The 61,320-nt window shown below is 47.6% G+C and overlaps 1 protein-coding gene across 1 annotated transcript; it reads right to left on the bottom strand.

The window, feature by feature from the left end:
- Positions 1–8,335: 8,335 nt before the first annotated feature.
- Positions 8,336–53,484, bottom strand: GSDME (gasdermin E; the record flags this gene model as incomplete). Its single annotated transcript, XM_080701152.1, has 9 exons — positions 8,336–8,569; positions 13,503–13,576; positions 15,654–15,852; positions 17,604–17,731; positions 18,886–19,050; positions 23,304–23,424; positions 25,675–25,846; positions 47,800–47,992; positions 53,274–53,484. The coding sequence occupies 9 exons, from the start codon at positions 53,482–53,484 to the stop codon at positions 8,336–8,338; spliced, it is 1,497 nt and encodes a 498-aa protein (XP_080557278.1).
- Between the last annotated feature and the right edge of the window lie 7,836 nt (positions 53,485–61,320).

Raw genomic sequence — 61,320 nt, 5'->3', positions numbered from 1 at the left:
GTTCGTCTCTTCATTTCTACCTTAGATGAAAAGCGAAGAGCGATATCTTGCGCTCTCCTGCGAGGTGACCCTTTCGATCCGTGGCAGTGACGGGCTGATGCTAGCTAATGTAGCGCGTACGCGGGGGCGCGGGCTGGAGGCACGGCCGTGGGGCTGAGAGAGTGCCTTACCCTGTAAAACCTCATACAGAGTGACACGTCAGAAGACTTCACTTATTTTCAAATGGATAAACCTACTACTTTTAGACTTTTTCTTTCTTTTTTTATAAAGGATATGGTCAGCCAAATATTGTGCCTCTGCAAATTTTTGTGATGTTTGAAAATTTCTCTTAAGTTTGCAGTTGGAAGGGTTTCTTTTGTGAATAATCAATGTGCTTTTTGAAATATGGTGTGATTGTTAGGGTACTGGTTCTGTTTGATGTGTTGATAACCAAATCTATTGAACAACTAACTAAAAAATTTGGAAATAACCATTTTATATATACATGTATGATATATATTACACTGTATACATTATATATGTTAAATAATGTTTCATATGTTTGTTACGTTTGTTAGGAAATGTACCTTTTTGTTTAATGATTAGGGAAAAGGTCCTCCTTTAAAGGCACTGATAGAGTACACAAGCTTCCACGTTGGCCTTAGTTAACATCTTTCTTTTGGATTTGTGGGTGGTATAAATTCTTCCTAAAATATTTTCAGACATGCAGCTCATAACTAACGTAAGGTGACGATATCTTATATTGCTGCTGCTAGCTCCGTGGACGCAGTGTCACACTTGAGGGCGAGGTGCTTAGATATCGGCGATCATCTTTGGTTACGCGTCAGACGCCTGGCCGCTGGCTTTGTTTCTTGCTCCCTAAAATTGTGAGGAGGATGCCAGCCGGGAGCTGTGTGAGGGGAGAGAAAGGACGCGGCAGTAAGCAGTGTTCACACATTGTTTGAAATCACTTTCACAATAGAAACGAGTTGCTATGATGTTAAAATGGGAAATCTAGAGGCTTTTAAAAGTTTAAATCTAGAATTTCATAGCCAGAATGCAAGTTCTATTTTCTTGTTCTGGGACAGGAGTTTGGTAACAAAATGGATGATACTCTTTTAATACCTTTGGAAGCTTTTAAGCCACATGCATTTGCCACGAATTCTTGCTTCCCAGAGCAACATGAACAACGCACAGCCTCACGGTGAGGTCCTGTGGCGGAAGGGCTGGCACGCTGTGCGTTTCGGGGCACGTTCCCTGCTGAACTCTCGGGAACCGCGTGCTCTTCTCCAGCCAGCCTCTGGCTGCTGCTGCGCGGAGCCTCTTTAAGCAGCTGTGGGTGAACTGCAGCAGCACTGAAGTTTACCCACAAAATGCCATCTTGGTACAACAGAGACGACGTTCACAGCTATATGTTTTTGCCTTATCATGTGACACAAAATGCATATTATCTGGAATATAATCTATACCTAAGGGAATTACTGCAATTATAAACGGTGTTCACCACTGACTATGTAATGAATGCACAGTAGATTCCTCCTAATACAAAATGAAATGCAGTTTAGTCACTTCACTGTAGATGCAAACGCTAAAGAAAATAAAGTCAGAAAAGTTCACTGCATCTCCGTGAAGAGTCACTGAATGGCCGAGCCGCGCCCCGCTGAGGCCAGGAGGCCTAGAGACTCCGCCCAGGACGCTTCCTAGGTAGTGTGCTTGGGGAGGGGTGTGTGCAGGTGGGAAAGCGGGAGATAGACCTGCTTATAATCAGGGCCTTACTGAAGAGAAAACGGTGATGTGGAACCAGTGGTGAAGGGATAACACATACACGTGCATGTGCTTTGGGAAACAGGCACTGGCGCAGAAAAGCACCGCGGGTTCCTTGTGGACACGGGGATGTTCACGTTCAGGGCATGGCTGTTTAGGTGCAACTAAAGGTCATTATTTGTATATTTTTCAGTTTCAAAAATACAAGCACCCATAGAAAAGTTCCTGAGTAAGTCATTTAACCGTAACTCCTGGGCTAATACAACTTTGCCTTCACTATGCAGTCTCCATTTCTACTTGATGTTTGGATAATATCAGATGTCAAATACATCAGGACTTTAAACTTTTTTTTGCCAACTCTAACAATTGCTGACCATAGCTTTCTAAAATAGAAATTGTGTCAGAAACCCAATATGACTAATATATTAAACCTAGATTCTAAACTCTAGTAAATTTCTTTATAATAACTTATATGGAGAAGTTTCCTTTAAAACAACAAATTGGTTATTAAGACAAATTTAGAGAATAGTCCAAATTAGCAGTCAAATTCAATACCTTAACAATACAGATTATGACCAGATACTAATTGTATTGACCATAGTATCCCAAAGACATTAAAAGATGATCCCTACTTTTAAGATCCTAAAAATGGCACTTATGTTTATATACAATGGCTGTCCTAGTCCAGTGATTAGAGTTGATTTTTAAGATGAATAGCCCTAGAGTTAGATACAATTATTTTGAACTGGCAAGTTTTAAATATTGGTAAGTAATAACTACTTACCAATATTTACCAATACTTACATTTTACTTTTATGACTTCTGAAAATAATATTCCATTATTCAGATATCATAGGCAAGTGAGCCAATAATTTTAGAGTAGCCTTTATACTAAATATGGAAGAGGCAATCCTGGATTTTTATGTATATAAGTAGTTCATTTATTTTAATGTTTGAGTTGCCAGTGTGTGTGTGTGTGTGTGTGTGTGTACACACACATACAGCAGTATATACATATAGAGAGAGAGCAATGCGTGTAATATGTAACATCCTCCCCAATACGTAAGTAATAAAATTAGATATATTCACCCATATATGATAACCAGTGTTCTAAAATTTTTAATGATTCCCAGTTTCCTAGACATTCTGAAACTATTTTAGGTTGTTGTAAAAGGCCCTGGTTTCACCTTGAAACTGATACTGATCTCCTTTCTTAAAAAAAACAAAAAGCTTCAACAAGTACACTTAATTTCCTTAAGGGGAGAAAAAAATCAGTTGTGATGGAAGCCTCTGGAAATACTTAACCCTCCAGAGGAATTCATAATATGATTCAAACCTATAGATGACGATCCCATTGCTTCCCTTGTTCCAAAGGATTTGAATTCATTTGGTAACATCTGTAATGTGTTTTGGAGTTGTCGAGGAAGTTCAGTATTTAAAATAATGGGATTGTGTATACCATAAGTAGGTATTCGCAAACTTGTCAGAGTACACTTAGCTGATAACTGAGCACCTATCTGTTTTTCCGTAAGAATGTGTGCTCTACCTGAGGAAGACAACTGCCCCACAGTTCTGTGAGGTGAGATTGTTATAACTGCACTGTATTCTAGCTTCTTTCAAGGATGTTCTTTTTAAAATGTGGGAGAATGGCAGTGTCTCATCCCTAGGGTAAGCATGGCTCGCACAGCGTGAGCAGACCCTGCCTGTGCTCCCTTACAATGACCTGACCCTCTCCGGACAGAAGGGCACGGAATGTACTTCTGTTGGCGGCAGTCCTAACCCTGGCTTCTGACCATGTGACTTCTGATAGACTTTATATTTCCTTCTACATTTATTCTACTTGTTATTATAATGTTGAAATTTAGTTGGGAGTTGCAAGGGAGGCAAAATCCAACAGTGGCGTGTGAGACCATGCACCTTTGATTGGTGGTACCGGACGAGGTTTGCCTACGGATATTAGGGCCTACCATCAGCAGGTGGCGGTCAACAGGAAGTGAGGGTATTTAAGTAGCCGGGGTCTTGGGGTGGGGCTAGGGGGGCGGGAGATGCCGGTCCTCTGGTGACAAATGGAGTCTGCCCGGCTCTGCTTCTGGCTGGCTTCCGGAGCTCCACCTCCTGTCCCAGCTGCAGGGTCCCGTGAGGGGAGGGGACCCGACCTATCAGTTATGTAGGGCCAAGTTAATAATTTGTCCTTATCTTGAATTATACGGATTTACCACAACTGTGATATAAATCTTTATTGGACTACTTTTAATGTGTTTAGTAACTGTGTTCATTTATTGTGTGTGTGTGTGTGTGTGTGTGTGTGTGTGTGTGTGTTCATGTGTGTGTGTTCATTCCTAGGGATTGCACTAAGGGGCATTCTACCTCCAAGCTATATACCCTAAGCCCTATGTTATTATCTTTATTTTGAAACAGGGTCTCCCTAAATTGAGGCTGGTCTCAAACCTGTAATCCTCTTGTTTCAGCCTTCTAAGTACTGGGATTATAGGTGTGCGCTCCCACGCTGGGCTCAGGTTGCCTGTTTAGCTCCTCCTCCTGAGATAATTCAGTGGCTGGTGAACACCACTCAGGAATCCCACCTCCAGCTTTAAAACAGCCCCAAGGACATGCGTCCAGCCCGGAGGAAGGCCTGTTCTGTTTCTTCAGGGGCCTAGGCAAGAGGTCCCTTTTACTTTAGAATCCCATTCAGAGTTCTTACAAAGTCTTGCTGCCAACCAGTTCATTTACAAGTCAAACAAAAGGTAAGCGATCCAGTTCTCTTTTATATCAGAAGACTCTGATCCTTGCCCCCTAAGCTGACCTACTTTATCCTCACGCCTGAGATTTGTCACTGGAGCCATGTATGTGACCCCTACTTTAACAGGCATCTGCTTCCTGAGAAAGAAACACTCACAGTTAGATCCAGTTAATGAACCTCAAAATTGAGGTAATAGTGACTGTCTTTCGAGTTGCGTCCTGGCCACTGGCTGGTGACGCGGTGGTATGATAAATCTAACGCATCCACACACACATCAGAAGTGATAATTCTTATTTTTTCCCCTCTAGCCTTTATTGTTTTCTAATCTCCAGCACAAACTGGATGAACACATCTCTAGTTAACATAAATGTTGCTTATAACTGGGAAGGTAATTTATGAAGTAGGTATTGTTACAACTACAGAACAGAAGCCAAAAAGTCTCATTTTTTTGGTGCTGGAACTTGAACCCAGGGCCTTAAGAGCATGCCCAGCACACACTCTCCACACTGAGCTAAACCCCAGCCCTTATTTTAAAAGTTGGAACAGCAAGCCAAGGATAGCGCTGTCTATAAATATGACCAGCCATGCTTCAAAGTTTGGCTTCCCTTCTATCAGTCAACATGGTCCAAGAGCTTGGAGGAAGCCTCATCAACTATCTAAAGAAGAAAGCACGGCATTAAAAACGCATCAGCTAAGGACTGGGGGATGTGGCTCAGCAGTGAAGGACCTGTGCTTATCTTGCCTGAGGCTATAGGTTCCTTCCCCAGCAACCAAAGACCAAAACAAAACATCAGCTGTAAATTAACATTTAACCCAAAAGTCACTACCAGTGAAAATGTGTGGTTTTCATTTTCTGAAATAGGAGAGGTGGACAGTGTTATCAGTGACAGTGAAGACATGAAGTTGTGGTAACTGTGGTCTAAGTGAGAAATAACCTTAGCCTTTTCAGGAAGAAACAGACTCGATGCATAGCCCATCGACATCTGTACCTGAAATGCAAGGTAAATATTTCTTTTGTCTGTGTGTCCTCATTTAAAAAGAACTGCTGACTGGTTCCTCTTTCTTTGGTGACATCAATTTTCTTTTTCTTTAAGTGGCATCTTCAGTTCTATCAGAAGAATAAGCAGCAGGGTTCAGGAACAAGTGCAATTTTCTGGTTATTATGTCGAGCTCTCTGGGAGCCTATGAGGGGTATTTGATGTAAAAACCTTTCTGTGGGAGTTCTTTTATTCTGTTCTTTTTACCCCCACTTCATTTTGGAATATCTTTCCTTTTAATACAAATGCATGCTCTTTTTAACCTGTAGTCTTTGAAGTGATTGTAGAAGAGAACTTTTTTTTTTTCTAATGGAGAGTGAGATGCTTATTAGCAATCCAAAATCAAAACTGAACAGGCTGCCTAAGTAAGTTTCAAGGTTTAAAAATAAAAATTAAGCACTACTGCTTTCCAAGTAATTGTATTAGTAGTTCCTGTATGAAAGAAACATTACTGCTGTCCTTGTATAAATAAAAACTTTCTGCAGTACAATTAAGTATTGATTTTTCAGAAACTGTCCCATAAATCTTTTCACACATTTCCATATGCTATCCAGAACAAAAACTATTGAAATGTTCAATTTGCAAGATTACATATTCCTGGTAAAATATTTTTGTATATATAAAGAAATAAATATTTACTATTGGAGAAATGTAGTGTTTCATTTACAGGTAGAACTAAAGTTTGGACACCACAAAACATCAGATCGGCTTGGGTCATTTCCTTAAGTGCCAAGATCCTTGGTGGAAAGTTCTTAACGCCATTTACTTTTTCCTACCTAAATAAACTTTGAGCTTCCCCAACAAGGAGACCATACCCATTCTCTCCTGCAGCCCAGCCTTCGCTCTAAGAGTGGCTTTCAAAGGAAGCACACCCAAGGAAAGTGTTAGAGTGGGGGAGATTCAAACATACCAGCAAAAACGGGGCCTCTCTGCCCGGGTGGCGGGGTTGCTGTGGTCAGGAGAGAGAGGACCCTGCGGGTCGGGCGCCTGCCCACACTTGTGAGCGTCTCCGCTGCCCAGGTGAGTGCCCAGGATTCCATATCTTAAACTTAAGCTGATGGTTTATTTCAGGTGTCTCCAGAAAAACGAGGCTTATATTGTTCATCCTAACATCTTAAAACTACCTGTCTTAATTTTGTCTATGGTTTTTATTTTTCAGTCGAGAGGAGATAACACACTCCAAATTCTAATGGGAATAAAAAGATATTCTCACTTGTTCCAGCCTCTGTGTTCTTGATCCCAAGGCAGCCGCTGCTTGTGAACGCTTTAAATAAGAATTTCTGTGCATATCGATGCGTATATATTTCTGGTTTTTATTACGAGTAGGTTTGTGTTGCACGTTCTCTTTGCAGTTCTTTATTTCAGAAACTCTGACAAAAAGGCACAGATACTGCCACCAATTTCCGCTGCTGCGTGTTCTGTTCTGATTTGTGTAAGATTATCTCTGTAGAGTTGCTGCCACAGCCTACAACTTTGTGCTTTTCCCCTGCATAGAATAAGCATTTATATAAGGCTTAGTCTCATTTTTAATAGGTAATGAAAGAGTTGTTTGCTGAGTATCATTTTTGTTAATGATCATAAAATCAGAAGGGACCGAGAGAGGACGGTGTGGAGGTGAGCCCGTGACTGGCATTGGTCTCAAGGACACAGTCCAAGCTGTCGGCTGGAGAAGGACCTCAAAACAGAAGGCCAGGCGTGGTGGCGCACGCTTGTAATCCCAGCATTTGGGAGGCTGAGACAGGAGGATCTGGGTTCATGGACAGCCTCAGCTCTACTTAGTGAGGCCCTTTGCAACTCGGTGAGACCCTGTTTCAAAATAAAGAATTAAAAATAGGGCTGGGGGTAGAGCTCAGAGGTCGAATGCCCCTGGGTTCCAACCTCAGTACCACAAAAAAAGAGAGGGAAAAAAAAAAAAGGCAGCCAGGCGTGGTGGCGCACACTTGTAATCCCCGCGCTTGGGAGGCAGAGACAGGAGGATTGCACAGGTTCGAAGCCAGCCGCACGCGCTGGCTTAGGAGACCCTGTTTCGAAAGAAAAATGTAAAAAATAGATCTGGGAGTGTAGCCCGGAGGTAGAAGGGCTTCCAGGAACCCCAGTACCACCAAAACAAAGGCGCGCGTGCGCGTGCACACACACACACACACACACCAGCTTAGAGTTTCATGTGCTAGAAAGTGTGTAGTGTTCAGAAACGAGGCTCCCAGGACGCAGGAAACGCACACTTGTAGGTGTAGAATCAGCGTGTTCATCAAAGTGAGGCTACGCCAACGAAAGGCCCGTAGTAGACCCCGAGCAGGAGGGTGTTACTATGAGATTGTTTCCACTCTAATTTTGCTTGACAGAGAAATATATATACTAGAGGCACTTATAGTTCAGTTTTCAATCATCAAATAACATACACCCAGGCAAATTGTAGCCTCTCCTGGGAAGAGAAACTCTCTTCCCACAGCAGTCCCAGTTGAAAATGATTTTGGGGACTGAAGTGTCGCATTCTTCTGTCATTGTGTAGCAAAGAAAGTAGAGAAGGTAGGAAAGTGATAGATCCATTATTCTGCAGAGAAAAGGTCTGAAGGTGCCCTAACTTAGAATCCCAACTCTCCCCAGCTCTGGAGGCCTGGAGTTGGCCATTAGGCAGCACAGGCACGCCTCTGTTGAAAAGAAACTCACAATGCAGAAAGTTACCGCTTGACATGTGTTGTGATTTATCTCATTGATAGGTTTTTAACGTATATGAGACCTAAAATCCCAGAGTGTAGTATCTTAACAATTCTAAAAAGCACCCAGCCTTACTAAGTACCGTGATTGACAAACTGAGTTACTGGTGTTCTCTGCCTAGGGCACAGAGTCCATTCAGGGTAATATGGAGAATCAGTGGGAGGACGTAAGGGTCCTTCAGGATGGCGGCTTTCACTGACGACTGCAGTCTCTCCAGGTGGATGTCGGCCAAGGCAAACAGGCGCTGCACAATCCCGAATCTCTCGGGGTCTTTCAGAGGAGCCAAGGTGGGGTCTTCGAGAGCAGACTCTCCCTCCTCAGCCAGCGCACGGAGCTGAAATGACACATTCAGACGCTCACTTAGAAATGTCAGAGAAGACCCGCAAAGGTGATGGCAACAGGCTTTGAGATAATCACAGAGAAAACAACTAAATTGTTTTTTCATTTCCCCAGTGAAGCAGGAAAACCTGTAAGATGTCATAAGATGTATCTAATCCAACCCAGGACCAGAGGTAAGATTTTATGCAGCCTTCCCAGAGTCCTCTGAATCCCCGGCCTGAGCTCTACCCTCCCACACCATTGACTCCAGCGGATTAGAGGTGAGAGCGAACCGCTCTCATAGACCGGTACGCAGCTTTGTTGAGACACTCGTACAGCTTTGTGGGGTGCACTGTGGTGAGACAATACGGGTCTGCGACATGTTGTAAATATCTCCATCTCTTCACATATTAATCCTGTTGATGCGTTGGGAATTTTGTACTCTAGTCATTTTGAAATATAGTTTGTTCTAAGCAACAGTTGCTGTGCCGTGCTCAGGAAGGAGCAGAAGCGATTCCTCTATTTTGGCCCCCCCAGCCTCTAGCGCCCACTGGTCCGCGCTGTTCTTCCACGAGACCCACTTATGAGCCACCACAAATGAGCGGGAACGCGCAGTCCGTGTCTTTGTGTCTGGCTGTTTCACTTAATGGCTTCAGTTCCATCATGTTGCTGCAGATGACAGGACTTCATAGTTTCATGGCTGAGTACTACTCCGCTGTGCTAGGTACCTCGTCGTCTTTCTCGCCTCACCCACGGAGGGGCATCTGGGTGGGTTCCGTACGTGAGCTGTGGGCGTCTGCGCATCTTTTTGGTATAATGACTTCATCTCTGGAGAGACACCAAGTAGTGGAATTGCGAGATCATCTGGTGCTTCTACTTTTAGTCTCTTGAGGAGTCTCCAGACTGCTTTCCATAATGCCTGCACTATTTCACATCCCACTGGCAGGGGAAGCGTTCCCTTTCTCTGATGGCGGGGCTGAGCAGTTTTTTACGTACTTGTGTGTCGTCTTTGGAGAAGTGTGTAGCGACCGCAGAATAATGGCTCCACGTGTCTCTTCTGGAGAAGTGGCCGTTGGCGTCTCCCTGCTAGTTCTTTGTTACCCTGAAGGGACTGTGCTCCAGGCAGAGTGCTAGTGTTTAGTTCCTGAGCCCATGTGTAATTGGGTGCACTTTTATGGGCTGACTGCGTGCTGTGTTCTGGCTGTCGATCCTTGCGGATGAAGAGTTCTGTGGGTCGTCGCCATCGCTGTACAGAAGCTTGTCTGATGTAACCCCCTTTGTCTAGTTTTACTTTTGCTGCCTGTGCCTTTGAGATTCCATCTAAATGCTCGCTAGCAGTGTCTCGAAGCATTTCCCTACGTTTTCTTAAAATAATAGTTTTGGAGAAAGGAAGGGACCTAGTTCCATTCCTCTACGTATGCAGAACTTTTTTTTTTTTTCCAGTACTGGGGGTAAGAACTCAGGGGCAGTCTACCTCCAAGCTACACCCCAGCACTATTTTTCAGTCTTTATTTTGAAACAGGGTCTCACTGAGTTGCAAAGGGCCTCACTAAGTAGCTGAGGCTGTCCTTGACCCGCGATCCTCTGGTCTCAGCCTCCCTAATGCTAGGATTACAAGTGTGCACCACCATGCCCAGCTTGTAGAACCATTTTTGCCAGCACTATTGAATAGATTGTCTTTTCTCTTCTGTACTTGGTGTCTTTGTAAAAAAAAAAAAAAAATCAGTTATGTGAACACAGATTTCTGGGTTCTCTCTTCTGTTCCATAGGTCTGTATGTGTGTGTATGCTGATAGCATGCTGTTCTAGTTAATATAACTTTGTAGGGTTTTTGGAAGTCAGCTACAGCCTCCAGCATTGATAATACATTGAGTATTACCATTAATATTATTGTTCAGGATTGCTTTGTCTTTCGTGGTTCCATACAAACCCAAAGGATTGCTTTTTCTGTTTCTATGAGGAAAGTCGTTGGCCTGTTGACGGGAGCAGCGTCTGAAATCACTCTGGGTAGTATGATCATATCATAGTGGCCCTTGCAGTCCATGAGCCCGGGAGCATCTTTCCACCTTTTTCTTGTCTTCCGTAGTTTCTATGAATATGTCAGATCTGTCTGTTCTAATGGATAGTTCAACTCAGATGCTTCTTTGCTGATTTTCTGTCTGAATGATCTGTCCATTGAGGAAAGTGAAGACTCTTCCTTGGGCCAGGTGTGGTGGCACACGCCTGTAATCTCATTCAGTTCCTCGGAGCTGATATGAGGATTGTTATGGGATGCCTCATTAAGTAGTGAGATGAGCCTAGTGAGAGCCTGTTTCAAAATAAAGTAGGACTGGGGTTGTAACGCACAGGTAGACTGCCCCGGGGCCAGCCCAAGACATCTAGTGATACTTGCTCTGTGTGTTCAGGTGATCTCCTGTTAGGTGCATATGTGTTTACAATTATGATGTTACTGTTGAATCAATTCTTTCAGCAATGTACAATGACCTTATTTGTCTTTTTTGTAGTTTTTATGTGAAGTCTGTTTCATCTAAGTCCTTTGCATGATGTCTTTTCCAATTCTTACGTTTCTTTCATGTGGGTTTTTTATATTTGTGATTCTGTAGTTATCCTTGTGTGTGTGTTAGTTACTGGGGGCTCAGAGGCATTACAAGCTACATCCTCAGCCTGACTTTATTTGGAGGCTATCCTCGAACCTGTGATCCTCCTGTCTCAGCCTCCCAAGTACTGGGATTATAGGCGTGCACCAGTACCCTTTTGCTTTCAGCGTAGTCTATTAGGTTTGTTTGAAGGATTATTTTCTCGTTGGCAGCTTTTTTCTTAGTATTTTAAACACATCATCCCATTCTCTTTTCTGATATAACTGATTTAGCAGCAACAATCTTAAGTCCAGTAGACATTCCCTTATATATCACTTGATACTTTGCTCTTTTAAGGATCACCTTTGTCTTATGTTTTTGACATTTTGATTATAATATGCTTTGGGATAGATTTATTTTGATGAGTAGTTGGTCTCCTTTGAGCTCCTGTATCTGTCTATATCTGAGAATTTGGGAAAACTTTGGCTCTTAGGAAATTTCCCCTTCATCTTCTGGCAGTCCCATCATGCAAGTCTTTGTCCTCTTAAAGATATCTCATTAGTCTGTGTGCTTTCCTCATTCTTTATTGTTGAGGTCTGACTGGCTAATCCAGATGACCTCTCCTCGAGTTCTGACATTCTTTCATCTGTTGTGAAAGTTCTCTATTCTGTTTTATTTTATTGATTAATGTTTAGTCCTAAGATTTTTGACTCATTCACTTTTATTACTTTTCTTTGAGTTTCTCACTCATACCCTGAATTGTTTCTTAGGATCGTTATTTTAGGTTATTTTTCAGGTATTTCACGGATTTCCTTCAAGCCAAGATCCATATCAGGGGCGTTTGTTCCCCTTTGGCGGCATCTTCTCTTTCATGGGTGTTGTGTTCTTATATGAAGTAATTCCTGTAGGGAGATTGTGTCAACAGGATAGAAAGTTTCAGGGGTGTCCGAGTGCTCCCATAGAGGCGGCGACAGCCCCTGAAGGGAGCCATGCATGTGAGCTTGAAGCAGCCCCGGCTTCCACAGCTGTGTCTCGGGCTCCGCAGCGTTGAGCCCTGCTGGCACTGGGGGTTTTAGTGTCCAGTTTCAGCAGGGTAGGATGTGGAGAGGACGGTCCCCAAGGCTCAGTGCGAGCACAGGTCTGAGTCACAGATATGCAGGCTCCCCCAAGGCCCCACGTGATAGGCACTGTCACCCCTGGGCTCAAGTCTGGTACACAAAGGGTCCTTCCCTATGGCACACGTGCGGCTCGTGCTGGGCTCATAGCACCGTTAACCACTTCTTCCCGAGATCCCACAGGTTGAGCACAGATGGTGCTGAAGCTTGTGGCTTTATCTGCAGTCCTGGGTGGGCGTGTCCCTAGGTCACATAGGGCGGTGCTGGTGGGGCAAGGCGGATGGTGGGGGTAGACCTGGTCTTGGAGAACAGGGAAGAGGCCTTCCCTGCTGTGCTCAGGACAGGCATGAACGCCACCAAGGCCTTTTGCCTCAGGAGCCGCAGCCACAGGTCTGTGGGCTAGAATGGAGACACTTTCTGGCTCCTGATGGACAGGTATGGGTGAAACCTGGCCTTGCACCAGTGGCTGCAGTCCCGAGGTTGAGGGCTGGGGAGGCCTTCCACCTGCAAACACCTGTGGGACTGGCGTTTGTGGCCACTGGTCCTGAGCTGCAGCCTGCTGAGGCACACCGGCCCCAGTTTTCAGCTGCTGGCCTTATGCCAACATGTCTAGCAGTGGCTACTCAAGTTGTTTGAGGCTTTTTCCCAGCGGCATTGGTAGTACCCCCTACCAAAAAGAAAAGAAAGTTCACAAAGCTGTTTTGAGAGTAGATGTATAGTAAAGTTCGGGGTCTGGTCTAAGAGTCTTCCCTGATCTGCAAGCTCAGAGTTGTGGTCCTTTGGGCTAACAGACCAGGCTGGCCTCGGCCCCGAGGGCCCAGACTTGAACTTGGAAAGCTCAACCTTGACTGTCTGGGGCTAACTCTTGCTCTTAGGATGACATTTCCAAAGGCCCTGAGCTGAGGAGGGCTGCTAGAAGAGAAGCCATCACAGCAGTCCTGCAAACCTCTTGAGACTCAAGCCGGCTCAGTGCACAGCTTCCATTTGCAAACACCATGCTATCAGACCCTACACCTGCACCACAATTTCTCCCAACACTAGGAAGGCACAGGGTTTCAAGCCTCAAGATGGCATGCGAGACCTGACTCTGCCGGCCAGTCCTCTGAACAAATTCTTTCCCTCCAGGCCTCAGTCTTTCTGTGGGAGGGGTGTGTACAGTGTGCAGATAACTGGGATGACAGTCAGTGCCTGCTTGAGCTGTTGTAAGTATGAACGCTGGAGGCGCTCTCAGCTCCCCGTCCATCCCAAGGGCTCCTTACCAAGTGGCACAGCGTCGGGACGAGCTGGAGCTTGCAGCAGGTCCCCAGCAGCACTGCTGCATTATCTGGCATCTCTGCAGGAGGTATAAAAAAAAAAAGTTCAGCCGGGCGTGTTGGTGGTGGTGCGCGCTTGTAATCCCAGCATTTGGGAGGCTAAGACAGAATTGTGGTTTGCAGCTACTACTACTAGTGAGGTCCTTTGCAACTCAGACCCTGTTTCAAAATTTAAAAGACTAAAGAGTAGAGCTGGAGGTGTAGCTCGGAGGTACAGTGCCCCTGGGTTCCATCCCCAGTACCACAAAAAAAGAAAAAAGCCCACCTAATTTATATTTTAGTACTTTCCCACCAATAATTGTTGGTTGAGGGAATGAATGAGCAGCAAAGATCTTTGCGAAAACAGATGCTGAAGTCCAGTCAGCAGAGGCTGTTCCTTGACACTGAAGAAAGGCCTTGGGCTCTGGAGAGGACAGCCGTGTCCGAGCTCCTCCGCGATTGGGCTGGGCCTTTGGGTGCGCCTTGGACTCCTTTGCTTTCTAGCAGAGTCAAAGGACTGCATGAACTGCGAAGGGTCCACTCTCGTCATCAGAACGTGGCTCATCCCAAGAGAAGGTTGCTGGGGGAAGATCCCGCCAGGGATCCTCCAGCACCACCCCCTCGCCTGCTCGGGAGGCCGTGCCCAAGCCAGAGAGAGTGAAGGGGACCCGGCAGAAAGAGCCCCGGGCTGAGCCCTTGGCACCAGCCTCTCCCTGCCCCCTCGTTGCCAGAGCAGCTCCTGAAAGCATCCTCGCTCCCTATTCTCCAAACAGTTCCTTCTTGTTCATTCCGCACTATTTCGACTGCAGAGCCCGCCTGACTCTTACTACTCAGCGTGGGAGTGCTGGCTGAGCACGACCTCCTGCGTCCGCTCCTGGAGCACCCGAGGCCATGGGGCCTGTCCCTGGGACTGAAGCAAGTTACTCTGATTGCTATTCCCTCTGCCAATTCCATCTTACAAATGAGGTCGAGGACTTCAGAGCTAGTGACTCCTTTACGGTCCCAGAGTAACGGAGGGAACTTTTCAAGAGACAGGTCAGCTTGTGTGGCCAAAGGGCCAAAAGCAGCTAAAAGCACTAAGCCAAAAATAGGGCATTAGGACCCAAGAGGAGGCCTTTTTCTGTTCTAGCACTTTCCCCGGATTCTTAGGAGGGAAGACAGTGCTGTCTAGGAGAAAAAGGTCAACCCAGAGGGTCCAGGCTTCACAAGAACAGTAACAAAAGAGCTTTCGGCCCTCCTGACCGCGCTTGCGGCAAGCGGGTGCGCTACGAGTCGGCTCTGGGTTGGGGGCGCCCGGGTGCAGAAGGCGACGCCAGCTCCGGGCTCGGGGAGAAGACGCGGTATGTGCTTGACAACACTATAAATATATGTGCTATGTATTTGGCGGCCTATATATAGAGATGTCTTCAGCAGTAACGGGGTATGTGAAGACAAGGCCTCTCGCCCGTTCAACTCCACCCTGTGGATCAGCCGGATAGAATTCCTGTACTCAGACTCCACTACGCCATGTTAACATCCTACAGAAGTCTCTCGTGGAGATTCACAGCACTCTGTTACGTCCTGGTCCACCAGTCAACTTTTACCCAGGACTTGGAACAAGACAGCATGAGCTGGGAGAGTTTTTTTAAACTCAAGCCTCGTGGGCCTCCATCTGTCCCTCCTGCTGGATGGAGCCCTGAAGGGACTTCGTGCCCTAACTAGCATTCCTGGAAGGGAAGTTGAGACCAGGAACCTGGGTTACTTAAGTCACATCTTGGCAAAAAGGGAACAAAAACTAGTTCCTCCCTGCCAGGTCCCCTGTGGAAGGATAGGTGGGGCAGGCTGGAGTTGGCAAAGAGGAAGGGCAGGATCAGGGGACAGCCCCTGGGAGAACAGCATCCAGATGTGAGCCCCTGCCCCTCCCAGCTGTGCAGGAGACGATTTCCAGCACAGACAAGGGCAGTCTGTCCAGGAGGGGACGAGGCTCAAAGCAGACAGGCCTGCCGCGTCTAGAGCTCTTTCCTTATCCTCCCTGCTCTGGGGAAGACAGACCCACAGGTACCAAACCTCCCACTGTTGGTATAGTGTCTGCGTCCCCAGAGGCTCGTACAGTGGCCGTTTCCCATCGCGTCTCCATACCTGCTAGTGCGCTGACCAGGAAGTAGGCCGTGACAAAGAGCTTCTGGTTGCTGACCCCGTCCTCAGGGCCAGGGCCCTCGCTCCCTATCCTGCACCCTGCCAGGCGCAGGAAGGCCATGAGCTCCTGCCGAGGGGGCTGTGACTCCCCTGTGGCCAGTGCTGTCTGCAGGGAGCAAAAGCCTCCAGCCACGTCGTCACACTGTGGGGAGAGGAGGAGCCGCACTGAAGCCAGCCGCCATGCTGCTCCCAAGCACGGCTAGAGGCTGAGCTTTCTGCTCTACTCAGCCAGGAGCTAAAGCTCCTCACCCGGATATAGCAAGTAGGACCTAGCCCAAGTACTGTCCTTACAAGGAGGACTGAGGACAAGTAGAACCTTCCAGGGCGAGGTCTGCTGGGTTTTACAGAGACCAGGAACAAGTGCTCAGGCACAGAGCAGATGAGCAAAACAGAAGCATCCCTTCCTGGTCCTCAAACTCTAAAACCCTCCAACCTTGGCCAGCTCTGACCACCCAGCAGCTGGCCCGCTCCTTCTCTGACAGGGCCACTGCTGCTCTATCCACAGGGGCTTCCCTGACATTTTCCTCTTGCAAGAAGCTATTTTAGAAAGTAAAAAAAGGCGACAGCTTTAAGAACATTTGGCATTCCCCCTGGGGCTGAGCTCCACGTCCTGCAGCATACAAAGGCATCCCAGGCTGTTTCCACTGCAGGCTCCATCCCTGGTCTAAATTCAAGAAGGAAAAATATAGCCAGGTTTGGTGGTGCACACCTGTAATCCCAGAACTTGGGAGGCTGAGACAGGATCGCAGGTTGGTAGGTCAGCCTCAGCAGGTAGTGAGATGCTCATCACCTTTGTGAGACTCTCTTTCAAAATAAAACTAAAAGAGGGCTGGGGGTTATAGTTTGGAGGCTGGGTAAAATTCCCAGTATCACAAGAAATATAATAAGGATGGGGGTGTAGCTCAGAGGTAGAAATGATAAAGTATTCAGTTATTAGTAACTCCCAACTTCCTGCAAAAAAAAAAAAGTAAAAATGTTTCTAAAGCCTCTTTTTTTTTGGAGGGGGGGATGATACTAGGGATTGAACCCAGGGTCTTCCACCTCTTGAGTTACACCCACAGCCCTATTTTATTTTGAAACAGCTTCACTAGGGTGATGAGATCCTAACTTGCTGAGGCTGTCTTTGAACCTACGATCCTCCTTGTATCACCTCCAACATCAGCCTTTTTAAGTGCAAGAATCCTGGGCGTTTGGAGGATGGGCAGCCAGTGTGTCTCACCATCTGCACAACTAATAAGGGCGCTTGATCTCTCTAGTTATTCCGTCTATGGGTGCAAATGCTTCTCATTGGTCTACAGAGCATAGGTTGACTTGGACTCCACCATGTAGCCCCTATTGTAGGCTGAACAACAGGGGCTACATAGTGTGGCTCTCCCAAATAAATGACCACCTGCAAAATGTGACGATCTGGAAGAAGAGTACTTGGAGATGTAATTAAGGGGAAGCCCTTGGAATTATCCTAGTTTGGGGTCCCTAAATCCAGTGATGGGTATCCTTCCAAGAGAAGGCAGAGGCTAGAGAGATGCACCAGGGAAGGATTCAACCTTTCACCTTCCAGAGGGGCTACGGCCTTGCCAAAGCCTGGGTTTCCGACTTCTCCAAAATCACAATACATTTCTGTTGTTTTAATCCCCAAGTTTGGTGACCTATTGTAGCAGCCCTAAGACACTCATACATCTGTCTCTGCCTGCTGGTCAGCTCCTCTGTGCAACTTGACTATTAAAGAGTTGTAACTAAAAATAATAATAATGGACAAGGTTTTTGGCTAAAAGGAGGTAGGGAAACTTAACACAGTTTCATTCTAGTCCGAAGCCTGTGCCCGAGGAGTCTCTCCCACCTGTGCGCACTCCCAGCCAGAAGCAAGCCCAGCCTGCAGCTGGCCAAGGGACTCACCACTTGCTCAAGGACCACCAGGAATTCCTCATCAAACAGAACGGCCTCCAGGAGGTCGTGCAAAGCCGACTGCTGCTGCTCTGGCAGTTCCACAAAGGGCTGGAAATTCCTCTCCAGGAGCAGAGATGCTGTGAATACAGAGCAGAGCCAGAGTCACAACCGCGCAGCGCACGGCCCTGACCGGCAGCAACACCGGCTCCTCACGGCCGACGGCACCGGTTCCTTCACAGCCGTATCCAGAGTCGGTTTGGGATCTTGGAAATAAAGGAGACTGAGTTAAACACTGCCCTGCCTGTGTCTCAGTATCTCCTGCTGGAAGGGAGGGAGGGAAAAGGAGGAAGAGGAGCCAGAGGCCCAGCTTTGGATTTCTGGCCTCACTCTTCTCTGATGGTTCACTAAATATTGAGAATAATCACATTTCCTGGAAAAGCCATTTCAGCTTCTCTTCAGCATGATTTCTATAGAAGAAAACTCTAGAGACAGAATCACTTAACATGCCAGCGAACTGCGATCCTCCAGGCTCTGCCTTCCGAGTGCTGGGATTACAGGCATGTGCCACTATGCTAAGCAAAATCAGTCTTTTAAAACCTCACATGCAGCCGGGCACGGTGGTGCACGTTCGTAATCCCAGTGCTTGGGAAGCTTAGACAGGAGGATCGCACTGGTTCGAAGCCAGCCTCAGCTACTTAATGAGGTTTTCAGCAACTTAGCGAGACCCTGTTTCTAAATAAAATTTAAAAAATAGGTCTGGGAGTGTAGCTCAGAGGTAGAATGCCCCAGAGCTTCCGTCTCCAGAACCACAAAAAACATGCTGTGGAGAGAAACTTTTAACTGCTGTGGGCCCGAGTACCACCCCTCTTCCTCCCTGTGGCTTGCGCTTCGTGGATGCAGAGCCCCCAGGAGGCACTGGCCACTGTCTGTGCTGACCAAGCATGCCCGTCTTGACTCTGGTGTTCAGAACAGTCAGAAGAGATGCCTACAAGCTAGCTATTCTTAGCAGTCAGCAGGCCTCCATAGTTACAGTGGGAGACACATGCCCACTTCAGGCCTCACTCTCCCTCCCTGCCCACCCAGGCCTCTTCCCCACCCTGTCCTCAGAGCACCGTACCCAGGAGACACTCCCCGGGAGCCCCCTGAGTGAGGCCTGCTGAGGTCCCCAGGCGCAGAGGCAGGGCCATCTCTACATACGTCCCATGAGTCACTGCTCCCGATGGCCACAGCGCATCTTGGGGTGCAGGCTTCACTAGCCATCACCGGCCACACTCCAACTCACTGGCATTACCTTGTTTTAAGATGCTTAATGGCCCAGCCTGGGAGGACGTCTCGTGGCCACCATCCGGCATGTCCATGAACACGAACTCTCGATAGGCCTGGGGGTCCAGGTAGACGGGACCACTTCTCTTCTCCTGCTCGAAGCCGCCCTCCTTCCCTTGGAGGAGACAGAACTCTGCAGTGCAGGAGGAAAAGAGCAGGAGCGCGGGGTCAGCGGCAGCCACACGCTGCAGACTGGCCTTCACCCAACTCGGGTGGGACGGTAGGCACCCCACCTCTCTCCCCTCAAAAGCCACTGCCTGCCGGGCATGGTGGCGCACACTTGTGATCCCAGCACTTGGGAGGCTGAGACAGGTGGATCGCATAGGTTCGAAGCCAGCCTCAGCTACTCAGTGAGGCTCTCAGCGCCTTAGTGAAACCCTGCTTCCAAATAAAAATATAAAATATGTCTGGGGGTATAGCCTGGAGGTTGAAGTCCCTTGGGTTCCATCCCCAGTACCACACACAAAAAAAAACCAACAACACTGACTACACCTTAGGCTGCCTGGCCCAGAACCTCTCTACTTGCTTAAGTCAGAAGCCACAACTGTTCCTCGCCCACAGCTCTCTCCAGGGTACACTGGCGAAGACACTTGTTCATACACTGGGAATACTTTCTTGTCTCGATCAGCACAAACAGCTCTAAACAAATAAAACCCACCATGAAGAAGACAAATGGGGACGTTCAGAGGCTCATAATATTAAAGACTTAGTGCATTTAGGTGCACAAGGTATTATATGATTATGTATTTAAGGAGCCTTCTCATTAATAAAGAAGAGATACGCTGCAATAAAAAAAAAGGAGCTCTTGGTTTCTGGAGTTATGTGAATGAATCTCACAAACATTGAGTGAAAAGAGAATTAAAAAATGCACTGTGCAAGAATCCATTCACATGAAGGCAGAATGAGTCCTTTTAACAGGGCTCGGTGGCGCACGCTTGTCATCCCAGCACTTGGGAGGCGGAGACAGGAGGACCGCAGGTTCAAAGCCAGCCTTGGCATCTTAGAGAGACGCTCCACAACTCAGTGGGACCCTGTTTCCAAATAAGAAATAAAATCAGGTTGGGGATATAACTTGGAGATAGAATGCATCAGAGTTTACTCCCCAGTACCAAAAAAAATTTTTTAAGAAGTCTTCTTGCTTAAAGGTACTAAGTATTTACAGATGAAACATCCTAATGCTTAGAATTTGCTTCCTGGAGGCGGGAGGTGGTAAAGTTACGGGTGGCACATGAATCGTCCTAGTTCCTGAAGCTGGGTGGTGGTACGTGCCAACTGACTGTACTATTTATTATCTCTTTGTATGTGAAGTTTTCCATGACAAAAAAAATTTTGTTTAAAGCGAGAAAGAAATGTTTCCTGAGACACTTCGGCACTGAGGAATCAGCCAAAGGATGTCAGTTGTGGAGAAGGACCTCGGGTGCCACGCGTTTGCCAAGCCAAAGCAGCAAGCGAGCTCATGAACCTGGGGCCCCTCCACGCTTCCAAATCATAATTCGGGTATTTAAATCATACAAATGAGGCGCAGCCCGAAACCACCGGAGGTTCACAGCTGAGGTCCCTGTGACCACAGATCCACAGGAGAAAAGCGTATGCATTTGTTCTGAAGGGTTTGGGGCGACACAGGAACCTTCGTAAGGAAGTGAAGACCCAGAGCGAGGTGCACCTGGGAATGGTCACACTGGTTTGATGGGAGCGGAGAGTCATGGAGGAGTGTGCCAGGACAGAGTGTGCCCGGAGGCATCAGCTGAGGAGCTCGGCCAGCCTGCAGGGCCCCTTCCTTCTGGGCAGGAGGGGGGCGCCCCTCCCTGAGGGTCAGGGAATCCCTCCTCACAGGAGGAGGGTGGCGAGGTCCCAGTGACCTCCCTGTCCAGTACCTCCATAAAGTGGGGAAAAGTGACACAAATCAAAGCCATCAATACAGCTGGGTAGGACCACCAAGGCACGAGTCAGGCCGCAGGGACACTGCTATCACCTTCTCATACCAGGAACAATTTTATTTATTTTTGCAGTACTACGGATGGAACCTGGGCTTTCTACCTCCAAGCTACACCTCCAGCCCTGGGTTGTTTTTTGTTTGTTTGTTTGTTTGTTTGTTTGTTTGTTTGTTTTTTAATGGTACTATGGATGGAACCCAGGGGCCTTCTACCTCTGGGCTACACTACCAGACCTATTTTATATTTTATCTGGAAACAGGGTCTCACTAAGTTCCTATGAGCTTCACTAATAGCTGAGACTCTTTGGACCTGAGCATTCTTCCTGTCTCAGCCTCCCAAGTACTAGGATTACACGCGTGCGCCACCACGCCAGGCTCCCCAGCCCTATTTTTTATTCTTATTTTGAAACAGGGTCTCACTAAGTTGCAGAGGGCCTCACTAAGCAGCTTAGGCTGTCTGTGAACCACAATCCTCCTGTCTCAGCCTCCCAAATGCTGGGATTACAAGCGTGTGCCACCACACCCAGCAACCAGAAACAAATTAACAACCTTCACAACCTGGTTTGTAAAACAGGTCTTTCAAAATATAAATAAATAAAAAATGAGTGCAATACTACAAATGTCTGAGCTGTGTGCACTAGGAGCCATGGTCCTGCAGGACGCAAGCCATAATTCCTGATGTATATGGGGTTCCAGAGGTCCCTCACCCTCCTCCTGACCAGTGTAGAACTGACGCCTTCTCTTCCCATCACATCCTGCAGGTAATGTCTGTCCCCTAAAACACAGGCTGCTTCACCTGCAAAGTGAGAGAGGGAGGCCCGGACACCTCATTCTGAATCCCCAAAGGTCCTCGCACACCCATGAGCACGGACAGGGTCACATCGGGACGCTCAGCGTTGCGTTTTCTGTTTTGTGGTCAGGTGATGCTGTAACCAGTGTGGGCTCTGAGCACAAGCTGCATCATGTTGCTGGTGCAGTGTTGCACACCTGTGACCCTACGTGGCGGCGGAGACAGGAGGATCACAGGTCTGTGGCCAGCCTCAGCAACTCAGCGAGACCCTGTTTCAAAATAAAAAGGGCAGGGGGTGTAGCTCTGGGTTCAATCCCCAGCACCAAAAACAAAGTGCCTCACTGAACACTTGCTTGTCTTTAACCCATCTCAAAAACAAGCACAAATGGTACTAGAGGCAGTGACAGACTCAAGACGCACTATACAACTGTTCTACAGAAGTGTCAAACTACACCAGAACACAACGGTACAATGAACCTGCACAGGCCCACAGGCCAGCTTCAAGAACGGCCACTGACCCTTACCGCCACCTCACACTAGCCTCTTACATGCAGATCAGTTTTTTATTTTTTTGTTTTGTGGGCTTTCTACCTCTGAGCTACATTCCAGCCCTATTTTTTTTTTTTTTTTTTTGGAACCTAGGGGCATTCTACCTCCAAGCTATACCCCCAGCCCTGTTTCTTATTCTTTATTTTGAAAGAAGGTCTCATTGAGTTGCAAAGGGCCTCACTAACTAGCTGAGGCTGTCCACAAACTGGGATTCTCCTGTCTCAGCCTCCCAAGTACTGAGATTAAAAGTGTGCACCACCACGCCCGGCTCCTATTTTATTTATCTCAAAACAGGGTTTCATTAAATTGGAGAAGGTCTTGCTAAGTTGCAAAGGGAGTCTGGTTTCGAACCTGCGATCCTGTCTAGGCCTCCCAAGTGCTGGCGTTACAAGTGTGTGCCGCCACGCCAGGCTCACTCAGATCATTTTGGAAGTAAAGCACAGATAAGTCACCATTTCAACTGTGACGTTCCAGAATAGATCCCTGAAAGGCAACATTTATAAGCATAACATCTCTAAGTGTGATGATAGCACGGTTAACAATTTGCTTTGTAACCGCTACATTTGTGTCCCCAAGAAGCCATCAGCCAATCTGCTTGGGCTCCACACAACCTTATTGGAACCAAGCAGGAAAGGACCATTAGCATCTGAGGTGAACAGACGCTAGTTTAACTAGAAGGCTTGCTTTCTTTCTCCCATGATGACAACCCTGACCCCCTTGGTCAGCAGAGTAAGGTCAAGTTCAGCATCTCTGACTTTGTGTTGGAGGCGGGGAGGGAGGTGAGAGAAGGACCACAGGGATGCTGATATAAACAGCCAAGGTGGAAGAGTTAGCTAGCAGACACCATGCCAGGCGCTCCCTATGCCTCTCCTAGATTAATCCCCAACATTCCCGGGGGGAAGGCCTTCAGCGAGATTCACAGCCTGATAGAGCCCCAGGGCTTGCAGAACCTGTGTTCTTATTCCTTTGGCCCAGGACCTGGACCTCCCTCATCAGACACCCGGGTGCTGCCCACTGAGCATCACGGGATGCTCCCAAACTCCTCGGACCCTCTACGCATGCTCCTCAGAGCGACGTGGCGGTCCCTCTGCCTCCAAGGGAAGTGACCACTCACCAAACTGGCCGTCCTGCCTCACAAATAACTCGACGATTCCGTAGGCGACGGCGGTGGCGGCTGGGATCTCCAGCACCACGCTGCTGTCCGTGATGATATTCCCGTCCTCCATGGCCGACACCTGTGGGCAGGAGCACACCCCCTCTGTGCACACAGACTCTCCCAGGCTCCTCCCCGCTTCACCCTGCCTCGTCGGTGAGGATGCCAAGAACGTGCCCGTGGAACTTAGTGGGAACCAGGAGCCGGCTGGCAGAGGTAAGGACTGAGTTCCTGTTGACATCATGATATTTACACATGATCCCAGAGCACAGGACCCAGAGAGGTTGGGTCGATGGTGCCGAAGGAGGACAAGCCAGATACCAGGTAGCTACATCTAGACCTTGGTGGTCCCCTAACATTCGAACTCATAGAACCAGAGCATTGCTATTGCTCAGTGACGTCACAGCCGCAGTACCACCACAGCACAACGTGTTACTCGGCTGTCGGGGTGGTCCTGCTGTGAACACTCTACCGCACTGCCAGCAGAACACTTGATAACGCTAAGTGTCTACGTGGCTTGCTTACAGATTCGCTGGACCGAGCGGGTTATAATTTTAGCGCATACGCCTTCTGCTTATGAAGCGAAGCCCCCTGTAAAGCAGTGTACATGATACACCAGCAGCAGCCCACCCGCATCTTGCGTGCAGGTCTCCTGATCACATCCGAGCTACAAGGAGTGACTGACTTATGCTATCTAGGTTCCAGTAAGCCCACCCTGGGACATACACCACAGGATCCTGAGCACGTACTCTGGCAATGCATGACTAAATACAGACGCCTCCCAATTCCCTTCATCCAGGATTGTGGAAACAACTCCTGCTGAATATCCCAAACAGGATCACAGCTCAACTGGCAGACCTGGCCGAGTTGCTTAGACTCCCAAGGGTGGTTCCCTGCGCTGATAAAACCAGGAAGAAAGCCGGGCGTGGAGACACACGCTTGTGATCCCACCATTTGGTTCGTGGACAGCTTCAGCTACTTAGTGAGGGCCTTTGCAACTCAATAAGACCCTGTATCAAAATAAAGAATAAAAAATAGGGCTGAGGATGTAGCTCAGAGGTAGAATGCCCCTGGGTTCCATCCCCAGTACCAAAAAGAAAAACGAAAGAGGAAAAAAAAAAACTACCCAAGAAGTCAACACCAAAGAATATATAAGACACCGACCAGCCATGGGGAAGGCGGTTTGGGGTTGACAGTCACTTACTCTACGGACATGTAGCACCAATTCAGGGATCAGCCTGCTACGACTGTCCATAATACGGAACAATCCTTTGATGTATATACAGACAGAGCTTTACCTGCCCTAACGAAATTTGTAAAGGATTTGGGGCAGCTAATCCCAGAGCAATCATTTTCTGCACCCTGGCTCTAAGGTGCTCTAAGGATTCTCTTCTATCTGGTCAGTAACTATTTAAACTTTTTTTCCCTCAGTGATGGGTATGGAAACTGAAGTACTCTAATACCAAACAACACCTCTGGCCCTCCTATCTATCTATCTATTTATTTATTTATTTATTTATTTATTTATTTATTTATTTATTTGTAGTACTGAGGATGGAACCCAGGGGCATTCTATCTCTGAACTACACCCCCAGCCCTTTTCTTTTCTTTTCTGTGGTACTGGGATTCCTGGAAACCCTTCTACCTCTGGGCTACACTCCCAGACCTATTTTATACTTTATTTGGAAACAGGGTCTCTTAAGCCAACGCGGCTGGCTTTGAACCTGCACGATCCTCCTGTCTCCGCCTTCCAAGCGCGGGGATTACAAGCGTGGACCACCACGCCCGGCTTTTATTCTTTATTTTGAAACAGGCTCTCACTGGGTTGCAAAGGGCCTAAGTAGCTGAGGCTGGCCATAAAATGCGATCTTCCTGTCTCAGCCTCCCAAATGCTGGGATTACAAGTGTGCACCACTCTGCTTGGCTTTTAATCTCTTTTTCTCTGGGGAAGGATTCCAACCCCACAGAGGAAAGTACCTGGCCCAGGCCACTTGCCCAATCAGAACCCTATTGCTATGACCTTGGGTGAGACCCAGGCCTGAAGGACTCCCGCCCCTGGGACCCCTGCCAAAGCCCCAAGGAGAGCCTATCCACGGAGGTGGGGAAGCAACCTCTGTAATGGAATGCAGCTTACAACATCTCGAGTCCCGGATCAAGCAGTGCCTGAAGCCAGATGCCCCAGATATTTCACTTACACAAGCCAATAAATTCCTCCTCACTAAAGCCATTTTGAGTTCTATTTCCGTTAAGTAACTCACCGTAGATGAGTAAAGCCTCCACGCCCCGGGAGCCCCTGACCACAGCCTCCCCGGCTCGCCCCACGGCCACACACCTGCACCGTCTTGGTCTGAATCCCCACCATGCCCCCACATTTCTCCTCCTTCTGGACATGCTCGGAGATCACGCACTTCTGCGTTGTCACGATCTTCTCTATCAGGACACACAGGACCTCGTTCTTCCTCTCCAGAACCTGCTGGAGCACTGGATTTTTCAGATTTAGTTTTCTGAAAAAGAAAAATGGCCGTCCATGACCTCTGCCGGGGCAGGTGGCAGCCTCCGCCCTCACTAGCTTCCTGGTGGCAGAAGAGCAGGTGGCTCCCCTGGAAAGACACCACCCCCCGAGGGGCCAGGCTGGACAGGGTGGGGGACGCTCAGTGGACAGCAGCGCTGGTTTCCAGGGAGAAGAAAAGCAAGCCACCCCACGGGGGAGTACAGTCCGCCTGCCTGGGACTGAGGGATCCCGGGACAGTAGACATGGCGGCCGAGGCCCTGGAAGCACAGGGTCAAAGTGTGGGGCGTGGCAGCCAGTAGCTTCTGACAGGACCGAGGGACAGGCTAAAAGCACAGGTGCGGAGGAGCAAGCTTTGTTTTTAGTTCACCTCCTAACCTGGCTTTGGGAAGAACGTATAACCTCTTGGGAGACGCCTCACGTCACTTTACAGAACATGGAACCCGAGGCCAGCTGGCCAGGCCACTGTGAGTCACCTGGGTCACGTGGCAGAGAGCTTGGAGTCCTCACCAGCCATATGGACGTCTGTACAACTTCAAGAATATAGAACATTCTATGGTTTTTTGGTTTGGGGGGGTTGTGATACTGGGGATGGAACCCAGGGCCATTCTATCTCCAAGCCATACTCCCCAGCCCTATTTTTTATTCTTTATTTTGAAACAAGGTCTCACTAAGTTGCAGAGGGCCTCACTAAGTAGCTGAGGCTGTCCACACCTGTGATCCTCCTGTCTCAGCCTCCGAAGTGCTGGGATCACAAGCGTGCAACACACCAGGCTCTACGTTTCTATCTAGAGAAAATGATGCTGTGCTTAGAAGCAAGATCTCCATGGAGATCCTGGAGATCTCACTCAACGCAACATCGAAGTGGGCGGAAAAAGAACCGAATTAAAGAACCGGGTATGGTTGCACACGTCTGTAATCCCTGTACTTGGGAGGCTGAGACAGGAGGATCCAAGTGGCGACACTCTCATCAACCTAGCGAGACCTTGTTTCAAAAATAAAAATAAAATTGGGCTGGGGGTATAGCTTGAAGATAGAACGCCCCTGGGTTCAATCCCCAGCGTTACTCCCCCCAAAATAGAACCAAATCAGAGTTAGTGTCAGCATGAGGAGAACAGCTTCTTCATGGACATTTTCTTTATGAAATGTTCATCCTGGGCATTTTACCTTCTGATCACAGTGCCCATCCCTAACCACACACAGGAGCAAAATGCCCATCCCAGGCACACCTGGTCCTCAGGCTTTGGAAAATATCCCCAGGCCGGGAGGCAGCCTTGAGATGGAGAGGATCCGTCTCAATGCAATCACCTGCACAGGCTAGAAACACGTTCCATAGATGAACAGAGACACAAAATGTGGCACCGTCTTGTAATGCGATATTGTCCAGCCATAGAAAGAAATATAATTCTGACACGTGGATGCTCCCTGAAGTCATTATGCTCGGTGACAAAAGCTTTGCAAAGAAGGAAAATATCGTATAGTTATACATATAAAATATTTCAAATAGGCAGACTCATAGGCATAGAAGATTAGAGCCGGGCGTGGTGGCGCACACTTGTAATCCCTGTATTTGAGAGGCTGAGAAAAGAGGATCCCAGATTCGTGGCTAGCCTCAGCTACTGAGTGAGGACCTCTGCTATTTAGTGAGACTTTTTCAAAATAAAGAATAAAAAATAGTCCTAGGGGTGTGGCTCAGAGGTGTAATGACCCTGAGTTCAATCCCCACTATATCAAAATAAAAAAAGAAGATTAAGGGTTATATTGGGGGCCAGGGGAGGAAGAGTAGGAAGTGATTAACTGCTTAATGACTACAAAGTTCTGCTGTGAGTTACTGGAAAAGGCCTAAAGACTTTTCCAATGTGAATGTGTGTTATGTCTCTGAATTAGATGTTTTAAAATGCCAAGTTTTAGGTTATGTGTATTTTACCACTAAAAAAAAAAGGGAAGATAGCCAGATGTGGTGACACACACCTGCAATCCCAGTACTTGGGAGCCGGAGACAGGGTGATCTCAAGTTTAAGAACAGCCTGAACATCATAGCGAGACTCAGCAACCCAGCAAGACCTATTTCAAAACCACAAAGTAGCTGGGCGTGGTGGCGCAGGCTTGTAATCCCCGCACTTGGGAGGCTGAGACAGGAGGATTGCACAGGTTCGAAGCCAGCCTCAGCTACTTAGCGAGACCCTGTTTCCAAATAAAGTATAAAATAGGTCTGGGGGTGTAGCTTGGAGGTAGAAAAGCCCCTGGGTTCCTCCCTCAGTACCACAAAAAATAAAAAATAAGCCAGGTGTGGTGGCACATGCTTGTAATCCTAGTATTTGGGAGGCTGAGACCGGAGGATTGCAGTTTGCAGACAGCCTCAGCTACTTAGTGAGGCCCTTTGCAACTTAGTGAGGCCTTGTTTCAAAATAAAAAATAATTTAAAAGGCGGGGCAGGGGTTGTAGGTTGTGGTCGAATGGCCCTGGGTTCCATCCCCAGACCCCCACACAAAAATAAATAAAAAATAAAAACAAACAAAAATTAAAAGGGCTAGGGGTAGCCAGGTGTAGCACTGCACACTGGTTAATCCCAGTACTTGGGAGGTTGAGACAGGAAGATTGCAAGTTTGGGCCAGCCTTAACAACTTATAGAGGCCCTCCGCAACCTATTGAGGTCCTGCCTTAAAATAAAAAAATAAAATAGGGCTGGAGGTATATAGCTTGGAGGTAGAACACCCTGGCTTCAATTCCCAGTACAAGAAAGGAAAAAGAAGGGAAGGAAAGAGGGAGGGAAAGAAGGAGAAAGGAAGGCAAGCTACTCGATCTCAGTAGTAGTCAAAGAAATGCAAATTATAAAAATCTTTCACACATAAAAATATTCTAATCCCAGCTACAAAATTGCTGAAAGGCACTCCATATCCAGGAAGGGACACAGAATGGGGGCTGACAGCTGCCCTCCCACCTGGGCCTCCTCACAGGGTGGTGGTCAGCTGGCCCTCCCTCCTCCGGGGGTTGCTTCTAGGTGTGGGCCAGATGGCACGTGCCTGGCGGAGTGAGGCGCCAGCAGATACTCCGGCCACCTTCCACGCTGGCCACGTGTTGCCTCGTGGGAACTGGCCGTGGGCAGAGGACATCTCCGCCACTCACCAGGCTATGAGGCCTCCACAGCCCAGCCTCTGGTCCCTGCCTGGGGTTGGCCTCATCCTCCGGCCTCCTCTCTGTGCCTTACACACACAGGAGCACGCCCAGCCCAAGTCTTGACACTACTACATCTCCCCGACACAGCACCTTGTTAAGGAGGTATAAGGAGGTATTCCCGTGCACTCTGCGTACAGAGGAACCCCCGGCACACTACCCAGCCGTTTCTCCGGAGCATATATTTCCATACCATCAGTTCTGTAGCTCATTCCTCTATCTGCTCTTGGGTCTAGATAATAAACTCCAGAGCTGGGAGCCGCTTACCACCCCGTGCACAGGGAGGGCTCAATAAATGTTTTTAGAATAAACAGAACCCGTGAGTGTTTTACGCTCTTTGTCTACTTGCTGTTGTGAATATGTATGCGTGCATCTGCGGGTGAAATATAGGTAGGACGGAGACAATATAGGTAGAAGGGAGGAAAAGGAAGACGAGCAGCTTGGCTTAGTGAACGGTGGGTAGGGGGCTCTCTTCCCGTTAGCAGCCACTGCTGAAGTGGCAGTGGCCAACATGAAGCTCATCCTTTGGAAGTTCTGACTGCAGCAGCAGTAGCGGTCAGACAGCTCTGGGCTCCAGCCACCAACACCATAAGCCTTTCTCTAGGCATCTTCCCACCCACAAGTACAATGCCAGAACCACAGATACCAAAGCTATGAACCTCGGTTCCACCGTGCTCACCACACAGGGCCCTGGCGGGTCTACCCCCATGCTACGCCTCCAGGAATGTGAACACCAGGGCTATAAGCCCGAACAGTACCTGCATGTGCCCCAGAAGGCCTAGGAACATGCCCAACAGAGTCCATGGGCTTCCAACCACAGCTGCTGGTGCTCAAGCCCCTAGACCACTTGTGCTCGTCCTCTGAGACCTGGAAGGGGCATCGCCCAGGTCCTACAGTTCTAGGTAAGTGGCTAACAGTGCTTCAGGCTCCACCTGCAATGGCCCCACAGGACTAAGGAAATTCCCCTCTGTGGCCCAAGACTGTAAGTCCGTGGTTAATGGTTTGGCAGGTGCCAGCATCATCAGTGCAGAGCTGTGCTCACCCTGAGGGACTTGGGGACAGTCCGCTCCAAGTCCTACACAACTGAGAATACAGCAGCTGCTGCCACAAGCCCCAGGGTTATCAGGACTCAACCCTGTGGAGCGTGAAGACGCTCAGCTATGGAAGCTCGTCTCCAGCAAAGTTGTACAGCCGCCGGCTGGACTACAGAGGCACTCAGACACCGCGGACACCAACCAGACCAAAGGCATCACAGAGGCCACACACCCAGAGTACCTATCCAGCTGACGCCCCATCCCATCTAATCGGCAACAAAATTCCTACAAAAGCCACTTCAAAAAAATTGGAAGAGGTGAATGTCGGGCCAGATGTGCAGGCAGAACAGAAGAGAAACAAACATGAAAGGAAACAGCACTGCCAGAGAACAAAAATTCTCCAGAAATAGCTCTCAGCATGAAGGATGAAATACGGATCAAAGAAATTATATAGGACAAAAAAGCAAAGAGGTCTTCTGTTCATTAATAAGAATCAATATAGCTAAGATGACCATACTACTCAAAGCAATTTATGAATTTAATGCCAGTCTCAAAATACCAATGACTTTATGGAAATAGAAAAAAAATCTGAAAATCATATGGAACCACAGAAAACCCAAAATAGGGAGATCCTGAGTTTAAAAAAAAAATGCTGGAGGCCATCCCAATAGCTGATTTCAAAACATACTGCAAAGGTATAGTAACTAAAACAGCATGCTAGACGGACACACAGACCAATGGAGCAGAATAGAGAACCCAGAAATTAATGCATGCTCCCGTAAACAACTAAGAGCACACAGAGGGGAAAGACAGTCTCTTTGATAAATAGTGCTGGCAAACTGGTTATGTGTCTGCAGAAGACAGACCCTAGAGTCCTTCCTGTCACTGTATAAAAAACTCAACTCAAGAGCTGGGCATGGTGGCGCACACCCATAATCTCAGTACAGGAGGATTGCAGGTTTGAGGTCGGTCAGCCTCAGCAAGTTAATGAGACTCATCAACCTAGTGATACCCTGTTTCTGAATAAGAAATAAAATCAGGCTGGGGTGTAGCTCAAAGCTAGAATGCCTCTGGGCTCAATCCTCAGTACCCTCCCCCCCACCAACTCAACATGATCTAAGATCTAAATGTTAAACCGGAAACTATGGAAATTACTACAAGACACCACAGGGGAAACATCAACATTGGAAATGAGCTTTTAGATAGGATCCCAAAGGCACAAACGGCAAAAGTAAAAACAGACAAACGGAGCCGGGCATGGTGGCGCACGTTTGTAATCCCCGTGCTCGGGAGGCTGAGACGGGAGGATCGCAGGGATTCGAAGCCAACCTCAGCTGGCTTAAGAGACCCTGTTTCCAAATAAAATATAAAATAGGTCTGGGAGTGTAGCCCGGAGGTAGAAGGCCCCTGAGTTCCATCCCCAGTACCACAAAATAAATAAATAAACTAACAAATGGGATCACATCAAACTAAGACGCTTCTGTGCAGCAAAGGGAATAACCAGCGGAAGGAGAAGACAGCGGCAGAACAGGAGAAAATATTAGCAAACTGCTCACCCAGCAAAGGACTGATATCCAGAACACATAAGGAACTCAAAGGGCTGAAACAATTCAATTTTAAAATAGGCTTAAAAATCCCAGCATTCAGGAGGCTGAGACCGAAGGATCAGGGTTCGCGGACAGCCTCGGCTACTTAGTGAGGCCCTCTGCAACTCAGTGAGACTCGGTTTCAAAATAAAGAATAAAAAATAGGGCAGGGGGTGTAGCTCAGAGGTCGAATGCCCATGTTTTCCATCCCCAGACCCACAAATAAACAAACAAATAAATAAATATAAAAATAGGCTCAAAAGCCCAGCATGGTGGAACATGCTTTTAATTCCAGTACTTGGGAGGCTGAAGTAGGAGGATCATGGTTCTCAGGCAGCCTCAGCTACTTAGTGAGGCCCTTTGCAACTCAGTGAGACCCTGTTTCAAAATGAAGAATAAAAAATAGGGCTGGGGGTGGAGCTCAGAGGTAGAATGCCCCTGGGTTCCATCCCCAGTACTGAAAATAAATAGGCTCAAAAACTAAACAGACGGGTGATATAATGGCGTACACCTGCAATCCCAGTGCTTGGGAGGCTGAGACGGGAGGATTGCAGGTTCACAACCAGTGCACTGTAATTTAGCAAGACCCTGTTTCAAAATTAAAAATAATCTTTCATCACACACACACACACACACACACACACACACACACACACACACACTTCTCCAAAGAAGATACACAACAAATTCATAAAAAGCTGCTCAACTCAGCTCATCAGAGAAACATAAACTAACAACACGGTGAGCTATCCCCTCACCCCAGTCAGAACGGCTATTCCGAAAAGACAGAACACACGCGGGTAAGGGCGAGAAGGAAAGCAATGGCTTATCCACTTCCCCTCTGCCAGTGGGATGTGAAATAGTGCAGGCATTATGGAAAGCAGTCTGGAGACTCCTCAAGAGACTAAAAGTAGAAGCACCAGATGATCTCGCAATTCCACTACTTGGTGTCTCTCCAGAGATGAAGTCATTATACCAAAAAGATGCGCAGACGCCCACAGCTCACGTACGGAACCCACCCAGATGCCCCTCCGTGGGTGAGGCGAGAAAGACGACGAGGTACCTAGCACAGCGGAGTAGTACTCAGCCATGAAACTATGAAGTCCTGTCATCTGCAGCAACGTGATGGAACTGAAGCCATTAAGTGAAACAGCCAGACACAAAGACACGGACTGCGTGTTCCCGCTCATTTGTGGTGGCTCATAAGTGGGTCTCGTGGAAGAACAGCGCGGACCAGTGGGCGCTAGAGGCTGGGGGGGTCAAAATAGAGGAATCGCTTCTGCTCCTTCCTGGGCACAGAACAGCAACTGTTGGTTAAAACAGACTATATTTTTCCAGGCATGGTGGTTCATGTTTGAAACCCCAATACTTGGGAGGTTGAGACAGGAGGATTGCAGGTTCGAGGACAGCCTCAGCAAGTAATAAGACTCTTAACCTAGCAAGACCCCATTTCAAAATAAAAGATAAAATAGGGATGGGGTGTAGCTTGGAAGTAGAATGTGGAGAATGCCCCCAGGTTCAATCTTCAGTTCCGCCAAAATAAATAAATAAATAGAATACAAAATTCCCAATATATAAAAATGACTGTTTCCAGAGATGAAAATGCCTGTTACTCTGATTTGATTATTTATTACACATCATATACATGCACTGAATTACCATAGCACACCCCTAAAAGATATTTAAATGTTTCATTTATTAAAAAATAATAAAAATAGTAAATAAATAAAATAATAAAAATAAAAAAAATAATGAACCCTGTATATTGGTGTATGAGAAAGGTACATTCTAACCTTCTGGTTTGCTGAAGTTCAGGATCTGGGGTAGGGATTCAGAGGACTCTTGGCAAACAGTAAATTTCAGCCTCGGATCCTGGTCTAGATCGAATATATCTTGTTACATCTTAAAGGTTTTCCTGCTTCATTTGGAAAATTTTTTAGAAATTGAGGTTATTTTCATAATCACCAAGACGTGTATCACCATCCCACTCTCTGGACCTTCTGTGACACTTTCAAATAAGTTTGTCTCACTGTCATTCCAGCTTTATGCTCTGATAATGTTTAAAACAATCCATGACACATTTCAAAATGGCAAGAATATGAAATTCCCAACATATAAAAATGATTAATGTTCAAAGAGACTGAAATGGCTATTACCTTGATTTGGTTATTACACATGGTACACATGTATTACTATAACTTATAAAGATGTGCAATTATGTCTCAATTAAAAAAAGGATAGTAACATGGTGCATAGATGTAAAACTTCCCGAGTGACTTGCTCTGCTCCTATGGGCAAAGGCTTTAAAGATGAAAGCTGTTTGCATCTATCATCAGGAGTACTTTTGAACCAGCCTTTTTTTGTTTTGTTTTGTTTTGTTTTTTGTTTTGCACAGTACGAACCCAGGGGCATTTTACCTCTGAGCTACACCCCAGCCCTATTGCTTAGTCCTTTTAATTTTGAAACAGGGTCTCACTGAGTTGCAAAGGGCCTCCTCACTAAGTAGCTGAGGCTGTCCACAAACCACCATCCTCCGGTCTCAGCCTCCCAAATGCTGAGATTACAAGTGTGCGCCACCATGCCCAGCCTATTTTTTATTTTGAAACGAGGTCTCACTGAGTTACGGAGGGTCTCACTAAGTAGCTGAGGCTGGCCACGAACCGTGACCCTCCTGTCTCAGCCTCCTGAATGCTGGGATGACAAGTGTGCGCCACCACGCTTGGCTCCAAACCAGCCGTTTCTAAAGGCTTCTTGCTAGTTCTCTAAATTCCATCTACCGGCAGATCAGTGGAAATTGATTCCGTCGGGTACCGTTAAAGGATCAGCGCACGTCCACTTGAGTGTGCACTTTGGAAGCAGCACCACTGGCTACAGGCCCAGAGCCGAGGCCCAGGCGCCGCCCACCGTCAGGAGCCCGCGCTGACCGCCACTGGAAAGCAATGCGCTGACAGAACCCACGAGAACCCTGGACACTGCTTTAAGCCAATCTTAAAGTATTCAAAAAGAAAAGACCTGGACTACCCCGAGATTCCATCACTTACAGTCCCCACCTCCAGCACCCCCGCCCCAAACACCGGAAGACAAGGGAAACCTCCCCACCAGAGCGCGACTTCCTCCTGCGTCGAATGGCAGCCCAGTCCCCCGGGCTTGCTGGGCCCAGCCTAGTGCCTGCAAGGTCCCGGAGGGGCAGAAGCCGGCCAGGGTGCAGCACGGAGACTAAGGGCGGTAGGCAGCACCCTCATCCTTCGCTGAGCTGTTTTACCCATAAAGAGGGCCAGAGCCTGGGATCCTGTTTCCCAGGACAGTGCTGCCACCTTTTGGAAACTGAATGCTGAACAAATCTAATCACCTTCAGTTGGGAGAGACTTCCCGGAGACGGAGGCGAAGATACCTACCAGGGAAAATGAATTGTTGGCTTTGCAAAACCACCTCTTTCCAATCTTTCCCCCTCCTCAGCACCCCGTCAGGCCCCAAGAAGCCCCAGGAAGGGGTCCGAGTCCCCAGGTACAGACCCAGAACAGTTCGAGGGAGCTGGACCCTGGCTCTGGCCTCCCTCCGAGCAGGAGTCGCCGAGACACAGGGTTCCCCTGGGTGCACCGAGCGAGGAAGCTTCCCGTGTTCCAATGGAACTTGTTTAGTTTATAATCTTGCTCATCTTAAGTGCAATGCTAACCGAATGCGTGAAACAAAAACTCTAAAACCCCTGCAGTGAGGGTTTCCAGGTGAGGATAGAAGAGAGGTTGACAAGCGTAACCACGCCGCCCAGCTAGGAAGCCTGGGTTCATCTCTCACAAAGCCCCGCCTGGCCACAGCTGCAGCCTCCCTCCTGGGCCAGGGCGCCGCCGGCTGGACCCGGAGTCTGCCTTTCACCTCTATTCACCATCCCGCCAGAGCGGCCCAAGGGAGGAAGACAGGCGGGGGCCCTAACAAGGATCAGCTCCCAGGCCAGACGGCTCTGCCCAAGCCACCTCCACTCCTAGCCTAGACATTCATTTCCATTTTCTCCACTTCTAACTCTTTCAAAAGCCAAATTGCAGGAAGGACAAGACCCCAAGCGCCACAAAACACCACACCCAACTCTCACTCACCCCACTTCACTGTTAATTGAGTCCTGACTCCAGACCAGACGCACTAAATCAAGGCCATCACTGTGGTCGCGCTTCTCCACCAAGCGGCCCCTGCTCGTGACAGGTCCTTCAGGGGGACTTCGAGACATTATTCTCATCAGGCACTTTAGAAACTAGCAGCCGTCCACCACGACACAGGAAGCACCGGCTCTGGCTTGAGTGGGCTGCGGAGAATTTATACCACTCGAAGGCACCTGGGCGATGACTTAGCTCTGAGATGGAGAAAGGCTTTCCTCTGATCAACCCAGCAGTGGTTGCTGCCTGGCTGCAGGGGGAAGGATTCTAAGGCTGATCCGGGCTGGGGGCCGGGGAGGGAGCAAGACAGCTGTAATCAATTGGCAATGTCTGCATGGGCACGAGAAGCGGGCGGCCCTGAGCAATGCCGCCAATATGCCTCTGCTTGCGAGATAAGGCGCCCAGAGGTTCCAGAATCCCCTGAGCCGCGTGGCACATTAGTGATGAGACCACGAGCAGGGACGCTCGTCTCCCAGCTGGTCTTAGACCAGTGCTTTTCCCACTACACTGGTTTATGAACCAACAAGAGGAAAGCCGTGCAAACGTATTCAGAGGAAACGCTGCGATACTGCCTGAGCTCATATCAACATCTCCCCAGGAACGGAGATCGGGACGCGAAAAAGAACCAAAGGACGGTGGCCGGCTGGCCTCTGCGAGCATGCTAAGCAAGAATTCCTAGCGAGAGAAACGTAGCATATATCAGCGAGCGAGGCTTTAGTAGCTGAGGATTTCTCCCAAAGGGTTTCGATTTATTGGCTACGGCTGCAGTGAAAAGAGAGGCAAACGTGTGTTCACAGACCAGCTGTGGCATAGAAAAACGAATGCCCTGGGCCTTACTGCATGCTCCCCGGCTCTGCCCTCCTGACAGGTCATGACCTGGGAATGTCCACGCCTTTTGATAACAGTCTTGCCCAGGATCGCGTCCCCCGACCCGGGACCAGGGTGTGCTTTCAGTAACTGTCTCGGAAGCTCGGGATGCGGGAGCTGTTGTCCCTTTTATTCCCCTGTTGACCCCTCCAAGGGGCTGCTTCACCCTTTTAAAATCCACAAGTTCCTTGACAATGAGAGGGAGAGCAGCCGCCCAGACGCCCAGCTGCCACGGGCCCTGCCTGCTCCTCTGCCTGGACACCCCAAACCGGCCACACCGCGAGCATCGGCACCGCCGAGCTCTCCCCAGATCTGCGAGGGTGTCCGGGAGCCCGGGGTGGTCCAGCTTCACCAAGAGTCTTGACTCATCTCTTTGCCAATTCTGTTCATTTCATTTTTCTTATCAGGGATTGGGGCCTGGGAGGCTGAGACAGGAGGATCGCAGATTCGCAGCCAGCCTCAGCTACTTAGGCCCTTTGCAACTCAGTGAGACCCTGTTTCAAATAAAGAATAAAAAATAGGGCTGGGGGTGTAGCTCGGAGGTAGAATGTCCTGGATTCCACCCCCAGGACTGCAAAAGAAAAATAAATAAAGAGACACAAGAATATTTGAACAGAAGAACAGAACATTTGTCTGCCTCTGGATCTTTCTATCTACCATGTGGCTGCCATTTGGGGACCAAGATAACTGGACTATTAGGAGAATATCGGGTAGAGGATGTCAGGGGCTGCAGACAGACACTGAACTTGACATACGCCACGAGATTATCTGGGACCAACACCATTCTGGGCTTCTTTCTCTCCTTTTTCCATCCATTCATCCATCTGTCCATCCATCCATAGACAGTAGGGATTGGACCTAGGAGGGTTCTACCTCTGGGCTGCACCCCCAACCCTACTTAATTTTTTTTTTGAAACAGGATTTCACTAAGTTGCAAAGGGTCTTGCTCAGTTCCTGAGTGCTAAGTACCCTTAGTACAGGGAGTACAGGCATGCGCCACCATGCCTGGCTTTAGGATGTTTTCTTATGTGAGGCTAGAAATATCCTTTGTGGTGGCACACACTTGTAATCCCAGCATTCGGGAGGCTGAGACGGGAGGATCGCGGTTCGTGGACAGCCTCAGCTACTAAGTGAGGCCCTTTGCAACTCAGTGAGACCCTGTTTCAAACTAAAGAATAAAAAATAAGGCTGGGGTTTAGGTGGAAGATAGAATGCCCCTGGGTTCCATCCCTGGATCCCTGATACTGCAAAGCAAAGCAAAACAAAACAGAAATACTCTTTGCAACTAGATCCCCTAACTGGTACGTGAACTTGCTGTCACCTTATCTCACAGTGGGGCAAATGCCTCCAGCGGTCTTTCTACTTTATTGCCCGTGACGGGGCCCCAGAGCCTGGCTGTGAATCTTTGAATCTGAGGCAACCACCAACTGGCTCCTTAGTACCAACCAACGATCTCCATTCCAACCACAAAAGAAGCTCCCCACCGTGTGAGCCAGCGTCCCGTCACCAGGACAAAGACCTGAGCTAAGTCAGCTTACAGGAGGGACGCTTCATTCTGGCGTATGGTTTCAGAGGTTTCAGTCCGTGCTCAATGTGTCTGCTCTGGGCCAGGACGTCATGGCGGGAGTGTGTGGCAAAGGGGCTAGCAGCCAAGAAGTGACAGACAGACAGACAGACAGAGGTTGGGTCCCAATATCTCCTTCAGGGACACATCCTCTGTGACCTAACCACCTCCTACCAGAACCCACTTCCAGAAGGTTCCACCATCTCCCAGGAGTGCCACAGGCTGGGGACCAAGACTAGCACATGAGACTTTGGGGGACACTTTAGATATAAACAGTAGCACCCACACACATCAGAGGTGCTCAACCTAGAGCCGGGGGCAGGAAATCTCCAGAGCTTTCTCCATTTCCAATCTACGTGAGTCTCCCTCATCTGCAGTTCTATTTTCCAAAGTTGTAGCTATCCACAGCCAACTATTGTCCAGCCATACGAAGTGGAAAATTCTGAAGATAAAATATGCCTAAGTTTTAAACTACATACTGTTCTGAGTAGCATGATGCCGTCTTATGTCAAACCACCGGGGATGAATCGTTCTCTGTTCAGTGTGTCCACAGCGTCTACGCTCCGTGCCCATTAGTGACTTTTAGCCATCTCAGTTGTCAGATCCACTATGAGCATCACTACACTTTTGTTCAAGCAACCCTCTTTTGCTTAGCAGTGGCCGCAAACACAAGGAGCGCAATGCTGGACATTCAGATGTGCCAAGGGAAGCCCCCAGAGCGCGCCTTTAAATGAAAAGATGAAAGTTCTCAATTAGGAGGGCAAAAGGCTGCTAAAATCTGCAGCAAGACGAATCTGCTCCCTGTGAAGTTGGGAAGAAGGGGGAAAAATTGTGCTAATTTTGCTGTCAAATTTCGAACTGCAGAAGTTATGGCCACAGTCCATCTGAGTCCTCTGTTATTCATTTCCCTTCACCTCATCGGGTGGCACTGAACCATCTTGAATCATGAGCAGAAGAGTGATGAAGAGACACTACAAGGCTTCCTGGGAGAGGCAACAGGCACAGAACTTTATTAGAGAATTTTATTTAATTAAAATGCTATCAATTAAATTGTAGGATTTAATTATAGGATACTATAATTATTCTATTTTATTATTAGTTATTAATCTCTCTTATTGGGCCTAACTTGTAAATTGAATTTTATGGGGTTTTTTTTTTTTTTTTTTTTTTGTTGTTGTTTTGAGGTACTAGGGATTGAACCAAGGGGCATTCTACCTCCAAGTTACATCTCCAGCCCTATTTTTTATTCTTTATTTTGAAACAGGGTCTTGCTGAGTTGCAGAGGGCCTCACCTGATAGCTGAGGCTGGGTGCAAACCTGCGATCATCCCGTCTCAGCCTCCCAAGTACTGGGATTACAAGTGTGCACCACCACATCCGGCTTACCTTTATCATATGCTTGTATATAGAAAAAACTTAATACATACAAGATCGGGTACTAGCCTGGGTTTCAAGTATCTACTGGGGGTCTTGAGAAATATCCCCCATAGTTAAGAGCATAGTAAGAAAAGCCCCTTTCATTCCCCCCTTCTGTCTCTGTGTCTGTCTCTTGTTGGCTGTGTTCTCCCGCTCTCTCTCTCTCTACACTAATATGACTTCAGGATCGCAAGCCACACCACAGGAAAAAAAAATCAAACTTGGGACCTAAAGCTAACTGCGCATGACTACCAAAATGACAGCGGACCCCCTCCCTGTAACCGCCCCACCTCCAACCACAATGGTCTCTACCACCTTCTCTTAATTACATACCACAACCCAGGGAGAGCAGGGGACATCGACCAAGCAATTATCTACGCTCAGCCTTGTGGGCGGGTAATTAATTAACTCCCTCCAGGTGACGAGATGCAGCAGAGCCAGAAAGATGATCAACAGGATGAAGCGCTGCCAAGAGGCAGATCCCAGCATCAGTGGGAGGGGGGTTCCCATCAAGCCCGCGCTTAGGAGCTATACTGGAAAAAAAGTCATGTGCTTTGTGGGCCTGGCCTTAAGTCCTGAATCCAGCCAAGCTAATTAATTTCTGAATTTGGGGCTCTTCGGATGTAAAATGAAGATAAACCAATTATCCTTCCAGCCATGTCCTGCCTAGATTATTATGATTTTTTTTGGGGGGGGTACTGGGGGTGGAACCCAGGGGCTTTTCTACCTCTGGGTTATACTCCCAGGCCTTTTTTATACTTTATTTGGAAACAGGGTCTCACTAAGTAGCTGAGGCTGGCTTCCACCTTATGCGATCTTCCTGTCTCTGCCTCCCAAGCACTGGGATTACAAGCGTGCACCACCACGCCCAGCCCTAGATTATTATTATCCTTCCAACCAAGTCCTGCCGGTGCTATGCCAAATTTCATTGGCAAATAGAGGCCCTTTCCAGGAGTAACGCAGGGAATCAGGCAGTTACAACAGCCTCCCAGCAGGGAGATCGAGAGGGACAGGGCCCTGGAGGAAGAGGTCCCATCTGAGGCACTTAGGTGAAGTGGGGACGGGAGGCTGTGTGAACCGGAGGCTGAAGGAGGCTGATGGAGGCAAGGTCTGCAGGGGAGAAGGGCCTGGGTATCGGTCCCAGGAACTGAAGTTTGTGGGCCTGGCCTGGAGGATCATGGGGGGAGTAGAGGGGGGAGGGGGAAGGCGGAGCTTCTCGGAGTCCGATGGTGTGCCCCAGCCTATGGTAAGCAAGAACACGGAAGGCCCGGAGAGTCCACTGGAAGGGCCGGGGGCTGCAGTTAAGAGATGGTGGGAGAAAGAACTGGTCGTGAGACAGGGAATTGAGAACTGGTAAGCAACAAACACTGCACACCGCCCGGCGGGGCGTGGACACCTGCTCACTGACTTCCAGCTCCTGACTTACCCCAGCCAACCCACAGCCACACAGGGACCTCAACGCTCCTAAGATGCATCCTTCCCCCTCCCACCCCAGCTCCACACCTCTGAAATCGGGACGGCTTAAAATCGACTGGTGGTGTGGCTTAATCAGTGGTGTTCTCCTTTTAGTGGTACATAAATAATGGTGCCTCTTTAATGGATGCCGTCTGCGGTGTTTATGGGTCTTAGCAGAACCTCAACGTCTCTTCTTGGGACTTAAGTCCTACGTAGGTCCAATAAATAAATCAGTACATCTGAGAGGTAGCTTTCAAAAAGAAAGCTTTTAGTCGCAAAAAGCGAAAGGTCCGATGTTCTCCCTAATATGTGGAAGTAGGGAGAAATGGGACACAACAGGAATTCCAGACAAAGAAGGAGAAACCTTAGATGAGTAAGACCTGACTGAGGGGAGGGGAGGGGAGGAGGGAAATTCCTTAATGTGCATGACATACATTCACATTCACAAGTACATCAAAGCCAGTCACTAAGGTGAACATGAGGAGGAGGGAGGGAGGGACTGGGGCGGGGCCTGGGGCAGGGCTAAGTGAGTGATGCGTGCACGTAAGCCTCTACCAGCCTGTACCTCAACAAGATGCACGATTGCAATGCACCAGTAAATTTAAAAAATAGTAAAAATAAAAGTTATGTTTGTACTATAAAAAATAGTAAAGCTCAGAAGACAATTTCTGCACCAAGACACCAACCTGGGAGCCGATCCTGGGAAGTGTCCCTAGCACATCCATCCCGCCAGCCGAGGAGTTGCTGGTCAGTCGTGTTTACAGTGCAGAAAGCCAGACAAGTTTCCCAGGGCTCACAGCCCCAACAGTTGAGACCAAGAGCGGCTAGATGCGGTGGCGCACACCTGTGATCCCAGCACCTGAGAAGCTGAGATGGAGGATTGCACATTTGAGGCCAGCCCAGAAACCTAGCAAGACCCTGTCTCAAAATATAGTAATGATTATTAGAATAATGGTCATAAAAAGGAGGGTAGCTCCTATTTATGGAGTATAGCTTAAAGGCAGGATGCCCCTGTGTTCAATTCCACAAAAATTAAAAAAAAAGACTAAGAACAAGAGACAAAAGAATTTAGAAAAATTGGCAACTTGGCTGGATTTCAAACAGCACAGAGTGGGTGTTGCCTGGAAAGCTCAGGAAAGACTTCTTTCACAGAGAGTAGATTTGGTAAGGTCTTGGGAGCTTCATAGCTGTATTTTACTATAGAGAATGTGGTCGCTGAGACAAGGCTCCTTATTAAGGTCTTACAGATACTGGGCAAAGGCTTCCTACATCTTGACTTAAGCACCTCCTGTTACAAATAAAACCTGTACCAAGTACAGCCCCTGTGCTTTCCAAATGGTCCGGTGGCAACAGTGGGGCCAGCCCTCCTTGTGGGGGAGCACGGGCTGCTGCCACAATCAAGGACCAGCGTCCCCATGGCTGACACTGCTGGTTGTCCATCATTGAATGACAGACTTCAGAAAAGAGAGCACACGGCGGGCTGTGTCCTTGCGTAGGAAGAAAATGAGCTAAAAGAGGAGACAGCAGAAATACCGCAAGTCAGAAACCCCGAGGACCCTACGTCAAGTCATGTCTGAATCCTGCCCATCTCGGCACACCTGTTCAGACCTCTTCTCCCCAGAGCTCTGCCTTCCCCGGGCTGGGTAGGCAGGATCTATGCTGAGGGAGGGCTAACACTCAGCCACAACTAGTGAGAAGGTGCCCCGCTCCTCACACACGTCTATGTGAGACTCATAATCTCTCGTCTAATTCTGAGGAACACAAATTTCATCTTGCTAATGAAATCCTGGGCAAAAAAGATCGCTCTTAGGTAATAGTTTCAAGAAAATTCTTTTTTTTGTTGTTGTTGTGGAGCTGGGTGTGAGGTGGTAATTACTACTCATTCCTTAATCTGGGCTTCCATGACCAATTTCTTTTATTTCAAAAAATTACCCTAGCCAGGCACAGTGGCACATGCCTGTAATCCTGGTACTTGGGAGGTTGAGACAGGAGAATCACAGGTTGGAGGCGGGTCTCAGCAACTTATGAGAACCTGTTTAGAAATATAAAATTAAAAGAGGACTGTTTCATGGAAACAGGAGATTTGAAGAATAATATAATGAATATACTACTTTACACCCAGCTCAACAAAGGACCTTTTTTAAAAAATCACTACCCCGTTTCAACGTAACTCTGAGGTAGAATGCCCATGGGTTCAATCCCCAGAACTCCCCTCCAAAAGCACACACACACACACACACACACACACACACACACACACACACTCTGCATAAATTTGAGTCATGAGAAATCTCAAAAAAATTGTTACTTTCCATTTTAAAAGGAGTCTTTGACTATGTGACATGACTTACGGTTAGATACAGAATATCCTGAGAAGAGCTCATTCTTAATGTTCAGAGTTGACATAATAAAGTCATGAGGCTGTAATCTCATCAGTGGATGATCCACTGTAATGGATTTGCTGGGCGGCCATCTAGACAGGTGGGTGTGGCTGGAGGTGGCCCTGGGGGCGTGCCTGGGGTGATTTGCCTTGGGGTCCCCTTCTTTGCTTGCTCTCTCTGATGTGAGAGCAGAGCCCTTGCTTTCCCCACAGCCATGCCCTGGGCTCTGCAGACCCCAGCCTCACAACAACTGAACCTGAAATCTCCAAAAATAAATCTTCCTTCCTCTAAGTTGCGTGGTCAGTGGTTTTGTGTTACATCAGTGAGATTCATGACCAAGACAATATCTTAAAGTGCCTTCCATTGAGAACATTCAAGGCAAACCTTGAGAGCTCATTCAAAGAGGTCAGCTCCAGGTATCAGGAAGATCAATTCCCCTGTAATGCCTTCGCACCCAGCAATGCTGAATAAATCTCATATATACGCGCGCTTATTTTTTCTAGGATAGATGAAGTTTATTTTAAGATGTGCACATGTTTCACAGACACTAAACCTAACCCTCTGATTTTTGAGGGCTAAAGTAACTTATATACAGATGATAACTTATCTAAATGACCTAGAATAAAAATGGCTGCAAATAAGCCCATGAGAACACACAGTACTGACGCACCCAAGGCCACCTGTGTGTCAGCAGCACCTTATCTGTCCTGATGAGCTTATGGGAGTCCAAAGACAAAAGATGGCACGGATAAGAATTTATTACTCCAGTGTGAGGTAACAGTGTGAGGTTGGCTGTACCAGTGGCCACCCCAGGATTAGGAGAGTCAAACCTCTCTCCTCTCCTCTCTTTTCCCTGGTAACTCACTTTTTAGCTCGTAGCAACATCACAAGGAAGAGATGATTCTACAATAGGACACCCCTTGGCTTCCTAGGCCTTACATTTATTATTTTTAATTAATTTATTTATTTGCTACCAGGGACTGAACCCAGAACTCTGCACATGCTAAGCATGTGTTCTACCACTGAGCTACATCCCAGCTCTTTTTAATTTTTATTTATTTATTTTATTTTTGTGGTACTGGGGATTGAAGCAGAGGCATTCCACCTCTGAGCTACATGTACAGCCCTAGTTTTTAGTCTTTATTCTGAAACAGAGTCTCACTATGGAGTCAAATAAGTTGCAGAGGGTCTCACTAAGTAGCTGAGGCTGGCCGAGAACCTACCATCTTCCTGTCTTGGTCTTCCTTCCTGGGATTACATGTGTGTTCCACCACGCCCAGTTTAATTTTTTTTTTTTAATTTTAAAACCAGGCCTTCTTAAGTTGCTGAGGTTGGCCTTGAACTTGCAATCCTCCAGATTCAGCCTCCCAAGTACTGGGATCACAGGCATGCACCACCAGGTCCAGCAACATTTATTCTTTCTCACACTCCTGGGGTCTCCATTCCCAGGCCATCCCTTCCCCCATCACCTCTGCAGTTAATAGGATTGCTAGAGTTCCCAGGTGATCTCACCCCCGTACCCAGGTACCACAGGTGAGCAGCTAGCTCTCCCGTGTGTCTGCTCATGGCATCTTCCGCTGTGTCCACCCACACCAGGCTTCCTCCCAGGGAACTCCGGATTCAGACCTCAGCTTTTACGTTCCATGTTGTCATTTTAATAGCTTTTCCCTCTGACCATTTCTTTTCTTCACTATTACTTTAAGCATGAGTTAGAGGACAGAATGGAAGGCGAGGAGGCAGGAAATCCTGGGTCGAATCCCAGCTCTGGCACCCAAATGGAGCTCTGTGCCTGGAAACAAGTGACCTCGCTTTCCTGAGCGTCGGCTCCCTCACATGTGAGAGGAGACAGCTGTGCAGAGGAACCTGAGATGATGTCTATAAATTACCTGGCACACAGTGATGCCCTGGGTCCTCCTTTCCTTCCCCACCCTATTTCCCCACTTAAAACTTCTGCCTCTAGTATCCTTTGTGCTAGTCCCAGACCCTCCCCATCTGCCCCTGTGGGCACTGGCTCCGACACCTAAACCACCAAGAGCGTTTTAAAATGCGCGCTGGGGAATTCGAGCACACAGCACTGCTCAACTATGGTTCTTGGAATAGAAATAACCAGGCCGCAAAACACAGCCAAAGGGGGGCTGTGTAAACACCGAGGAAACAAAGAAGAGGCCTGACTTCCCAGCCATTCCGTTCTCTTTCCCCAGTAGACACTGACACCAGATGGAGCAAAAGAAAGTACAGAGCACCCCTTAACATTTTAATTTTAGACAAACCAACGCTCTTTCGGCATGTTCCAGGGTGGTGGTAGAGAATGAAAAGGCCTCTCAAGAAAAGCAGTAGGAGCTGGGCATGGTGGTGCATGCTTGTAATCCCAGCATTCAGGAGGCTGAGACAGGAGGATCACAGTTCGCAGACAGCCTCGGCTACTTAGTGAGGCCCTTTGCAACTCAGTGAGACTCTGTTTAAAAATAAAGAATAAAAAATAGGGCTGGGGGTGTAGGATGGAGGTAGAATGCTTCTGGGTTTCATCCCCAGTACTGCAAAAATAAATAAATAAATAAATAAAAAAGCAAGCAAGCAAGCAATAAAGAAAGGTAATAAAGATTGTGACTGCCAGAGATAGAGGTGACTGTACCCAAAAGTTCTCTTAGCCAAGGGCATTCTGGGTGGCACCTGGAAAGCCCCTGGGCATTAGATGTCACCAGAGAGGTACACAGATTTCCAAGACAACACTACTCAGTTTGTACAGAACCCACCAGCAGATGCCTGATACATATGTTCTCTGGTATTGTATTCAATTCATTACTTTTTAAACGTAATTTTATCTAATGGGCATGAATTTTACAATCCCAAGAACCCTGAAAAAGGGAAGATAAGCCACCCATATTTAGACACAAGTAAGTTTTCTCCTAATTCATTTGGATTTAAGTTTTCTGTCTTCAAAGGGGGAAAAGGCGCTAAAATTACACACTGAAAATGCACATATGGTACTCTATAAACTGAAATATCACGCAGTTGGATTACTGCAAAAACTTCTCAGTTGGACTCCCGGCTTCTGTCCATCCAAGTCTCTTCCTAACCCAGTGACCAGAAATACGCTTCTAGAAAAGAAGTCAGATCCTGCTCAGCGTCCTCCAGGGGCTTCCCAGCTCGCTCTGAGTGACAGCTGAGGCCCATCCAGTGGCCTCTGAGGTCCCTGGAGCCCTGGGTCCCCTGCACCTTCCTCACTTCCTTGGCTGTAGCTGCCCTGGCCACTATGCACAGCACCCTGGACTGGGGCACCCCACTCTCTTCCTCCTGCCTCCCTCTCTTAGCAATTGGTCCTAGTGCTGACCCCTTCAAATGCCTCCCCGGCCACGCTGTGTCCAGCTATCGCCCCTCTCCTAGCACACCCGCCATCTTTCTCCGATACTGTTTTCTCCACACATTCTAATCAACCACGGCATGCTTTACTTAGATATTTTGTGTCTCTACCCACTAGATTGTGGGACAGAAATTATGGGCTTCTGTTCACTACTGCATCCTTGGTGCGGAGACCAGCACTGTGAAACGTAGTGTGCACTCAGTAAAACCACTCACTGAATGCCAAATAAGCCACAAGGTACAAATAAAGATGAAGCCGGGCGTGGTGGCGCACGCTTGTAATCCCCGCGCTTGGGAGGCAGGGACAGGAGGATCGCGCAGGTTTGAAGCCAGCCGCGCTGGCTTAAGAGACCCTGTTTCCAACTAAAAAAATATAAAATAGGTCTGGGAGTGTAGCCCAGAGGTAGATGGGTTTCCAGGAACCCCAGTAACACCAAATAATAATAATAATAATAATAATAATAATAATAATAATAATAATATAATGAGCTACCCTGGGGCAAAAGTATTTACCAAAAGCCGAATAAATAAGATATGGAGTTTTCTTTAAGATGTCAAAGTTGAAAAGCTGTTTCTCCCCTGAAGCCCCACTGCCTGGTATCTTCTTCACCCCAACAGAAAAGTAGAAAGAGCTACACGGGCCTGTGGTCTTCCTGCCTCTGTCATTAATATTCAAAAAACACAGGACATGGGCTTTTCATAAATCACATTATTGAAAAACAGCACGTATTTGCCAGAAATAACATCCTTTCCAAGTGCTTCCAGGTTTCTACCCTCAGGCTAAGAACAGTCAAGAAATTCTAGAACAAAGCCCGTGCTCCCCGTGAAGTTTCGGCACCACAGGCTTAGACAAACATCTGTCAACTGACCCATCTGCGTGCATCGCTCACCCTTTTAGCAAAGGTTCCCTGGAAGAGCCTTTAACTGTGAGTCCTGTCAGACCCAAAGAGCCAAGCGGAGCCGCCGGTACCTGTCCGTGGAGTCCCTGATGAGCTGCTGCAGGTCCAGCTCCTGCTTCCGCAGCGTGCCGAACGAAGACTGACTCTCCACCAGGCCTTTGCTCCCGAGCTTCAGCTGGACCTTCCCCAGAGCCGTCTCGATGGCCCCGCTCACGTGGTTTTCAAACTTGCCCTCGTATTTCACAAAGTCCGACTCCACGACCACTGAAAGAGCGAGGCAGAGGATAAAGCCTCGGCGCTCAGGTCAGGAGCTGCCCGCTCCTCCCGGGCCCTTGGGAACCTGCTGCCGGCCGCCAGGGCTCAGCTAAGGGCACAGCCGGCGGCCGCGTGGTGCGGGAGGGCCAAGGGAAAGGGAGTCGGTGCTTTTTCTTCTTCTTTTTTTCTTTCTTTTCTTTTTTTTTTTTTTTGCAGTGCTGAGAATGCAACCCAGGGGCATTCGACCTCCGAGCTCTTCTTTATTTTGAAACAGGGTCTCACTGAATTGCAAAGAGCCTCACTATGGAGCTGAGGCTGTTCGCGAACCTGTGATCCTCCTGTCTCAGCCTCCCAAATGCTGGGATTACAAGCGTGCGCCACCACGCCCGGCCTGATTGGTGCTTCTGAGCGCTGACCTAGCACAGGCAGGGCCGGGGCTTCCCTGCATCTCTGTCTTGTCAGTTTTCAATCCCAATATAAATCCAGAAAAGTGCACAAAAAAGTATCTGTCCAGTTTAGCAAATCACTTCAAAGTGAACATCTATTGAACTGCTATCCAGTGAAGAAACAGAACTTTGTTTTTGTGGTACTGGGATTACAAGTGTGTTCCACCACGCCCGGCTTAATTTTTTTATTTTTAATTTAAAACCAAGTTGTCTTAAGTTGCTGTGGCTGGCCTTGAACTCGCAATCCTCCTGATTCAGCCTCCCAAGTACTGGGATTACAGGGGCATTCTACCTCTGAACTATTCCCCCAGTCTTGTTTTTTATTTTTTATTTTGAAACAGGGTCTAAGTAGCCGAGGCTGGTCTTAAACCTGCAATCCTCCTATCTCAGCCTCCCAAGGCCTGGGATTACAAGGGTGCACCACCACACCTTCTCAAAGCAAAATGTTTTAAAGGTGTGCTCTACCACGTGAAGACTGCAAAGGGGCAAAGGGGTGACACTTCATCTGCCCCCTACCACGCGCTCCTGGCCTGCCTTAGGATCTGGCAGGTCACAGCCACCTGTGCCTGTTCTCAACACTTGTCTACGCACCTTCAGTCTTGAAGAACATTGCCCCGGCCCTCATTACCATCTCGCATTACATAATTCCCTTGTTCTGTTTACATTTTTTCTATGTGACCTCTAGCCAGTCACTCAATTCCTTATCACTGTCTTCCTGATAAAGTCAGCTGGATATACCGTGGCCGCTCAGTCACCATCCTGGGGCACCCACACTCCCAGCTCGTCCTGCCTCCTTCCTGGCTTCCCCAACACTAAGGATCTGCCACCACCCCATGATGTCCCAACTTTAATCAGGTCAACTTGGAACTGCCATGCTCTCATCCAGACGTTTCCACATGACTGCTATTCCAGTGTCTTCAAGAACTCCAGACGTTTCCACATGACTGCTATTCCAGTGTCTTCAAGAACTGCCCTTGTGAGCGGGGCATGGTGGCGCACGCTTATAATCCCAGCATTCAGGAGGCTGAGACAAGAGGATTGTGGTTCGCATGGACAGCCTCAGCTACTTAGTGAGACCCTTTGCAACTCCATGAGACTCTGTTTAAAAATAAAGACTAAAAAAATAGGGCTAGGGTTTAGCTCAGAGATAGAATGATCCTGGTTTCCATCCCCAGTAACACACACACACACACACACACACACACACACACACACACTCCTCTTGTAGTCAGGCATGGTGGGGCACACTTATAATCCTAGTACCTGGGAGGCTGAGGCAGAAGAATCTTAGGTACAGAGCCAGCCTCAGCAATTTAGTGAGGCCCTCTGCAACTTACTGAGACCCTGTTTCAAAATTTAAAAAATATATATATATGGCTGGGGGGATAGCTCAGGAGTAGGATGCCCCTGGGTTCAATTCCCAGTACTACCACCACCACAACAAAAACACCTCCTCCTAAACTGGGCGTGGTCACACATGCTTGTAATTCCAGTATTTGGGAGGGTGAGAAAGGAGGATCCCTCAGGTTGAAGCTACTTAGGGAGGCTCTCAGCAATTTACTGAGACCCTGTTTCCAAATGAAAAAATATAAAATAGGTCTGGGAATGTAGCCCAGAGGTAGAAGGTCCCTGGGTTCCACCCTTAGTACCATTAAAAAAAAAAAAATCCCCTTGAGCCAGGCATGCAATGGGCACACCTGTAATCCCAGTAACTGCAAGGCTAACATAGGAGGATCACAGGTTCAAGGCCAGTCTCAGCAACTTAGTGATACTCTGCTTTATAATAAAAAGGGTTGGGGATGTAGCTCAGAGGTTGGGTGTCCTTTTAGTTCGATCCCCAATAGCACAGAAACAAACAAGCAAACAGACAAGTTCTACCAGACCATGAATCAATTCTCTGCTTGCTTGGGCAATGGAGCTGGCTGAAGAGAGGACTGGCAGGTGTGTTTTCTGGAAGAAAATTTTAAAACTATTTGTAAACCCAAATGACCTCCTCTATCTCTTTTCCCCTTTAATAGAGATGCAATCTCAAAATTAGAAAACCTTAGGGCTGAAAGAGGACTTGAGACACCTTTCCTCCCAGTTATTAAGAGTAGGTGATACTTTCACATATCACCATGTGGCCAGGTCAGAAAGTAAGACAGACATATTACCAAGTCTTCAAACACTTCCCAGCCTCTGATTCAGTAATTTATTTCTAGGAATCCATGCTAAACCAGGCATGGTGATGCACACCTGTAATCCCAATACTTGGGAGGCTGAGAGAGGGTGATTGGGAGGACCACAGGTTCAAGGCCAGCCTCGGCAACTTAGAAAAGTCCTGTTTCAAAAATAAAAAATAGCCGGGCGTGGTGGTGCACGCTTGTAATCCCCGCACTTGGGAGGCTGAGACAGGAGGATCGCATGGTTTTGAAGCCAGCCTCAGCTACTTAGTGAGGCTTTCAGCAACTTAGTGAGACCCTGTTTCCAAATAAAATATATATATTTTAAAAAAAGGTCTGCGAGTATAGCCCAGAGGTAGAAAGCCTCTGGGTTCCACCCCCAGTATCACAAAAATAAAAAATAACGGCCACGGTGGCACACACTTGTAATCGCAGCATTTGAGAGGCTGAGACAGGGGGATCGTGGTTCGAGGACAGTCTCAGCTACTACTTAGTGAGGCTCTTACAACTCAGTGAGACCCTGTTTCAAAATAAAGAATAAAAAAATAGGGCTGGGGGTGTAGCTCAAAGGTAGACTACCTCTGGGTTTCATCCCCAGTAAATCAAAATAATAATAATAATATAAAAAATAAAATAGGGCTGGGAGTGTAGCTCAGAGGTAGAATGCCCTTGGGTTCAATCCTTAGTTCACACAGAAAATAAATAAATCCATGTTAAAATGATTGCTTAAAAAAACAACCAAAAGATGTTCATTAGAGCCATATTTCTTAAGCACTAAATTGAAATGCTTAAGCAAATTAGTGTGCACAGACCCAAAAGAATATGTGCTTGTAGAAAATGGTAATAAAAATATTTAAACCCATAGAGGAAATTAACATAAGGCCAAATATAAAGTAAACAAGTAATATATAAAAGTTATATAAAGTATAATTCTAATTCTGTTTTTAAGAAGTTAGATGCAAAAACCAGACACAGTGGCACACGAACGCAGTCCCAGCTACTCGGGAGGCTGAGACAGGAACGTCTCTTCAGCCCAGGAGTTCCAGGCCAGCCTGGGCAACGTAGCCAGATTCTTGTCTCCAAAAAATAAAATAAATTTTTAGAAAATTAGTCGCAATCTGGGCAAAGTGGCACACTCCTGTAACCTCGTTCTTAGGAGGCTAAGGCAGGAATGGCACGTGTTTGAGCACCGTGTGTCATAACTTGGCGAGAGCCTGTTTCAAAATAAAAAATAAACCTATCAAAGTCCATCACTAAGCCAAACATGAGAAGGAGGGGGAGAGGGATTAGGGTGGGAATTGGGGAAGGGCTAATTGGGTGACGTGTGCATGTACGCCTCTACCATCTTGTACCCCATTAAGATGTAAGACTACAATACAATGCACCAATAAAAAAATAAAAATAAAATAAGTAGGATAAAAAAAATAAAAGGTAAAATAGAGCTGGAACATAGATAAGAGGCAGAAAGCCCCTGGGTACAACCCCCAGGACCACACACACACACACACACACACACACACACAGGGGAAAAGATTCAGTCCAAGTGTTAATGGAAATTAACAGGTGATGGTAGAATTTTCATTTATTTGTTCCTTCGGCATTTGTATTTCATAAACACAGTCATGTGTTCCTTAATGACAGGGACAAGTTCTGAGAAAAAAAAAAATCATGGAATCTTTTTTACAAACAAAGATGGCTAAGATACCACTAGGCAATAGATTGTGTAGAGACCACCATCGTTTATGCAGCCCACCATTGTAAAAAAAAATTGTGTGTGTGTGTGTGTGTGTGTGTGTGTGTGTGTGTGTGTATGTGACTTGTGATAGAACCAGGGGCATTCCACCTCTGAGCTATGCCCCCAGCCCTATTTTATTATTTTATTTTGAAATAATAAAATTATTATTTCCAGTTGCTGAGGCTGGCTGCAAAGCTGTGACCTTCCTGTCTCAGCCTCCCAAGTACTAGGCTTACAAGCATGTGCCCCCACACCGGCTCATAACCAAGATATCAGACAAGACCTAGCTAGGCTACAGTCGTGTGCCCAGTCCATCTGTGCAGCCGGTCTACTGACAGCTTGCAAGGGCCCCCCTCATCTTCTTTTTTTGTTGCACAGGTAGACAAACTGATAAAGTCCAGGCGCTCCATCCATTGGGACTAGTGAAAGGTAAACCACATGGCCCCAGTCTGTGTCCAATCTACTCCCACTAGTCACTGTAAAAGCTGAGCAAATCCCCTGCCCCTCTTCAGACATTTTTGGAGCAGCATGGAAACCTGCCTGTGCTCCCAGAAAGCATCATTACAGGAGTGATAACTCACCACCCTTTTGGTGGGTGTGTGGCATCCACAATCTCAACACCAAACCAAATTTTGGGTGGGGGATCCACCCAAATCCCATCCACTCCACATCCCATCATGTGGCATGGCAACACCACCTAAATGTGCGTAACCAACTTTTATACCAAAACTGAATTCCTATTTTTAAAGGATGAAGCTATAACTTTTCATGTAAGGCCTGCAGAATTTTGTTCATTTTTAAGAAAGTTTTTTTTTTTTTTAAGACAGCAGGCAACGAGAAGAAAGAATTTATTACCAGGCATCACCTTAGTCCCAGACAACCCATGTCTAGAAGAAGATCCATCTTCTGTCTGAGACTAATTATAGAATATACCCAAAGAAACATACCTGGACTCAGAAATTGATCTTCTGTGAGCACATCTCCAAGGGTAACGGATAAAAACTGGTACTTGGGTTTCTGCCAGCACCAGTATCTCTTCTTTTTAGACACCAGACTTAGAAGTTGTAATTTATCCGAGTCATTCAAGTTAGATACTGAAATCAGGTTACCACTAGTATCAACTTCTTTAAGAAAATTTCTTGTTGCTTTGGCAAACATGTTAAGGGCTTCAAATTACCTGCAAAAATAAGGTTATCCTAAAATCAAACACAAAGTTATTATTTATCTTTTTTCACTAAAATTGTCACATCTATTCCTAGCCTTAACAATGGATATAAAAGAGTACTTTTTCTTTAGGAAACCTCTGACTTTGAGTTCAGTTGATGATAAAGAAATTAAATCAAAATATTGAAAGTAAATACATTTATCAGTCAGGATAGGCTAGGTTATGCTTCAGAAACAAACAACCCCCAAATCTTAATAGCGTATAACAAAGAAGATTTATTTGTTGCTCATAATGCGTATCAATAAAGGGGGGCAGGAAAGCTTTGATTTTGTAGTCTTTCAAGGATCCAGACCAGGGAAATGCCACCATCTTGGACACCATCAGTCATTATCTAGTAGCAAGGAAAGTTCTGGAAGGTATATACCCGCAATTAAATGCTGCGGCCCAACAGGGACTCCTGGCACATTCACTTACAATTTACCAGAACTAGTCCCATAGCTTCAGTCCACTATGAGGGTCAAGAAATACAACCCTATCAAGAATCTAGAAGGCGAAGAGCTAGGAATATTTGTTGAACAATACATGATGGCAGATCCAACTAACCTCTGATTAAAAATATTTTTTTAAAAATTGCATCTGTACCGACCATGTACAGACTGCATTTTTTGGTCATTATTCCCTACATGATACAGCTCAACAACTACTTACGTGGCATTTACTTTGCGGTGTTGACAGTGATCTCTAGTGATTTAAAGCATACTGGAGGAGGTGTGTAGGTTAATGCAAGTCCTGCACCATGTCACGTATGGGATTTGAGCACCGCAGGACTCGAATGTGTGACACCTAGGGACAGCGGTTCTTTGAAAAGTCAAAGGTGACTCTTCTCTACGCTATGTGACCTCTCCTGCTCGGAAAGGAAGAGTAGTTAGCTTTTTAACCCTGAGATAAAGGCATAGTCACATTTCTGCTGGAATGAAAAAGAAGAAACACTAGAAGACAGAAAAGTGCTATGTTCCATGGAAGAAGTCCTCAGATTGCAGGCGTGTGCCACTATACCCCAGTTAGCAAAGTCTTTACCTGCCTGCCAGCTGGCTTCTTAGAAGAGAGCAGACGCATAGCTGAGAGTGCCCACGTGCCTGAGGTAAGGCTGTCCTGACTCTCAGACAAGACACCTGGAGAGGAGGGACCGAGGAAGCTAGCTGATGCTCGCAGGCGGAAAATCACACAGCCACCTGGGGCCACTGGCTTGTGAGAGCAACTTCTCCAAAGTAGCCTCCAAGGTCATAAAGACATGAGAAAAAATCAATAACCTCTGTTAAGACTGAATCAGAGTCACAGAAAAACCTAATCTCTATAGAAACACCCAGCCTTTATAGAAACACCTAGCTCCTATAGAAACACCCAGCCTTTATAGAAACACCTGTCCTCTGTAGAATCACCTAGGCTTTGACTGCAAGGGATCCAGTCTGTCTCACATCTCATCCTGTATTCTTCTTCAGAGGGGATCTGGACCTCTCCAGCATGGTTCTAGGGAGGAAACTCCATATCAGGTGCTCTGGGTAAAGACTGCAGCGGGCTCTGAGTTCCTGCTGCATGCCCAGCAGTGGGCTTACCGCTTTGGACACGCTTCACAACATCCCTCCGAGGCAGACATCGTCTACCCTGTACAGATCTGAATCTGAAGTTTAAAGACTTTACTTAGCCGGGCGTGGTGGCGCACTCTTGTAATCCCCACGCTTGGGAGGCGGAGACAGGAGGATTGCACAGTTCAAAGCCAGCCTCAGCTACTTAGTGAGGCTCTCAGCAACTTAGTGAGACCTTGTTTCTAAATAAAATATAACATATGTCTGGGAGTATAGCCCAGAGGTAGAAAGGCCCTTGGGTTCTACCCCCAGTATAACACACACACACACACACACACACACACACACACACACACACAAGACATTACTTAACCTCCCCCAAGATCTTGAGAAACAGAGAAGCAACCGTGACTTGGGGTAACTGGCCCAGCCTGGCTTCTCCTGCTGAACGTGAACCCTGGCACGGGACATCACCGTCAGGAAAGGCCACCCTGTGATCATGAATCAAGACAAAACAAGACCCCCCTGTGACCAAACATGAACACTGTCCAAACCGCAAAAATGGCCTCCCCCAGGCCCAGCTAATGAACGTCGGCCGCTTCTTGCCAGACACAGCAAGAAGCCGTGCTCAGCTTCCATGCCTCCCTCTCGCCTCCTCCCCGGGAAGACAAGATGCACGGGAAGACAAGATGCACGAAGGCGGCCGTCACAGGATCTTCTCCACTTCCCGGCAGCTTCTAATCCGGCAGCTTCTAATCCAGGGCAAAACCCTGTTTCCTTCAACTCTCCTTCCCAAAGCACCTGCCACAAGTCCGAGTCTTCCTTGCAGCAAGTATCAAGAAACCATTGTGTCCAAACTCCTGACGCTTCTGACCACAGGCTTTGGACGTCACGACCCACCAGGTCCACCTGACGCCAGCCTTGACCTCCCTGCTCTGCGATTCCTGTTCTGCTGCTTCTTTTTAAATTCAGGTCACACATGATTTATTCATGTGTGTGTGTGTGTGTGTGTGTGTGTGTGTGTGTGTGTGTATTAAGGTACTGGGGATGGCACCCAGGGGCATTCTACCTCTGAGCTGCACCCTCAGCCCTATTTTTTATTCTTTATTTTGAAACAGTCTCAGTGAGTTGCAAAGGGCCTCATTTAGTAGCTGCAGCTGTCTGAGAACTGGGATCCTCCTGTCTCAGCCTCCTGAGCGCTGGGATTGCAAGTGTGCAAGTGTGCACCACCATGCCCAGCTCAAGGATTCATTTCTTAAAGTAAGAAGCTGTTTGAACTTCAGCAGATGGTGGGACCCAAAGTCCCTGCCAGGCTCTCAGATCATCCTTTCTCCTCCCTGAAGAAAGGAGACATTGCTGCTCTGTGTCCTGGTCTCTTTGTTAACAACTTCAGCACATCTCGAGTTATTTTTAGTTTTCCAAATAAATTAAAATTGAGTCTTTTGAATTAAAACAGGTGTCAAATTTTATATCTTCTGGTATTTACAATCTAGTACCTGAGAACTTTTTTTTTTTTTTTTTTTTTTTTTTTTTTTGCAGTACTGGGGATTGAACCCAGGGGGAGAGGGAGAGAGGGGGAGAAAGAGAGGAGAGAGGAGAGGGGAGGGGAGGGGAAGGGAGGGGAAGGGAGGGGAGGGGGAGAGGGAGAGAGAGGGAGAGAGGCAGAGACAGAGAGACAGAGAGAACCTTCCTCTTTTAGCAGGCAAGCCTAGGACCCCACCCCTTCTCTCTGAAATCACTGCTGAACTCCCAGCAGTTTTCCTTTATATAGAATGGACGTTCTCTGATTGTCCCCCCTCCCTGGCTCTGACCGCTGGGTTCTTGGGCGCCTGGTTCCAAGACCTCCGCCCCTTTTACGCCCGGTGCCTGGGTGGGTGGCTCCTCTCCTGGCTCTCTCCGACAGGGTCGGGGTCCCCACACCCGGGGCAGTCAGTTCCCGGCCACCGAGCTCGGGGGCCGCTATAACCCAGCCTAAGTGGTGGGGACTCGCTCCTGGCCAGAGAGACCCAACCCCACGTGGGCTCCACCTCCCCTCCCGCCACAAGCTCTCAGCACCCCAGGGACACCCCAAAAGACCAACAAGAGCGCGCGGGGACCGGCAAGGGGCTGGGTGAGCGGGCGCCCAGCTCCTGCAGCCCCAGGGAAGGGCGCAGCGGCCCAGGTGGGCGGGCAGCGCTGGATCGGCTGGGGCGGGGCCGGGCAGGGCCGCCAGCTGCTCCAGCTGCAGAGGAGCCGCCACTCATGGGCCTCGGAGGGACAGTGGCCCCGAGAGGCGCCGCACAGCCTGGGCTCCGAGGAGCAGAGCGAGCCCACACTTACCGCCCTGCACAGTCTGAGCAGCCGCGCGCCTGGCCGGGGGCGGGGGCAAGGATTGGAGCAACCAACTGCGGGGAGGAGGTGGAGGAGGAGGAGGAGAAAGAGGAGGAGGAGAAAAAGGAGGAGGAGGAGGGACCAAGGGACCTTTGCTCAGTCCCGCCCCGTGGGGATTTGGGCCTGGCACGCTTGGGGGCGGAGCTGGAGGAGAGGGGCGCTGATCCAGGCCTGGGCTCAGGCGGTAGGGACTACCCTGAGCCAGGTGGAAGGCTGGGCGAGAACCGGTTCCCTTCCTTTGTGGGACACCCTGGAGCCTGGTCCCCTCCAGGCCCGGTGCCGATGCACAGGACCGGTTGAGCTCAGCGCCCGCAGTGCACAGCGCCTCACCTGCCGGGTCTGCGGGCTCTGCCTCTAGCAGAGAGTCCCAGGCCCGCCCTGGCTGTGGGAGGAGCCCTAAAATCTTGTGCTGTGACTGTCCTGATAACCCGACTCTGAGGTCCTGGAAGGCAGAACCGGGGATCTCTGGCCTAAGAGGTGCCCAGTAAACATGGAAGGATTGACGCCAGGAGAAGCTGGCGCTCTGGACTGGCCTGAACGGTAGATCCTGAGTCCGTGTGCCAGGCCATCTTCTGTTGTGCAATAAACAAGAGAAAATAAAAGTGTACGTCCTGAGAAGTTACATTCAAAGACAATGAGATGTTTTCTGGCTGCAGGGGGTGGCGGTGGAGACCCAGCCTAGGGCCTGGCTGTGAGGCTGGCTGTTCACAGGGAGAGTGCCCGCTGGCAGGGCGCCCCCTCGCTCCCCTCTTGCCAGCCCCAGGGCCCGGTTCCTGTATTACCCTTTCTTCAGCTCCATGAGGATAGGAACTTCTGTCTACTTTCTTCACTGGCCCAGCTCCGAGCTTAGGCAGAGCATGGCAGATATCTAGTTGAAAAAATTTTTTTTGTTGAGCCGGACATGGCGGCCTCAAATATAATCCCAGTACTTGGGAGGCTGAGACAGGAGGATCGCAGACTCCAGGACAACCTCAGGAGGTAGGGAGACTCATCAACTTAGTGAGAGCCTGTTTCCAAATAAGAAATAAAATCAGGCTGGGGATGTAGCTCAAAGGTAGAATGCCTCTGGGTTCAAGCCCCAGTAAACACACACACACACACACACACACACACACACACACACACACACACACGTGGATTAAGGAATAAAGTATTTACTTGTTTCTCTAACTAGATTGTGCAATTCTGCTTGGCACCATCTGTTTTTAACCCATCACAGAGTATTAGACTCTTTAGAACAGAAACTAGGAAGTGTTTCTTCCTAGTAGGGGACACCCCATCCATCTGTGTTTGACCCTCTCCTGTGTGTTGGCAAGGGGGAGCTGGGATTGTGTTTAGGAAGTGTTCCCCTACCCTGCCTGCTACTCTCTCTGTTCAAGATATGGAAGATTTTTCTTTTTGGTACTGGAGGCTTAACCTAGGGGCATTCTACCTCAAACTATACCCTCCAGCCATTTTATTGATTGATTGATTGATTGATTTTTATGTGTGTGGTACTGGGGGTTGAACCCAGAGACATTCTACCTCCAAGCTACACCTCCAGCCCTATTTTATATTTTGTTTTATTGTTGTTGTTTTGGTTTTTGTAGGTTCTATTTTTGAGGTACTAGGGATTGAACCCAGGGGCATTCTATATTTTTTATTTTTTTATTTTTTATTCTTTATTTTGAAACAAAGTCTAAGTTGCAGAGGGCCTCACTAAGTAGCTGAGGCCAGCCACAAATCTGCGATCCTCCTGTCTCAACCTCCCAAGTACTGGGATTCCAAGCACGCACCACCATGCCCAGCTCTTTATTTTGTTTTGAAACCGGGTCTTGCTAGGTCTCAGTTGTCATGATGATGGTGATGATAATCTTTTAAAGAGAATATTTGAAGATTTCATTTGGACCAATAGAAGATGAGAACTTTTTTCCCAACTGGGGAAAAGAAAATGAATCAAAACATAACACTGAACTCAAGTATTTCACTTCCTCGTAGGTATATTCTCTAAAGAAAACAGAGTGTGGAGACATTTTTGTGGGAGGAAAGTTGGGATGGTCACAGTGGTGGCTAGTGTTAGCTTTTCAAAGATTCCTAATATATAAACTATGTTTCCAGATACAGAACTTCTGAAATGCACCTATGAAGTGCTGGGCACTCCCTACTCCATCTTCAGATTCTTAGGGGACAAATGATATGTGTCAATGACAACAAAAACTGTTCAAACTTACTAGTGGCATATATCTCATAAATGAGCGCATAAAGAAGCCAGCTAGGCATGGCTGCCGTAATCACTTCCTAATACTTCAGGAAATCCTCTTAAAGACATAGACTCTTTGCAGTGAGTCACCTGTGTGGGACAGGCAAATCAAAGGATTTGGGTGAGTCTGTTTTGGGTTGAATCCAGCCTAACACTTCCCAGTTGAGTGGCCTTAAGCAAACTGTATGACTTCTCATCTAAAAATTATAGTATTTTCTGCCGGATGTGGTGGTGCACGCTTGTCATCCTAGTTCTTGGGAGGCTGAGATAGGAAGACCGCAGGTTTGAAGCCAGTCTCAACAACTTAGGGAGGCCCGTTACAACTTAGTGAGACCTCGTTTCCAAATAAGAAATAAAATGGGACTGGAGGTTTAGCTCAGAGGTAAATGCCTCTGGGTCCAATCTTCAGTGCACACACACACACACACAAAAATATTATAGTATTGTCATAAGATTATGTCAAATACTCAGCACACAGTAGAACTCAGTAACAGCTAGTTTCCTTTATTAATTACCTTGCAGTTAAATTTGCCTTAATTTAAGCATAAAATTTTCAAATTTGCATAATTTAATCTCTTACCATATTGACTGTTTCCCAGAGGAACATAGCTACTAACATAAATTAACATAAAATTTGGCATACGTTATACGTATTTTTTAACCGATTTCATTTACCTCCCTAAATCCCCAATATATTTTTTAAACTGGAGATGTCCTGCCAATGCATTTCACCAATTACTATTTTAAAATAAAATGCTTAGCAGGATGCGCTGGTGCGGGCGTGCAAACCCAGCCACCCAGGTGGCTCGAGCGGGAAGAGCAAACGTTTGAGATCAGTATGGACAACTTAGTGAGGAGCCTGTCTCAAGATTTAAAATGATAAAAAAGTGGAGGGTGTGGCTGAGTGGTAGAGCACTCGGCTAGCATGTATGAGGTTCTGCTTCCAGTCTTCAGTACCACACACGCAAAAGACAAAATAAGAATTTTAATGGAAGACTAAATATGTCACAATTAAGTCTTTTTCCTTCAGTATCCCAAATCACCTCTTGTTTAATTGCAAGGTACAGATATAGACAGCAATGATCAGCCAAAATTGTCAAAACTCAAAGTCTCTTTGCAAATATTATTGAACAACCAAGGAAATATGAAGTAGCTTACTATCCCAAGTATCAATTACCCCAGAATTTAGTAGCTTGAAACAACACTCGTTTTTTTGTATCTCCCAGTCTTGCAGGTTAGGACTGCAATATTTCAGTTCTACGTGGCCTTAACTGGGGTCACTCAGAGGGATATAGCTGGTGAAGGTCAGTGGCCTAGTCCAAAGGGTCTAAGATGGCTTCACCAATGTCTCAGTTCATTCGAGCTGCTATAACAAAATACCACAGACCAGGTGACTTATAACCAACATTAGTTTGTTTCTCATAATTCTGGAGGTTGTAAGTCTGAGATCAAGGTTCTGGCAGATTCAATGTGTAGTCAGCACGCTGTAGGAAGCACCACATCAGTAAGATATGGTGATTTCCTGAGTACTTTCATGATGAAAGGTATTGTCTTCGTGACTCTGTCACCTCCCCAAAGGCCCACCTCATGACACCATCATGCTGGCGATCAAGTTAGAACATGTAGAGTTAGAGGAA

Source organism: Muscardinus avellanarius (genome assembly GCF_963383645.1).
Source record: "Muscardinus avellanarius genome assembly, chromosome: 9".
NCBI classification, from domain to species: Eukaryota; Metazoa; Chordata; class Mammalia; order Rodentia; family Gliridae; genus Muscardinus; species Muscardinus avellanarius.
The sequence above is the reverse complement of the archived record's forward strand: the minus strand, read 5'-3'. Positions and strand labels throughout refer to the sequence as shown.